This window comes from Protomyctophum bolini, assembly GCF_963924005.1.
Source record: "Protomyctophum bolini genome assembly, chromosome: 15".
In the NCBI taxonomy this organism is placed as follows: Eukaryota; Metazoa; Chordata; class Actinopteri; order Myctophiformes; family Myctophidae; genus Protomyctophum; species Protomyctophum bolini.
This window is the reverse complement of record NC_137876.1, coordinates 5960867-6032955: the sequence shown is the minus strand read 5'-3', so window position 1 is coordinate 6032955 and position 72089 is coordinate 5960867. Positions and strand designations below refer to the sequence as shown.

The 72089-nt window shown below is 43.5% G+C and overlaps 4 protein-coding genes across 5 annotated transcripts; 3 read left to right on the top strand and 1 right to left on the bottom strand.

Moving 5' to 3' along the window:
- Window positions 1–3106: 3106 nt before the first annotated feature.
- Window positions 3107–18570, top strand: LOC308329238 (calpain-1 catalytic subunit-like). The gene is made up of 22 exons (XM_080783443.1): window positions 3107–3194; window positions 4173–4450; window positions 4826–4898; window positions 5045–5163; window positions 5297–5430; window positions 5611–5788; window positions 7778–7852; window positions 8928–9016; window positions 9628–9699; window positions 9971–10131; window positions 11145–11323; window positions 11972–11983; window positions 12094–12302; window positions 12857–12899; window positions 13008–13226; window positions 14001–14058; window positions 14224–14285; window positions 15242–15310; window positions 16010–16088; window positions 16536–16652; window positions 17351–17403; window positions 18162–18570. The coding sequence occupies exons 2-22, from the start codon at window positions 4199–4201 to the stop codon at window positions 18186–18188; spliced, it is 2280 nt and encodes a 759-aa protein (XP_080639569.1). The 5' UTR covers window positions 3107–3194; window positions 4173–4198; the 3' UTR covers window positions 18189–18570.
- A 2876-nt stretch (window positions 18571–21446) lies between these two features.
- galcb (galactosylceramidase b) lies at window positions 21447–47041 on the top strand. 2 transcript variants are annotated; one of them, XM_080784815.1, is made up of 17 exons: window positions 21447–21620; window positions 23381–23449; window positions 23568–23631; window positions 25902–26015; window positions 27013–27152; window positions 28092–28130; window positions 29516–29646; window positions 30134–30289; window positions 32361–32485; window positions 32664–32791; window positions 33852–33941; window positions 34035–34124; window positions 35933–36077; window positions 36765–36945; window positions 45406–45569; window positions 45880–45956; window positions 46553–47041. In XM_080784815.1, exons 1-17 carry the CDS (start codon window positions 21477–21479, stop codon window positions 46709–46711), a joined length of 2016 nt encoding a protein of 671 aa, XP_080640941.1. In that variant the 5' UTR covers window positions 21447–21476; the 3' UTR covers window positions 46712–47041. The 2 variants fall into 2 exon arrangements, with proteins under 2 accessions (XP_080640941.1, XP_080640942.1); XM_080784816.1 differs by lacking the exon at window positions 29516–29646 and adding an exon at window positions 28437–28564.
- LOC308329135 (oxysterol-binding protein 1-like) lies at window positions 38464–40922 on the bottom strand (the record flags this gene model as incomplete). The annotated part of the gene is made up of 1 exon (XM_080783341.1): window positions 38464–40922. Exon 1 carries the CDS (start codon window positions 40702–40704, stop codon window positions 38464–38466), a length of 2241 nt encoding a protein of 746 aa, XP_080639467.1. The 5' UTR covers window positions 40705–40922.
- A 628-nt stretch (window positions 47042–47669) lies between the features above and the next one.
- On the top strand, window positions 47670–67126 carry ak7b (adenylate kinase 7b; the record flags this gene model as incomplete). Its single annotated transcript, XM_080783442.1, has 19 exons — window positions 47670–47680; window positions 48156–48192; window positions 48286–48435; window positions 49551–49659; window positions 51388–51482; window positions 52871–52981; window positions 53111–53194; window positions 53304–53392; window positions 55466–55556; window positions 57115–57192; window positions 58062–58211; window positions 59516–59644; window positions 60337–60445; window positions 61303–61431; window positions 62053–62118; window positions 63068–63268; window positions 63731–63972; window positions 65359–65517; window positions 66868–67126. The coding sequence occupies 19 exons, from the start codon at window positions 47670–47672 to the stop codon at window positions 66904–66906; spliced, it is 2079 nt and encodes a 692-aa protein (XP_080639568.1). The 3' UTR covers window positions 66907–67126.
- Between the last annotated feature and the right edge of the window lie 4963 nt (window positions 67127–72089).

Sequence of the window (72089 nt, the reverse complement as noted above, 5' to 3'; positions counted from 1 at the left end):
GAAAGCTGCTATGGTAACTAAACTGACATTTTAACATGACATGGATATAAATACTTGGCAATTAAAAAAAAAAAAAAAAAAAAACCTTCAAGAGTGCCAATGTGGATTAATACACACACTAACCCTTTTCAAGAGGGATTTGGCCATGGAAGATCCTCGTCAAACACATTTCCATTCAAAGCAACACGAAAACAATGAATGCAGAGTGAAAAGAAGAGTTACACCAGAGCAAAGAACAATGAAGAATCCTAAATAATCATAATACTCACCTCTCCATCATCTTCAGGGGGGTTCCTGACACTGAGGCCGGGGCCACTGGAAAATATATGCAAAACATGTGTTCATTCTAACTGATAATAAATGCATTTTGTTCTCAGTCCCCCTGGCCAAAAGAGATAGTCTTCTGGAATATAGACAGGGCTATTTGTGTGTAACTTAGTAGCCTATGCATGCGTGGGCGTACAGTTCACGTGTGTGTAAGACTCACCTTGTGGTTTTAACATCAGCAGGGTCACCATGCACTGTCACTGCTAACACAATCTGAGAACCCATCGTCAAACAATAAAGGAAAAACAGCTCCCTCTTTGACAGTCAACAGTCTGTCGAGAGACTGCTACTGCTAACATGAGATCATGAGCAAACCTAGAAGTGTGTTACATGAGCATCCCCTGGTGGACAAACTTGTAAACAGCATGACATGCAAAGCCTGGGTATCGAGGCTATATAATGCATAATGCACTGTGAACAGACAAAGCAACAAGTAACAACAGACATCCTTACATAATTATAGTAATAAGAAGAATATGAACTATGGGACGTGTGGAGCCCGCATCCTTCCGCAATTAACCAGATACAGCTAGAGTGTATACACTTTAGCAAAATATGATGAACGTCTGAGGAGGAGAACGTTCTCTACTGCGCTGGATGCAATGCACAGTTCCCAATGCGCATGCATGAGCGCACTACGCAGGCACGGGCGCGCGGCCGCACGTGTCATTCATTAGTAACCGACTCTGTGAGAAGTGTGTCTGTGATGATTTGAACCGATGGAGGAGTTTATTTTCCGGATTTTCTCTGTTCTAAAACCCCTTTTTGATTTTCCCTGGCTGTGTGCGTCACACTGTCACTCAGCAATAATGTGAAACAGAACACAAAGATGAGTACAAACTCTATTCAATTTCAAAAGGCTTTATATTGGCATGATAAATATGTTCTACATTGCCAAAGCGTATACAACTAGGAACTAGCCCCATATGTGCCCTCTCCCTACGCTCATTCTGTAGCTAACTAGCTCTGGTCCGCAGTAGAAGACTATGAACCAGAGCTATAGGGGCTAACATACAACAAAACAAACGTCAACATTGCGCACACAGAGACAACAACAAACATCCCAACAATAATGAACAACAAGCAATACAGTAACAATGAAAATAAATGAACAAACAGAAACATAACAGCACTTAATGACCCTGTTCATTTGGACTGTTCTCCCTGAACATGTTGAAGTGATGAGTTATTAATGGTGGATTCAAATTCTTTATATTTTGCTTTAAATTTAGGGAAGAATGATTCTCTGATGTCTTTATATTTGTCACATGTAACAGAAAGTGTAGCTCCGTCTCCACCTCCCCTTGAGAGCAGAGTGAACACAGTCTGTGTTATCTAGGCAGCCAGTTATGTCTGTGTCTGCCTGTTTCTATTGCCAGGCGGTGGTCACTGTGACTCATGAGTCTGTACATACCGGTAGTCAACATATTAATGAAAGCAGGACATTGCTTTACTGAAAACAAGTGCTTCCAAACTCTGATGGAGTTTTGAAGCCAAGGTCTTCAAAATGGTCTATAAGTAGGCCTATAGGCCCCTAGGAAGGATACAGCCACATGTCAACTTGTCAAGTAATTTCTGAGGCAGCAGCTTAATTCTGAATGCCAAGACATAGCCAAAATATTATTAATGAAACATGACTTTTTAAAACAATGCATTGGCCTGGTTCATTATAGCATACTCTTGTTCTTAATCTTAAATGAAAGGACATTGTCATTTATTTCTAAACTATACGTCTGCAGTTCTTAATCTTAAATGAAAGGACATTGTCATTTCTAAACTATAAGTCTGCATTTCATTAATCATTTCTCAACACATTTCACACTCACAGCGCAGAGTGTACTTTGTGGAGCTTACAGTCCCCTGGGAGGATGCAGTTCAGGAAGCCTTTGAAAGAAAGAAACTGCGATATTCAGATCTTGCAGCAGAGGCAGAACAGCGGGGCTGGAGAGCAAAGGTCTGTCCAGCAGAAGTTGGATGTCAGGGTTTTGTGGCAACATCAACTGTGAGGCTGATGAAGGACCTTGGCATCAGCGGACAAGTCCTACGTCGGGCCATTAAGGAGCTAGTGGAGTAGCCAGTGGCTCATGGCTGAAAAGGAAAGACCCTAGCTGGTCTCCCAAATAAGCAGGCTGGGCAGACGCAGAGGGGGGTGCTTCTGGGACGCCAGAATGCACTGCTGAGCCTACTGGAGACGTCGTGGGGTTAAATCAGCAAACCGTTGGTGAAAGTAGGACCCCACTTGACAACCCCTGTGAACTGTCAGTCCAGCTGTCTCGACATCACAGTGCTCAAGTCTTCCATCTTTAGGTATGCGGTCAAGTGCAAGCCTGGCTCAGGGAGTAGGACGCCCCTGCCTTGCAGAGTCCCTATAGGCACTTTGGACTTAACATCATGTCCTGTGTTTTCGAAATCATATAGTTGAGATGAAAGTTAACATTCACGTCAATTGTAATGCTATAATAATCTCCCAATGCATGAAGACAACATAGGGCTAGCGCCCCTCAATAATAATAATAATAATAATAAGGGTAATAATATATTATTACTGTTTTAAGGAGTAATACAGTGACATAATTACTTTCATGAGTAATATTGCCTTTATGACTGTAGCCTTTATTTCTTACTGCCGGTGGACACCTAGTTTAAGACAGCATTTTTGGAACAGATGTTGAATATCCAGTCATAAGTGTGTGTGTGTGTGTGTGTGTGTGTGTGTGTGTGTGTGTGTGTGTGTGAGAGACTTGCTCATCCAGTTTGTCCAGTAGATATGCTTTTAAGAGGAAGAGAAGATAAGCCTGTATTGACTCAGTGTGACTTCAGGTGGCAGAGCAGTGACAGACAGTATCCACGTTGAAACACAGGCACAGGTAAGACAGGTAATATTGTTGATATTGTAATGTGTGTGTGTGTGTGTGTGTGTGTGTGTGTGTGTTTTCTCATCAATGCGAGTGAGATGACTTTCTCAAATCTAAACAAATCATTTATAATTAAATTAGGTAAAAGCACAATGAAGAATGTTTAATTAGTAGGCAACATATTTTGGAGGAAGGGAGAGAGAGGTTTGTGTGCTTGTGTGCATGCATTGCACACGTGCGTGCGTGCACAAAATTACTTTAATTTACTACACAATAGGGTTGAAAAGGTACACAATAGGGTTGTCCCGATCGGAAATCGGGGCCGATCACGTAATTTTCAAATGATCGAAATCGGAATCTAGTATCCCTAATATTATATCCATATCATTATATTAGACTGGATATTGTCTGTGTATCGGATCGGGAAAAATCTGTATTGGCAGATACTCAAAATGATAGGGATCGATTTGCGAGCAAAGAAACGTGATCTCAGGGGCACGGTGGCACAGTTGGTAGTGCTGTCGCCTCACAGCTAGAAGGTCCTGGGTTCGATTCCCGCTCGGGGCGCTGTGGGTGCTGGCGGCGTGTTTCCTCCTCATCAGTGGATGATCACATCAGTGCCCATACCCGAGGCGGGGTTGGCGAAAGGGCCTTTCTGTGTGGAGTTTGCATGTTCTCCCCGTGTACCCTATAGGGTAGGTACCCGCACAAAAAACATGCAGTAATCCTGGTCTCTAAACTACCTCCCCCTGGCCAGCCGGGGCGCCTGATGGAGGGGAAAGGAACTGGTTGGAATAACGTGTTCCTTCCACGCGCTACGTCCAACCAGGGAAACAAACTCCCCCTGTCAGGTGTAAAGGAGCAACTTGGACTCAGGCATGAAGGAAGCATGAGTTCAATTCCGTTGCTCTCCCCAAAATCACTTACAGTACACTACCTTTAATTGACATACATGTATTTTCCAGTAGTAGTTACTTTCCGCCAATGCAGATCTGACCCCAGCAGCAGCAGCCGATATGCCTCCTTCAGGGTTGTGTCTGAAGGACATCATGGAGGCACGGCGTCGCAGGAGAGACGGCCGGGGCAGCCTGGCCGACCCCCAGATGTTCCTGGAGCAGGACTACCAGCAGCTGAAGAAGCAGTACGGTCTGTTCCGCAGGCGTAGGGCCCGACTCGTCGATGACATGTTCCCCCCCGATGACACCTCTATTGGCCAGGGCCTCCTCTCCCCGCCTAACCTGGCCAGGGTGGTCTGGACGAGACCAGGGGTGAGACTTACAGTATATGGAGTGCTACTAATCAGAGGTCGCTTCGGCTTCGTCGCTGTCTGTCTGTCTGTCTGTCTGTCTGTCTGTCTGTCTGCCTGCTTTCCCCTGCCTGTCTGTCTACCCGACCAAATTGACCCTTTACACGTCTATAACTCTGTGTACAAATCTCTCAATCTCAACTCCACTACTAATAATGTTGTAACAGTGTTGTTGACCTCTGCTAACCTTATGAACCGTTGATATTCAGCCTAACAAATCTCAGTGTGCCGTGCTTTTTTTCCCATTTCCCATTTCCGTTGCATATTTATTGCAAATACATGAAGGCTGGACTCATCACAACACACACATTTTATGTCATGCCTTGTTCTGTTTCAGAAAATTGTTCCGAACCCGAAGTTCATTGTTGATGGCATCTCAAGGTTTGATTTTGGCCAAGGACACTTCCTTGGTAAGTGAATGCAATCATTGACCATACTAGAGTGGAGACCGTTGGGCACTGGCTTACGTGGAAATGCCCTGTTAAGTCACTCTAGCTCCACAGTCACTGCACATGTGACGTAAACTTGTCAAACAACTGTGATCATTTTCATTCAGGAAACTGCTGGTTACTCGCGTCTATTGGAGCATTAACATTCCAGAAGGACATCCTTAAGCAAGTTGTGCCACCGGAGCAGTCATTTGACAAGGAATACTGTGGACTGTTCCACTTCAGGGTAAAGGGACATTTCACTAGTACATTGTGTCAAGGAGGCCCTGGAACCTTTATTTATTGCAATTTGAACAAACATTTTTGCGACAGCCAGTACATGGAAAGTTAGAAACCTGTCTTCCATGTCCATGTTTCAGTTCTGGAGGTTTGGAAAGTGGGTGGATGTTATCATTGATGACAAACTACCAACGATTGATGGCAAACTGATCTTCGTCCACTCCAAAACCCCAAATGAGTTCTGGCCTGCCTTGCTGGAGAAAGCCTATGCCAAGTATGGGATTCAAACTTTACATAATAATAATACCACACACATTGTTGCAGTTAAGTAGAGACGTTCTCAATTTTCTGCATGTTCTATCTTTTTCATACTGTAGAATGCCAAAGACATGCCGGTGAAATTCATGTTTTTCCGTTTGACTCTATTCTATGTACTCATGATGTGCCATACCAGGGTGTGTGGCTCCTACGCAGACATGACTGCAGGGACGCCTGCAGAGGCCTTGGTGGACTTCACTGGAGGCATCCACATATGTGTACAGCTGAAAGACCAAACTCCTCCAGACCTCTTCACACTGATGCAAAGAGCTGCCCACTACAGGTCGCTGATGGGCTGCGGAACACCGCCGGGGGTAAGAAATGGAGATGTTGGAGGCATGAGGTCAGTCCGCTGGGTGGGGCATGCATTTACAACTTGCATCGTTTCAAGGAGGTCAGAGCCCAATGGGCACCGCTGGAGGCTTTTGCTTCTTTTCTGGGGGGTCCCTGGGGGGGGGGTCCTTGTCAATGAAATAGTTTGAGAACCGCTGACATAGAAACATGGGTTTTTCCTAAAACCCATTCTACAGAAATAATTTGTATAGAATTTGGTCTCAGGTCAAAATGGGTTACGTTCCTGTTGGGGAACACATTGCAGTGTCACGTTTGATTACATCATTCATCATTACAGTACATTACTCATTATCCAATGACATGACCTACCTGGTGAAACATATAAAACAACTCTTCTGAACGTGTGGTGTAATAGGCCTAAGTAAGAATGTACTTTTCCAACAAGGTTTTTTTATATTGAACCAATTCAGAGTGTTTCCACTGGAATTTAATTGGTTTGGAAATGGAACCAAATAATGCCCGCCGGTTCCTTGAAACACCAAGGTTCCAAGAATGGAACCAGTTCTAGAACTTGCCTCGAGTGCTTTACATAAATTAAAACACAGGTTGAAACATTCAAATGATTCAAAAGAACAAAAAGTCCCACAAAGATTCCACAAATGCTTGGTTGTTGAAAATGTCCCCAGAGGCTGCATCTCTCAAGACCTGTGGATGGGCATTCCATACCTTTTTGTTTTTGACCTTTTTTACTTCTCAGCTAGCGCTCAGGGCGTGAGCAGTCTTGCTCAGTAGAGGGACCTTTCAACACTTAATCCCTATTTAAAAAATCATACCCGTGTGAAGTGAGGGGCGCTTTTATCATCGTACATCCAATGAAAAAATGTATATACTCAGACACATAGGCCTATGACGCAAATTCTCCTTTCATTGTCAAATGTGACAAGAGTTATGACCAAACTCTCGGGTGATATTAAAAATAAGTTATTTTCCACCACTGCTGCCATTAGAGCCTCACTTTGAAGCATCTAGCGATGTCCAGGATCCTCCACTGACCTGCTACAACGTTAATGTGCCCAGCAGGACCCTAAGGTCAGCTGACCAAGGTCCATCGGTCATTCCTCGTACCAGTACCAGCCAGGTTGGGCGGTTAGAGAGCCCTGACTGCTTGCCCGTCCCGCAGCTGAAAACTGGATGTTCTCGCTAAACTAAAAGGAATGGCATGCCCTTCTACGAGTCTGGAGAGCTGCCTGCAGCCTCTGTGGACATGCTTAACAACCACTTAAAACACGACTGTTTAAACAAGTATTAGTGGAATGTCTTATGTTTGCTGCGTTTCTGTTGTTTTTAATCATTTGGATGTTACGGGCTTCTCTCTCTGTCAGACTATGAGAAGTGCTACAGTAACAGTATACACATAAAATGTACATACGGTACTTACTTCATCACACGTTCATATAGCCCGGCAGCCACTGAGGTGAGGAAATTTGGTATAATAGACTAAATTTGACTGAGGGGACTGCCATTGGATTTTTGTTTAATTTGAATTTTTTTATGTTTTATGAAAGCAGGGAACCATAGCTTCAAATTGACATACTGGTTGTTATGTTTGACCCACCAGTCTTGGAGATATGGCTTATAGAGTAATGTCTAACAGAAAACAGCGAGTTGAGAAAACAGGCTTGAAAGGTTCACTTCTGTGGTCTCTAACATTACACCTAGCTACATGTTTAAGCATTTATTTCATATTAACATGTCGATTTCAGCTCTGACACTATATGAAAACTACATATACACTTTAACTATATGTTCTAAATTAAATAAAGTTATATAAGTTAAATATCAGATTCATCAGCTCCCGACACAGTGGGACCTTTATATAATCTTTTTAAATAGTGCTTAAAATCACAACATTAAGTTTATTCATCTCAATGAAAAAGATCAGGTAGCATATTGACGATATACATGTCATAATAATGACATATAATCTGTGTCTTTATGATCTTGTGTAGGATTCCTCTGCCAACACGGTGTCATCCAATGGAGTGGTGGACGGCCACGCCTACACTGTCACTGGAATCAAACGGGTAATGTGCGTTTGAATCAGCATGTAGTCATTGTAAGGGCCAAATGAGTGTAATTGTCAAAATGAAGTTGTGACCATGGGGTGGCGCTGTTGGCTTTATAAGCGTCTGCTTCACTGGCATGGGTAGGGAGGCTTGACCCGGAAGGGCAATGGTTTTTGACCGCAGGTATGTTATGCTGTTGAAACACTGTGGCGCAAAACATTTGTCTGTCTGAAATATTATTCATTGTTTGTGTCTAACTATGGTCTGTGTTATATCATTGGCGCACTGACACACAGCCAACAGTACAAATTAACATCAGCGCGTCAACCAGGTCCAACCACGGGATCGTCCCCCTCAGTAGCTCCGTATAAGACGGACGCTCCTTTAATAGTCATAATGGATATCATTCTAAGTTAACACGATGAAAACGATCCCTATAGAGATGGACATTGATGTTCTTTTCACTGTACTGAAGCATTTGAATCGGTTCACTAAAGGTTTCTTTCAAATGACTCATTCACCACTTGGTCCGAGTGCTTGGCTGCAGCTCTGCCTGCGTTGCGTCATCACTCACTGAAGGCTCTATCTATATGCACTCACACGCCATTTTGGAACTTAGAACCTGCGGCCCCCCCTTCACTACATCCTTCACAGGTGTTGAACGGCGATGATACTACAGTATGAAGGCTCTGTTCCATTCTAGTCAACCAGAGTCAGGGTGCTGTCGTGTCGTCGTGCATGTTGGCTCACTGGAAACGCTGAGCTTAGTGAGCTATACACCAGCGCGTCTCAAACAAAGTGTCCTTGAGTGGGTTCCAAATGGCACCCGTACGGGTGTGTAACTCTGAGAGGGTACACATGGTTCCCTCTCAGAGTTGTGGAGGTCCTGTTTGAGAACCACCGCACACTAAATGGAACAGAGCCTTAATTAGTGTCATCGGTAACACATGGTTACCAATGAAGTATAGGGAAGGGGCCCGTAACTATAGGAAGAGTCATGCTGTGTGCATATAGAGGCCATTGGAACGGCTTCAGAGTGAGAACTTGTCCAATATGTCACCAATCCATCACTGGTTTATTTGTCCACGTTCAGATGACGAGTGGAAGGGACACGGTGGTGGACCTCGTGCGTTTGTTGAACCCCTGGGGTGAGGGAGAATGGAAAGGCGACTGGAGCGATGGGTAAGAATATGTCGTCGTATGTTGTGTAGTCGTGCATATTCATTCAACTTTTCTCGCTCGAGACGCAAAAGAGATATTTGGTGTCCGACTGTCCGTCCATAGGATCCGAACTTACAAAATGCAACATGAACTAATACTAAAAGGAGCATTAATTGTTATATTTGATTGACCCAAATCCACCCAAACGGCGGTTATTCGCACAGCAACCGCGGCTAATACCGCACTGTAGTCCGCACAGGAATGTAGTTCTGATTTTAAAAAAAGTTGACTGTGTGATTATCAGGTACATTTTGGTCTTTTCCCCTTTACTGTTTAGGGCTATTTATTTTGTCTTGCAAAAACGTTCTTGCAAAGAATATGAATATGGTTCTATTGCACTGAAAGTCTCACACTTTCAAACACTTGTGTGTGTGTGTGTGTGATGTGTTTGTACGTACACGCACGCACACACACACAAAAACGCACACACACACACACACACACACACACACACACACACACACACACACACACACACACACACACACCCCCGTCACCACAGTGTTTTATATGGATATATTATATACAAAATATATTATAGTATAATATAGTAATAAGAGTATTCTTCCCAGGTCTCCATTGTGGCAGACTGTCAGCCCTCAGGATCGGGAGTGCCATACCGCACGTGATGATGGAGAGTTTTGGTAAGCAATGTGAAGTGCGAGTTCAACATTTCCAAGCTGATGTGTTTTTAAACTTGTTACATGTACTGTACTGTTCTTATTGGTTTGACTCTTTTAATTGTTTTTCTAATAAAGTTGTCCTTTTGTTGTTCCCCCCCCCTGGCCCCCACACATGTAAAGCGTCGTTGAGTGTTATGAAAAGCACTATATAAGTCCCAGATATTATTATTTTAAAAGCAAAAGTCGTGCGTTCTATATGTCACTTCCTTGGATCTCATTAATGTTCCCCCAGGATGACCGTGGAGGACTTCTGTAAGTACTTTGCACACCTTGACATCTGCTGTCTGCGTCCTGAATTCTTGGACGCTGACCCATCCTGCCACTGGAAACCGTCCTTCTACCATGGCAGATGGGTGGCGGGGCTGAACTCTGGAGGGTGCATGAATCATCCGGGTAGGAGAAGTTAAACTTTTTTATCATTTATTTATTTAGTTTCCTTCATCTCTGCGACCTCCATATAAATGTGTTAATTGTACTCTACATATGAATGGAATCTACTGGAACCAAAATGTCCCGACTCTCATGAGGGTCCATTTGGATCGCATGCATGGGAGGTCCCCATTGGACCACATTGAGCATGAGAGGTCCCCATTGGACCACATTGAGAATGAGAGGTCCCCATTGGACCACATTGAGCATGAGAGGTCCCCATTGGACCACATTGAGCATGAGAGGTCCCCATTGGACCACATTGAGCATGAGAGGTCCCCATTGGACCACATTGAGCATGAGAGGTCCCCATTGGACCACATTGAGCATGGGAGGTCCCCATTGGACCACATTGAGCATGAGAGGTCCCCATTGGACCACATTGAGCATGAGAGGTCCCCATTGGACCACATTGAGCATGGGAGGTCCCCATTGGACCACATTGAGCATGGGAGGTCCCCATTGGAACACATTGAGCATGAGAGGTCCCCATTGGACCACATTGAGCATGGGAGGTCCCCATTGGACCACATTGAGCATGGGAGGTCCCCATTGGACCACATTGAGCATGAGAGGTCCCCATTGGACCACATTGAGCATGGGAGGTCCCCATTGGACCACATTGAGCATGGGAGGTCCCCATTGGACCACATTGAGCATGGGAGGTCCCCATTGGACCACATTGAGCATGAGAGGTCCCCATTGGACCACATTGAGCATGAGAGGTCCCCATTGGACCACATTGAGCATGAGAGGTCCCCATTGGACCACATTGAGCATGGGAGGTCCCCATTGGACCACATTGAGAACCAGTGATCTAGCGATTGCATCCAAAGCAGTGCGAGGCGTTGTGAGCTTGTAGATTGGCTTTACTTTTACTTAAGTGAATAATCTGAGTACTTTTTCCCACCACTGGATGGTACTGGAAAACACTGTTGAAATGTTGAACATTGTCCCCATGCTTTCTTTCCCTGTAGGAAGTTTCTGGAGCAATCCTCAGTTTCGGATCAAGATCGACAGTCTCCCAGGAGAGAGTGAGGAGAAACAGGGCGACGACGACAACAACAACAACACGCTGGTGTCTCTCATGCAAAAACCTGACAAGAGGAACAGACTCCTGGTCAAAAGCCTTTACATCGGCTTCTCTTTATTCGAGGTGAGCTCGGGCGGCGGTTCTCCACCTTTTCAGGTTGAGAGTCTGTGCTGCGCCCACTCTTCGGTGCTACTGAAAATTTCTGACGAGCCGAAATCATTTCGGCACTACAGCGCCGAAACAGCGGTAAAATAGTATGAAGTATGAATCGGCCCTAACGCTCCGGTTCGGTCTCTATCCTTTTATTACTCTATGGTGGAATCAGAGACGAAGAGTTCCTATAATTCTCAGGGGGCCTTATATATATATTGGTACTATTGGACTAGTCAATCCAGCGTGTTTATAGTGCCCTAAACAAACATTAAAAGTCCATAGACTGTATTGCCATTAGATTTTTATTAAAAGTAGACATGATTTCAAAAGCCAAGCATTGGATGGGCTAGCGCCCCTCAAAAACAACTTGATACTTCCTACGCTTAATATGAGCGTCAAAGCAGTATTTTAAATATGTTATATAGCAGATGCATTCCATACATTCCAGGGCTGGACAACACATTGGCAAATTACATCGTCAACCTTGTTCGTCTTTCCAGAGCTTCTTTACAAGTAGTTACAATATTACGAAGTGAAACTTGATAATAAATGATATGCTCTGTCTCTCTCTCTCTCTCCCTCCCCAACATGTGTTCTTGTTCTCATTGCCCCCTATAGGTGACTGAAGAAGTAAGAAACTATCATTTATTCCAAACATTTTACATTTTAAACATCTCTCAATTGTGTAACTGCATGTTGTGGATATACATTGTATGCTATATATTTATTCGTGATTCCAGTTCAGGGGAAAGAGAGGGAAGTTCCCCGACTATTTCTTCAGATTCCGCACGCCCGTAGCTCAGAGCAAGAACTACATGAACGCACGAGAGGTGATGGAGTTGTTTCAGTTGAAGCCTGGTGAATACGTCATCGTGCCCTCCACCTACAGTCCCAACCAGACGGCTTCTTTCATCCTGTCCATCCTGACCAAAGCAGAGACCCATGTCATGTATGTATAGACGCTGTAAACCTATACGTGTTATTTCAATCAGTTGATCGATTTGTTGATTTAGGCTGCAGAAAGGCTGTAGTTCTGCCATGTAGACTTTGAGAACAGGAGGCTGTCGTCTGTTCTTCATACCAGAAGGGTATTCAAACAAGCACAACTTGATTGAAAATGTATTTCCGTCTGAAATTCTTTATTAGGATTTAGTATTTAAAATATACTTTTGAATTTCCATTTCTGCGAAGCAGGAAGCTTTAGACAGGCTTTGAAAAAAAAATTGATTTCCAGTGAATGATATATCGACGATGTATCGACATATCACTATACTGTTGCCTTTTTGCGATACTGATATTGTCGTTCATCATAATAATAACAATATTATGATAACGACATATTGCGCAGCCTTAATTTGAACCCACAGCCTCCGTTTACACACAGTTCTAACACACTCATCGACATTAGATATCACCAAACATACAGTGTATGTACACACATCAGTAGTCTGATATCTCAGATTTTTTTACGCTAAAACCTAAAGTGTGTCATCTATTCCTCAGTGAAAGCGTTGATGAATTTGAAGATATCCAAGTTGGAAGCGTGGTGAGTTAAAATTCTCCCTAAATAATACAATGGCAGGATTGTCTGGGAAATGAATAATTCATAATGATATTAAGTAGCATCATTTAATTGCTGTTGTACTATTTTCAGCCCAGAGACAATTATGATACTGTTGATGGCCATGATGATGTTGATGGTGATAGCGATGATGATGTTGGTGGCCATGATGATGTTGATGGCGTTCATGTTGATGGCGTTCATGATGTTGATGGCGATGATGATGACGATGGCGATGTTGATGGCGATGATGATGACGATGGCTATGATGATGGGAACGAGCAAGTCTTGTTCCGACAATACTCTGACCAGGTGATTTAAGTCTTAATAACGAACACATCGGCAGTGTAAATGTCTACAGTTTCAGTAGCATCATGTCACCACTATAATGCTCACGTGAACAGTCGCTTTAAAGGGCCACTTCTTCACCCCTTTTGCAACCAGATCTTATTTTAGTGATGTTTGGGAGACAATTAAGAAACACTTTCCTGGGGGTTTTTATGTGGGTAATATGTGTTTTTAGATATTTTAGTATTTCAAAGTGTCCATGGTGTCATGGACACTTTCTTCCTGGGCTACATGTTGTCTCAGTAAGACAGCCCTCCCCCTATCCACAAGGAGGGCTAGTGCACCAAAGCATTATGGGAATTTTCCCTTATTCATGCCAAGGACCCGCAAATTCATACTAATTAGCCTGTTTAATTTCAAGGACCCCCAGTTAATGACATTTCTATCTCTGGGACCCCCAATTTATATTGTAAAATCACTGTTAATTTAACTCTGAGAGTGTACAAAACGAACCCTAACGGGTCCATAAGGGTCCATTTGGTTCCTAACTATCATTTAGCTGGGGACCCTCCTGTCCCCACTTTGGGAACCACTGATATAAGTGACACGTTGTGAGCTTGTAGGTCTGCTATTTTCACTAGTTTAGATCCCGGGGAGACATCACATTTATTAGACTATTACTAAAGAACATGAACCTTAATATAACCCAGGGGGTTGTTTGTGACAAAGCATTGTTGAACACTGTGTCTGACAGTATAAGTTGACCAAAGCCATGTTGTCTTGTTGTCTTTATTAAAGCATGAAGAGGTGGACGCAGAGAAACTCCAACAAGTTCTAAACAAGGAAATCCTTCAAGGTGTGTGGAACCTTTATACAGCCTGTCAGGACATGAATGGACTCTGTGTAACGCACACACGCACGCACGCACGCACGCACGCACGCACGCACGCACGCACGCACCAAAAGTGTTTGAACATGGCTGAACGCATAATTGTGATTGTTTGTGTTCCGTCTCATTCAGGGGATCTGAAAGGTGATGGCTTCAGCCTGGACGGCTGTCGCAGCATGGTGGCTTTGATGGGGGTATCCTTCTGTACATTAACACACACAGCAGAAATGGTACACTCACTGGCCACTAAATTTGAGCATAGATGAAGCATAGAATTGGCATCAGGGCTCTGTCCCTATTCATTCCCTGTAACATTAACATTTAAGTTATAAGCCAAATAGTATTACAGGGAATGAATAAGACCCCCATGCAGGGGGATCTAGAAACAGTAGCCTACAGGTGGATGCTGGGGAGGCGGTGGGATTTGCAAAAAACCTCATGAGCAGCAGGTTAGCAGCAAGCGAGGCAGGGAGACAGCAGCAGCAGCGCACGACCGCACAGCAGGAGAGAAGCCAGGAATGAGCAGGTAGGCAGGTTTAAATAGCCGCTCTGATCAGGTAAAGAGTGCATGAGACTATAGTCACCTGATCAGGTATGCACGCTCACGGGTTGTCTGCCTGAACTATAGCTCCGCAGGCTTCGCATCATGTACACATGTCTAACTGCTCCTTCAGTTTTAGGTGATAAGGTGACCACCCGAAAACTACAACTACAACATGACATCACGGCGCCGTGATAAGCGACGCACCGCGCCACATATCTCATCCCAATCCAGACTATGAATAGGCCTTCATACTCCAGTTTTAGGTGAGAAGGTGACCACCAAAACGGTGGTTAGTAAAAAAAAACAAGAGCGATGTGTTTGGGTGAGTGGTGAGAGTCGCTTATCACCGCAGCGTGACGTCCTGTTTTCTTCGGTGGTCACCTTATAACACCAAAAACTGGAGTATGAACAGGCCTTTAGGCTACAATTTAAATGATTGGAAAAAGCCTTGCCAAATCTGATGCATTCTCTGTAAACCCTGGAGATGGTTGTGTGTGTGTGGAACAATCCCAGTAGATTTATTATTTTTCCGAAACACTCGGACCAGCCTGTTTGCGTGTGACACAGACAGTACCCTTTCATGAACCTTAACGTCATGCTTCAAAGACATCGATCACCGGCAAGCTGAACAGGGATGAATTTGTTCGTCTGTGGAGGAAAGTGACAATGTACAAGGTACGGTACGCACATGACTCCAACTTTTAATACATGAGTTCTGATCTCATCTAAAACATGGTGGAATGATTAGCTAGCTGGGATTTTCTCTATGATTTTAATTGGTTTTGTAAACGCACAGAAGAGTTTTATTTACCTGTCGTTGTTGTTTGTTGGAAAGTCTCATTTTTATTTATGTTTTATTTCAGTTAAAGCTCTACTATGATTATTCTTTGAGAATAAAATGTAATGTTTTTTATTTGCGGAATTCTGCAAAGAAAAAAAAAGAAAAAAAAAAGTGCTCTGGTCTGTTCCCATTGAAAAGCATTGGCAGAATCTACCCTCATAGCAGTGTTGATTTTAAACATTTCTTTCAGTTTTCGGAAAAACCTCATGTTTGTATGTCAGTCGTTCTCAAACATTTTCACCCCCAAAAATATATGAAATTGGCCGCCGACCCCTATCTGAAAATATGTTGTTCCAGGGACCCCCAAAAAGCAAAGATATGAGTTAAAAACATTTGCTCTGAAAGAATATACATTCAAAGATTTGCACCACATTTTCACAATTTTTCAAAAAAAAAAGCAGACCTACAATATCTTCTATTTTTCAATGGCTAAACATAATGCTTAGAACACCAACAGGGGTTTCCCGTCCAGAATGGGCTAAATAATAAGCCTGCTTTGGACAAACTAAACTAAAACGCCGTCTCTTCACCAGGCTATCTTCTTCAAGACGGCTGTCTCTCAGACGGGATCACTGTTACTGACTGAGCTGCCAAACGCAATCATGGCTGCAGGTAATCTGTCATAACCTGACTCCGCCAGATGGGGGCAGCAGAGACTCTGTGTAACTAGACCACAGTGTTGTTTTTGGCAGCACATTTCTATTTTAGTCTATAGTCATAGTCTTTGGTATAAAACTTAATTTAGTCACCTGGAATGTTTTAGTGTTTACTGTTTAGTCCAGTTTTTGTCGACTAAATATCATAAGATTTTAGTCGACTAAATCTACAGTTGATTTAGTCGAATAAAATGTATTTTGGCGGGGCCGTGATGCCGTCGTAATGACAGATTTTTACGCTTGCTGAAAATAGCCGATCTACAACGTGTCGCACTGTGACACATTGTGAGGTTGTAGATCGGCTATTTTCAGCATGAAACCAAGTGTAAAATGACTACTGGATCATTTGTCCAATGTGTGTGTGTCTATGCGTGTGTGTGTTTGTGCGTGCGCACGTGTCCAGGTGTGAGTGTGAGTGACGACATGGTCAAACTGATGGCTGTGCGTTATGGCGCCCCCTCTGGTCACATGAGCCTGGACCGCTTCATCAGCCTCACCCTGCGTCTGGACTGCATGAGCGGTAAGTCACGCTCTGTCACTTAGTTCCCACTGAACGTGTGCATGTTTTTTATTCATTCAGAAATGATAATTATCCATGCAGGGACGTGCACACATATAGACTTCAGCCCCTGCCCTTTTACCCCGTCTGTAAAACTGCCCTCTCCAGACCACGAATGCAGCATTTTACTACATGGTGTAAGAAATGCAAATGCCACTCTCCTTTCCGGCATGGCAGGTCTCCAGAACTTGAACACAGCACACAGCGTTGAACAAATTTGTTTAGAAATCCACGCCGTATATATACACACCGCATCTCCACTAGCTAAAGAGTGCTGGGTTGCTCCCCGAAAATAGCTGACCTACAAGCTCTCAACGTGTCGCAAGCGCATACGCGTTGTGAGCTTGTAGATCTGCTATTTTCGCTATTTTTGTTTAGTTCCAACTGTTGACTCTTTTCAAAGCTTCCCCAGAAAACAAATTTGCAGCCTTAATTCATCATCACAAAAGTATTTTTCAGGCATTTTTTATTAATTTGTCAACATAATTATAATAAAAATTAGATATCTACTAAATCCGATATATTATTTTACCGATTACCGATGAATTGGTTTAAGGGAAGGGAAACAACACAGAGGAACCAGGGGAAAGCATAAGGAATGGCACGCTCGCCATGCACAAAGCGTGACAAATTTAACACAGTTTTGATTTCCTTAACAGAAATCTTCAGACAGCTCTCGGTTGGAACAAACATGTCTCTGGAAGAGTCTGAGGTAAGAGGAGCAGACACAGCTGTTTACAGAAGTCTTAAAGGTGTCTAATGTCACATACAATACTGTTGGTATTTGGGTTTTTTATATAAAACAAACTAAATAGGTTTACAAAGGGACAAAAATTGTGAAAATAGCCAATCTGCAAGCTCACAGCATGGCTATTTTCATAATCTTTCTGAGCTTTTTTGAATCTGGCTCCTGATACACTAACCTGAGCTGATTGAATACACAAGTTCACAATACAAGTGAAGCAGGGTTGCATACTTAGTTTAGACTAGTCATTGGTTAGACATGGGTTAAGGTTAGGTTTAGGTGGGCTGCCCCGTGAGAGGTTAGGTTTAGGGTGAGGGTTTGAGATAGGTTGTAGTTGTAGGACTAATGACTGGTCTAACCAATGACTAGTCCAAACCAAGTATACTGTCTAAACTAAGTACTGCACCCGTGGGGGTGCATACTTAGTTTAGACTAGTCATTGGTTAGACATGGGTTAAGGTTAGGTTTAGGTGTGCTGCCCCGTGGGAGGTTAGGTTTAGGGTGAGGGTTTGAGATAGGTTGTAGTTGTAGGACTATTGACTGGTCTAACCAATGACTAGTCCAAACCAAGTATACTGTCTAAACTAAGTACTGCACCCGTGAAGCAAGCTTCTTCCTTCTGGCAGAGTCAGGTTATTGATACAAACCCTCTCTAACAAACCAACCAAAACAATGTCTTGTATTAATCAACCATGCTTTTCTTTCTCCCCCCCCCCCCCCTCCAGTGGATGTATATCTCCATGTACACATAAACTGATGAGGAGTGAACAACACGGACACAAGAAACATTGTCAAAAAGGGGGGGCTAATGTTTTCGTCTTAAACCTATTTTCAGATGGGTCCCCATTCTGAAAATAGTTTAGTTTGTTCCAGGGACCCCCATAAAAGATCTGTGTTGTTAAAATGTTTATTTCTTGTTTATGGAATGTCTATGATCTCACTGCACGTTGCATATATAGGCTATGTTAGTGAGCTTGTAGACCTCCTATTTTCAAATGGCCAAGTCAAGTAATTGAACTGATGTTGATGCTATACAAACCCGTTGTAACTTCAAACTCCATTTTAACCATGATAGTCCGGCCGCCGACAGGCTTCTTTTGTTTAAAGTGGGAAATTTGGTACAGTCTTTTTTTATTGGCCTAAAATATTGTCTATATACATACATTCATGAATCCACTTGCTGACCGGCTGTCACTATTGGGCAATTGTTTTTTTTCATTAACATCCTATGGCAGGCAAAATTGTCAAAAGTTTCCTTATGCTTTAAGTGACATGTCAAACTAGGGGGTTTTCGTGATTCTGAATCCATTCCAAGCATTCGTTTTGCACAAAAAAACACTCCTTGGGCTAAAAACGGCCATAGAGGTCAGCAAGTGGATTCATGAATGTATACTATATAGACAATATTTTAGGCCAATAAAGACTATATACCAAATTTCCCACCAAGATTAATCAAAAATACCCTTCCTTTTTTCTGGTGACTGTTTTTTTCTGAGGCAAAGCCTGATCAATGTTGAACTCCAGGCAGTACCTCTTATGTACCACTAGGTGTCCTACCAGACTGATTGATTGATTACCATAGAAGGGAGACCCCCTCCAACCACATTCTGTATATTATCATTGTATTAGCGTGAAGATTGATTAAAATAATGTTTCATTCAAACAAAAACGTTATTGATTGCAGCTTTAAAACATCTAATTGTGTTTAGAATGCGCTATGATGTGTAGGACTGTAGGCTATATCTATTACAGCCATCATGACAAAGATTGTTTGTTTGTTTGTTTGGTTTTCTTTTCTTTTTCTTTTTCTGCTACAATTAGTAAGTATTGGGTACATTGGGTATTTTCAATAATAGTGTACATTACTTACGTTTACAAAACAGCTGCAGGCAAATAGTGTTTTACTTTACTGTAGCCTATTTACTTTTATTTCTGGTGAAAGGAAATAGGCTATACTTTACACTGTAGAATTTGAACAGATTTGAACACTTACCGTAGCAAGGTATACTTCTGTTGTTACTTTGGATCAATGTATTTATTATTATTTATTAAAGCTCATGAGCGGGATAATTCACGGCGTGCCGGTCGTTCTCGTTTAGAAATAGTTACCCCCTTCAGAATCATAAACCCATTCAGACCTGAGAACAGATTCTACAAAATGTCTTCCAAATCCTGACAGTTTTCTGAAAACCCATGTTTCTATGTCAGTGGTTCTCAGCCTATATTTCATGTGAAGGACCCCCAAAATTATATGGCCACCGACCTCCGAATATCCATGGAGCCAGTGGCAATCCTATATCTTCAGAATCAGGGACCTAACACTCACTCCCCACAGAGCCATGGGGGATCATCACAGAGAACCTCCAGAATTTGGGAGTGGATATGATGGAATGGCCTGCTGTGAGTCCAGACCTCAACCCAATTGAACACTTGTGTGATCAGCTTGGGCGTGCTGTATGTGCTAGAGTGACTGATTGATTGAAATATTTATTAACAGTTTTCAGAATTACAGTAGAGGGGAATCTACTGTAGGAGGAATCATCCAATCAACTAAGCAACTCAAAGCAAGGGGTGAATAACAAGCATTTGCCAATTTGGCAAAATGTTTGGAGGCACCACTACCCACACGTTTAGCTGTGTTGCTCATTCCACAAATGCCTGGTCCTTATGCTGTACCTCGCTGTAAAGGGAACTAATCAACGATAAAAAAATGTAATAATATACTATACCAATTGGTATTATTAACAGTGCTTGTGCCGTACGTTTGGTGCAGATTGCAACAAAATCGTGCCTGTGGTCACGTGGCTATTATCCACCCAATATAAAATACATCAAGTAGAGTGTATGGTCCCTTATTCTATTATGTTTTTTATTTGTGAGTGAGCAGGAGACATGCATGGGTTCAAGAAAGTGAGATCTGGGCCTTGCTAGTTTGTGTATACAGCTGATTATGGGAGAATGAAAGCTAAGCTTTCATTTTGTGGACAGCACTGACATCATGTGGCTGTTTCCTTTATTGCACAAGCTCTAATCAATCATCAGCCACAGCTACAGATAACATTAGTAGGCCATGTGATCGTTTGTATCTATATCTAGGCCTAATGGTCTTGTAATGTTATTGCAAAACTGCCTACAGAGGAGCAAAAGGTGCCGAAATGAGTTTTCTCCGACGGGTGGCTGGCATCTCCCTTAGAGATAGGGTGAGAAGTTCAGTCACGCGGGGGGAGTGGTTCGGGCATCTGGTTAGGATGCCTCTCGTGCGTCTCCCTAGGGAGGTCCTCGATGCACGTCCCACTGGGAGGAGACTCCAGGGCAGACCAAGGCGCAGATGGAGGGATTACATCGACTCACTGGCCTTGGAACGCCTCGGGAATCCCCCCAGGAGGAAGTCACTAATGTTGCTCTGGAGAGGAATGTGTGGAGGTCTCTGGTGGAGCTGTTGCCCCCACGACCCAACTACGGATAAGCGGTTGAAGATGCATGGATGGATGGATAAAAAAAAGAATAAAAATAGGACAATTGTCTCTTCTGTTTCCACACCCCATAACTTGCTGTGTAAAATGTTAAATGGAACTTCCCTTACACTATTAATGCTGAACTTGTTGGGAGGATTAAATTACCAAAATGAATATGCACATGATGTGGGGTCGTCACATGACATAACTCGTCATACCTGCATTTTGAATGATGTAGATCCCATGAGCCGCAGGGACGGTCACTGTGATTGGCTAGTTTTAGTTGAGTGGATTCCATCAATTAAACTAGCTTTATAGTTTATAATGTCACATAGAATACAATTAGTAAATAAACGTATTGTATAAACGGTTGTTTACAACAACAAAAAAGCTTTTGTTTAGATAAAGGGATCATATAGCATAATGCATTCTGACAACAATGTCGTTTCTCTGACAACCAGCTAGCCAATCGAAACGCGACTGGACCTCCGGACAATGGGATCTAGCAGTATACCGTCGTACAGTGAGTCGCGACAACTACAGTAGTAAGTTGTCAGCTGCGGCAGTGCAGCACAACAGGACAGGATGATCCCTCCATCAGTTGCGCTGATCAAAGCTTTATTCCTCGCTTCATGTTCACATCTGTGCACGTGTGACAGCTACGTGCTGGACGATAAAGTCGGACTGGGAAGAGTGTTTGACGGGATCGGAGGTTTGAGCGGCGGAGGGGTGAGAATGTGTCCTCATTACTGACTAGAATGAAACACTTCCTGGTTCCTCTTGGTGTGTTTACATGTAATACACAGTGGTGGAAAAAGTACTCAAAACATTTGTTACGGTATTTATTTTAAAGGTATCAATACTGCAATAGATACACCGTAGTGTAGTACTTTGTACTGTACAAAACCAAAAGTAAAAGTAGTAAAAGTACTTCATGCAGTATGTATACATGTCATAATATGTATTTTAAATACACAAATCAAATAGCCAAAGTTTAAATAGGGTTGTTAATGTGGTAAATGTATGTTTTGTAATAATAATAATCAAAATCTACAAAAATAACTATAGTATCTAAAGTTTTCAAATAAATTGTACTGGAGTACATTACAATATATTTTCCCTCTGAGATGTAGTGGAGTAGAATTGGAAATTGGAAATGCTCCAGTGAGCTAAAAGTACCTCAACATTGTAGGGTAAAAGTTCAGTACTTTGTACGTAGTTACCAGAACCCCTCAAGGAGACCCCGTGAGGGTCCCTGGACCTCACTTTGAGAACCACTCATTCACAGTAGACCTACCAGGACTATTGATTTATGAGAATATAAGATGTATGATTTATGATAATTTGATTTATTTTGATGTATGCGATTATAAGATTTATGTTATTTAATTTTAAACATTGTTTACCTGGTGTCCTACAATGTACAGATTGTTATTTTTGTATTGTTAATGTACCGGTATTATTGTTTCTAATGCTATACATTATTGGTGCTATAAATTATTACTGCCTTTTGAGACAGCGGTGGCCGAACGGTTTGCGGAGCGGTTCCTATCCCCGGACCGGCACGTTAATACCACCGCTGAAGTGCCCTTGGACAAGGCATTGAACCTCTACCATGAAATGTTCTATGAGCAGGGGCAGGGCCTGGCTGTAAACAAGTTCTTGAGCTTAGTCCAGTCCAGTTACCCTGGGTAAACATAGTACCTTTCTTTCCTTTCCTGGTTTACCTGGGATTCTAGTTTCTTGAGGTACACTCACTGTTCTCTCTGTCTCTGCACATGACGTGATGACCTCACTCCGGATAAGAGCGTTTGTTAAAATGCTTATATTGTGAATTGTGAGGGTACCTATCCTAGAGGTACACGGGGAGAACATGCAAACTCCACACAGAAATAGGGCAAAAAACATGCAGTAGTCCTGGTCTCTAAACTGCCTCCCCCTGGCCAGCCTGATGGAGGGGAAATGAACTGGTTGGAACAGGTTGGCATAACGTGTTCCTTCAACGTGCTACGTCCAACCGGGGAAACTCCCCCCTGCCAGGTGTAACGTCCAAGCTACACCAGGCTTTTCAGTGCACGTTTACGCGAATACACACATGCGCGCAAATTTAGGTCCAGTCCTATTTTAAGTGCACGTACGCGGGGTTCGCGTTTTAGGGTAAACGCGCACAGAACGTGCGCGAAAAGCCTGGTGTAGCTTGGCCGTCAAGGAGCAACTTGAACACTCGTGCATGAAGGAAGCAGGAGTTCAAGTCCGTTGCTCTCCCCAGGTTGGCGGAGGGTGTGTAGAGCCCTGTCCGTTGCTCTCCCCAGGTTGGTGGAGGGTGTGTAGAGCCCAGGATCACATTACATAATTGACACAGGGGTGAAAAATGGGATAAAAAAAAATATATATATAAAAAAAATGCCTATCGTAAATTGTACGGGTGTGTATACAATTATGAATACCACAAGATCATATCAATGTGTCACTGTCTTCCCTTCATACAGGCGACATCCCGTCTGCTTGTCAACTATGCCGAACCGTACCGCAGCCAGATATTAGATTACCTCTTCAAGGTACAGTATATGATCATCTGCCTTTATGATCCACCTGAATATCCACGTGTTAATTAATTGCAATAGTTCGAAACTTATACGTTTTGCTTTTTGTATTTTACTGTGCATCATTCTGCAGCCAAACTTTGGGGCTTCTTTGCACATACTGAAGGTGGAAATCGGAGGAGATGCTCAAACTACAGGTGAGATCAGATAACGTTAAGATATACAGTATATTTTGCAGGCTGCAGGTATGTGGGTTATGAGGCCACTATACATGTCATAAACTACGGGAGTCAAATGACACTGCACTGACTGAAGTCACAGCACTCTGAAATAGGGCTAGGCGATAACATAATATATACTGTCTGGGATCTTGGGTATGTTGTGTTGTGACATGTTTTCTTCACCTGGTTGTACAAACAGTGAAGTTGTGCATTTTCAGAACTTACCTGCCTTTACCCATTGAATGATTACATAGGCATTACCATCCACCCATCTTCAACCGCTTCTCCGTCGCGGGGGCAACAGCTCCACCAGAGAGCTCCAGACTTCCCTCTCCAGAGCATTAGTAACTTCCTCTTGGGGGATCCCGAGACGTTCCAAGGCCAGTGAGTCGATGTAATCCCTCCATCTGAGCCTTGGTGTGCCCCGGTGTCTCCTCCCAGTGGAACGTGCATCGAGGTCCTCCCTAGGGAGACGCCCGAGGCATCCTAACCAGTAACCAGATGCCCGAACCACCTAAGCTGGCTCCTTTCCAGGCGAAGGAGCAGCGGCTCTACTGCGAGTCTCTCCCCGTGTGACTGAACTTCTCACCCTATTTCTAAGGGAGATGCCAGCCACCCGTCGGAGAAAACTCATTCCGGCCGCTTGTATTTTATTTTTTATAATAATAATAATTATAAAAAATAAAATCTCATTCTAAATGTTTTGTCAAAGCACCACTGATAATTCCCACAATGTTGTCACAATAGCAATATTGAGTTATTTGGTCAAAGATATTGTGATACTGGATTCTGTTCAGATCGTCCCACTCGCCACCCACTCTTGTGGGCATCTGGAATGATGACATGTTGATCCAGCGTAGTTTAGGTAGTGTGGTCTATGCAATAATGCACCAGCTACCAAAACCATGCCTGGCTTAACAAACCAGTTTGACATCCAGTTAGTTTCAGCATTAGTAAGGAAGGTGATGTCGGAATTACATATGTATTGCATTTGTTCGTGCCACACCAACATTTCAATGCTTGTACCTGTGAGTGACCTCTGCTGTGTTGATTTAGCCTGGCTAATAAGCCAGACCGAATCAGCCGTTGGCAAAAATACATTGCCTGATCCCGCGACAGCGTTGTGTGATATTAGTCTGGCTTAGTCTGATTCTTCTTCATATTGTATTCAAGGATAAGATCGGCCTGATTGATATTTATACGGTGTGTGTGTGAATAACTTAGTATTGTTCTTAATATTGACTTTATTCAAGTATCTTACTGTTTCACCAGACACAGTAGGCTGAGTGATTATCAATATTATGCTATCTAAGCCAGTGGTTCCCAAAGTGGGGTCTGGGGACCCCCAGGGGTCCTTGAGGGAGTTCCTGGGGGACCCAGCTAAATCATTATTTGGAACCAAATGGACCCTTATGGGTCTGTAACTCAGAGAGTGTGCAAATGGAACCAATTGGACCCTAACGGGTCCCTGGCATATATTTTTCAAATGGGGTGATTAGTGTCAATTTGGGGGTCCTTGACATGAACAAGTTTGGGAACCACTGATCTAAGGAGTGAGCACACTTGGATAAAGTAATTAACTTTGATCATTGTTTCTTTAGATGGAACAGAGCCATCTCACATGCACTATGAGAATGATGAGAACTTCTTCATTAAGTAACTTTGATCATTGTTTCTTTACATAGAACAGAGCCATCTCACATGCACTATGAGAATGATGAGAACTTCTTCATTAAGTAACTTTGATCATTGTTTCTTTAGATGGAACAGAGCCATCTCACATGCACTATGAGAATGATGAGAACTTCTTCATTAAGTAACTTTGATCATTTGTTTCTTTAGATGGAACAGAGCCATCTCACATGCACTATGAGAATGATGAGAACTTCTTCATTAAGTAACTTTGATCATTTGTTTCTTTAGATGGAACAGAGCCATCTCACATGCACTATGAGAATGATGAGAACTTCTTCATTAATTAACTTTGATCATTGTTTCTTTAGATGGAACAGAGCCATCTCACATGCACTATGCGAATGATGAGAACTTCTTCATTAATTAACTTTGATCATTTGTTTCTTTAGATGGAACAGAGCCATCTCACATGCACTATGCGAATGATGAGAACTTCTTCATTAAGTAACTTTGATCATTTGTTTCTTTAGACGGAACAGAGCCATCTCACATGCACTATGAGAATGATGAGAACTTCTTCATTAAGTAACTTTGATCATTTGTTTCTTTAGATGGAACGGAGCCATCTCACATGCACTATGCGAATGATGAGAACTTCTTCCGGGGATACGAGTGGTGGCTCATGAAAGAAGCTAAGAGGAGGAATCCAAACATCACATTAATAGGTTGGTATAGGTTGGCAAACAATCAAAAAGAAAATCTGCAGGTTGTTGATCTTACCCCCAAAAAGCAAAATTGAACAAAGCAAAAATAAATAAATAAATAGTTAAAAGGATAAAGCTCTATATTCGGATCGTAAATTCATTGCTATAGGACCAACAACACCCCAACTAAAAATCAACCTGGGGACCACTGTTGTGTTGGTTGGGTGGGGATATTTGCTAGGATTAGTGCTTTGGTAACACTGCATCACATGTCTATACATACATACCTCTGTTTCTCAACAAATGGTCCACAAGACTACTAATGGTCAATGGCAAAATTAGGCCTGCAGGTGGTCCACGGGAAAATGTTCTGAAATATACATACATTAATAAAATACCTTTTTGTTAAATGTATTAAAATTATGTTTACGTAATAATCTGATAAGTCAAATGTAAGAAAATATTTGAATGAATAGGTGTCGTTTGGGAGAAATTGACATTAAATAATGACTGTACACAGGCTTGATTTAATTATATCAGGCCCAGGGATTATTTAACTTGAATATATCTGAGTGGTCCGGAGCTAAAACAAGAGGTTGAGAACCACTGATCTATTCCTATTCCCATTACCGTCACTCCATTCTCTTACTTTATCCAACCTTCCATTAAACTCATGTTTACTGACATACTGGTTTGTATCTTATCTGTGTGAGTGAGAGCAGACACATGCGACTATATGGGCACATTTCCTAACAATGATGGCATCGGTACATTTTCCCTTCTTGAGATTCAAACTCCCTTTTCCTGCGGAATGTCTTGACCTCTGACCTCCCAGTAACTGACAACATTGACGACGTGTCACCATAGGTCACCGGGTCATTTAGTGCACTGTTCTGTGGAAGTAAATAAAACACAATATTAACTTTCCTACATTACTAAATGCATGGACACCGTGTGTGTGTGTGTGTGTGTGTGTGTGTGTGTGTGTGTGTGTGTGTGTGTGCGTGCGTGCGTTCAGGTTTGCCGTGGGCCTTCCCTGGTTGGGTAGGTCATGGGACGAACTGGCCTTACGACTTCCCCGACATCACTGCCTCCTATGTGGTGTCCTGGATCATTGGAGCCAAGCAGTACCACGATCTGGACATCGACTATATCGGGGTGTGTATTTCTGGATCTCATCTGTACACTAATACTATACTCACTGTAAAGGTATCCACACACCGGGCGCGAATTCGGATTTCTAAGTGGCGTTTCTCCATCGGTTTTCCGAAAAACGCGGCCGGTGTGCAAACACCTTTACTGTCATTATTGTGGACATTAATCCCATTCAGGACAGGAACCCCTTTTGGTGTTTTAAAGCATTATGTTATACTTTAGCTATTGAAAAATAGCAGATCTACAAGCTCATAGCACGGCACCGAGTGCAGCGCTATGAGCTTGTAGATCTGCTATTTTTGAAGAATCGTGAAAATGTGGTGCAAATCTTTGAATATATATTCTTTCAGAGTAAGTGTTTTTTAACTCAAATCTTTGCTTCTGGTGGGGGTCCCTGGAACAACATGTTTTCAGATGTGGGTCGGCGGCCAATTACATATAATTTTTGGGGTCCTTGACATGAAATATTGAGCACCACTGATATAGAAACATGGGTATTTTGACGCCAGGTTAATCAATTAAGACCTGAGGCCGATTCTAAAAACAAAAATCTAAATCTAAATCAGTAGTTCTCAAAGGTTTCTTTTGTGCCAAGGATGTCCAAAAGTATTTGGTTGTCTCGTGGGCCGCCATCTTAAAATGTTTAGTGCCAGCGACCCCCTGAAGAGAAGATTTTGTGGTGTCAAACTCTTTCAAGATTTTTCAAAAATAGCAGATGTTCAAGCTCGCAGCGTGGCACTAACTGACGTGCCGTGAGCTTGTAGATCTGCCATTTTTGACAACCCACCGTTCTAAAGCAATGGTCTAAAATCCTCAAAGAGTTTTCTGGAAAGCTTAGGTTGCTAGACAGCTAAAATCTCAAATGACAGATGCTTTCTCAGTTTGAATGGGTTATGAACGTGTCATCACCCCCTGACTAAAACACTGTTTCATCAAATCTAGATTTGGAACGAGCGGAACTTTGACAGCAAGTACATCAAGGTAAACACATCACCCTGTAATATATATATATATATATGTATTTCTTTTTCTCTCATAGATGTAATCATAACATTTCACCGTACAGGATAGAATAGCTTGGTGTTTAACCCATTTTGGGCGGGAACCCCTTTTGGTGTTTTAAACATTATGTTATAATTTAGCTTGTAGATCTGCTATTTTTGAAAAATCGTTTTTAACTCGGGTCTAAATGGGTTAAAAAAACAAACAAAAAACAGCCACCAGCATTTGGTTAGATTCCACAATGAAAGGACAACAGCCTCCCATTGGCTGTCATTTGTCACTAAGGTGCTGCGGGACACGTTGGACAAAGTGGGCCTAGCGGAGATTGGCATCATCGCGGCGGACGGCGATTGGAGCATCTCCAACGCCATGACCGTTGACCCCTACCTCAACGATGCCGTTGAGGTGGTTGGGTAAGTAAAAAAAGAAAAACGATGGCCCTGCAGTCGGCATGCTCCGAAGTGGTCACAACTCGGCTTCAGTTTCCGAAAATTCCGAACTTTGAATCTTACCAAGCCCAATATCGCTCGCTTTGTCAATATCTCAACGGCACTGTGAGTCCTGACGACTGATCCGTAGACCTCGTGATGCGCTGGATCTAAAGGGTTTTGTCACTTCGTTATCGTGACTCGTGCTCGTGGTGGGTGCGTCGTTGGAGTCGTTTAGCAGATTGGACTTTGGGCAGTAAGGAAGTTGTACTTTGTGGATCAAGACAATAAGACATTATCTGAATGTTTGTGGCTGTTTTTTATTGTTTTATTATAATAATAACTGTGCATGCTTTTTTTATACGGTGCGCATGCCACAGTTTTTGTTTTTGTTAGTCATCTCATCATTATAGTACAGATAGGCTACATGATTAACACTCATCAGTAGCTAATATTTTATAACCTAATAGTCAAAGCTATCACTCATGGATTAAAGTTATCAGTCGCCACGACTGATTTCAGTCAGCATATCTTCTATAGAAGTGTGTCCTACAGACCTACACCATAAATAGGTTATCTATAGCCTATTTTCGGTTATTTGTTATTTCAGTCTTCCAGAAAACCCTACTGATCTCAGATCTTTAGGGTTCTCAACCGGTTAGTATGTATGGTTAGCATGTATGGCTACCAAAACATCATCATTTGACATAGTGTGTTAAGTGTGTAAGACACACGCCGCTAAGCATGCGGTGGCTCCTTTCACGCTGTTTCTAAAAATGACTTGGCCTAGCGACATTTCTTTTTCAGTCGTGAGATTTTATTTCTTCTTTAATCCATGTATCACTTCTCCCGTCTCAATCGTTGTCTCTCTCTCCTCTGTACCTCTGTATCTCTCTATCTTGCCTCTCACTGTGGCTGTGTGTGTGTGTATGCTAGCTGCTGCGGTACACCCTGGATAAGGGTGGCTTGGAGAGGGTCAGAATCATAGCCAGTGATAACCTGTGGGAGCCCATCTCCCTGTATTTGCTGCTAGACCAGGAGCTCAGCACAGCTGTAGACGTGATAGGGTAGGATCCCCTTTCTGTGCCTGGACCTAATATATTATTATGCACCCAGTTGTCTTGTTTGTCCTCCGTCCAATCGTAACGTTGTGTGCTGTGATGTCGCCGGACGTTTGAAGCACCTCGGCATCTCTAACCCCATGTTCTGCTGCTTGTTAGTTTAATCCTAGGAGTTGATCCTTTTTTTAAATTTGAGCCCACGGTCCATATCTGCAAACTGTGATTTTGTGCTAGCTTGTATAATATAATGTGGAATAAGAGAATAACTCTCTTTGCGTGTGTCACCTCACACCCACATAAGTGTAAATAAGTAAGTGAGTATGGAAAAAAAAAAAAAAAAAAAAAAAATGGTCAAAGTAGCTATGTTAACACTCTTGTTTTAAATTGTAATTTTAGAAAGTTGGAATGTAAGTAGCTATACTGTGTGTATGTGTGTGTGTGTCTGCGTGTGTGTGTGTGTGTGTGTCTGCGTGTGTGTGTGTGCGTGCGCCAGGGCGCACTACCCAGGCACCACCACGGTGATGGCGGCCCTGAAGACCCAGAAGAAGCTGTGGTCGTCGGAGGACTACAGCACCTTCAACGACGAGGTGGGCGGAGGCTGCTGGGCGCGCATCCTCAACCAGAACTACGTCAACGGACTCATGACTGCGTGAGTAGTGTGGGTTATGCAGAGGCTGCTGGGCCCGCATCCTCAACCAGAACCACGTCAACGGACTCATGACTGCGTGAGTGACCCAGCAGTAGTGCACCAGCAGTAGTGACCCAGCAGTAGTGACCCAGCAGTAGTGCAGCGGGTTACACACGACACACGGATTCAAGTCCTCGGTCCCCACGACCGATGTCGGTCATTTGGATTCTGAATAGAAGTCAGCATGTCTCCCATAGCAGTAGCTATCTACGACTGAGTTTACAACACGTCACGCTGTAACCTGAGCGTGAACGTGTGTGGTGTGCTTTAATCTATGTACTGTACAAATTCAATTCAATTCAATTCAATTCAATTCAATTCAATTCAATTCAAGAGTCAAATCACAACAAGTTGTCTCAAGACACTTTACAAACCAACAAAAGATCCAACAAAGACATGATTGAACCACTTAAAAAAAACACCATATCGTCGGCCGGAAACCTTACTATTTCAACTGATTCACTGCCAGTTTAAATACATAAATGATCCACCCACTGTCAGCTTTCTTCTTTTATTTTTCGAACTTTTTTTCATTTATTCTTTTGTTGTATTTCCTTACGTTTTAAAATTACATTTAGACCTGAGGCCGATTCTGAAAAGGCGTTCTGAGGCGCTGGTGGCCTAGTCGTTATAAGGCGCCTACCATTTACACAGGCTCTGTTGCAGCCGGACAACAAGTCCCGAGTTTGATTCCCGCAGACCTTTGCTGCGGGTCACTCGCCGCGTGTACTCTCAATAAAGGCAGAAAGGTTTTCTGAACAACTTAAAATATTTATCCATTTTGTTGTTTATCGACGCTACTAGCATCAACTAAAACAAGCAGCTTGAAAGGTATACCGAGGTCTGGGTTTATGTCTCAACGGGTTAAAATAGTGAAAATCTACAAGTTTACAGTTGTGAACTTGTAGACCTGCTATTTTCACTGCTTTTCTGTAAAAAAAAGTACATACCGGTAGTTGACCAGAGTCACACAGGGCTCCATACTAGGCCCCTGCCCTTTTCCCTCTACACTAAATATCATCACGAAAATAGTTGATCTACAAGCTCACGATGATGTGAAGCGTTGTAGTAGCCTGTAGTAGAGCAGCTATTTTGGCTAGGGTCCGTGTGGATAAGGGCCATACACACCAAGCGCTATACAGTAGAACTATAAAGTTGTTATAGTTGTAATATATTTATAGTTTGTGTGGACAAGCCCTTTACTCTGTGCCCTAGCTAGACACTTTATTGGACAAGTTGTAGACAAGTCATCAAAAATCTAAATGCATAATGGAAGACGGATCCTATTTGGGTCGGCAGATATCACACGAACACTGCACTCGTCTCGTACACATAAACAGACGAGCATTCAGCGTGCTGCCGACACTACTGCCTTTCTTTATGACCTGCTGTACAGTTTGGTTATGATACTTTGCACATCCATAAAGGCTATAGAGCGCCGCGGTCCCGCCCCCTTTCAGAAAAGCGAGTGGTCCAGGAAATGAAACCCCAATGCATTCTCCCATCGGCATTTCTAATATAATTTATTTAAAGACGGTTACGCCGCGGACAAAGCCAACTCGGATCGTGACAAATCATGACAATGAACACAATGTTTTGGGGCCGATCAAATAATTTATAAGACGAAAAACAAAACAAATAGTGTTGTCTCCTGACTTTCTTTTCTTCTTTCTAATGATTTGATCGGCCCAAAACATTGTGTTCATTGTCATGATCTGTCACGATCCGAGTTGGCTTTGTCCGCGGCGTAACCGTCTTTAAATAAATTATATTAGAAGTGCCGATGGGAGAATGCATTGGGGTTTCATTTCCTGGGCCACTCGCTTTTCTGAAAGGGGGCGGGACTGCGGCGCTCTATATGCAATGACAATGGGAAGGCGAGGTAGGAACTCTTACATAAAAAAAAAGAAAAGAAAAACATTGACAGCAACAATGACTCTTAGGGTGTTCCTGTGACACGTCCGTAACAATATTTCTTACACCTATCCTCCAAAATAATCTAATAATAATACATTGTGCTCTGTTTTCCCAGAACGATATCATGGAACCTGGTCGCCAGCTACTACGAGGACCTACCGTTTGGCAGAGACGGGCTGATGACGGCAGAGGAGCCGTGGAGTGGCAGCTATGTGGTGGAATCTCCCATCTGGATTACAGGTCTCCACAGCCATGTTACTCCTGTGATTAATCTTTAATTAATCAACGTAATCAATTGATTGGGAGGGATTAAATTGTCCCCCACCCATTTCTATTTATTTATTTGAGTCGACATTTATGAAATACATTATCAAGGGCACAGTGTGTCAAACATGTGTACTGTATTTTCTACCTCCAGCCCACACTACCCAGTTCGCCCAGCCAGGATGGACCTACCTGCAGACTGTGGGACACCTAGCCCACGGTGGAAGTTATGTGTCTCTGACCGACGGCAAAGGAAACCTCACTGTGGTTATTGAAACCATGGCAAGTTGTATTTTTTTTTTTCTCAATGAATTAATTTAAATGTAACTTTCATGTTCGGGCCCTGGATTTGAACCTGGTATCCTGTGCAAGTGCTGACATGTTTTACCACTGAGCTAATGGAGCTTGCTCTTAACCCATTTAGACCTGAGGATGATTCTACAAATCCTGACAGTCTTCTGAAAAACCCTATGTTTCTACTGTATGTCAGCGGTTCTCAAACATTTCCATGCCAAGAACCCCCAAAAATATATGTAATTGGCGGGGTGCATGATACTTAGTTTAGACTACCGGTAGTCATTGGTTAGACATGGGTTAAGGTTAGGTTTAGGTGTGCTGCCCTGTGGGAGGTTAGGGTTAGGGTGAAGGGTTGAGATAGGTTGTAGCTGTAGGACTAATGACTGGTCTAACCAAATGACTACCGGTAGTCTAAACCAAGTACTGTCTAAACTAAGTACTGCACCCGTAATTGGCCGCCGACCCCCATCTGAAAATATGTTGTTCCATGCAGGGACCCCACATGAAGCAAAGATTTGAATTAAAAACGTTCTGTGAAAGAATATAATTTTCACGATTTTTCAAAAATAGCAGATCTACAAGCTCATAGCGTGGCACTCGGTGCCGCGCTACGAGCTTGTAGATCTGCTCCCTTAACTATAAACTGCGTTTTGGGATGCAAAATGCACCCTATTCTAATCTCTGGTGTTATTACATTGCCACTATTGCCACTATATACCCAGAGAGAGGCTCTAGTCTGGAGGGGCTTTCAGAGGCAGTCCTTGGGTCTTTTCAAGCAAGTTATGTGCTGTATCCATATGTCATTATTTCGTAGGTCCCCAGTGTTGATGAATCTGTTTGTGGCGATCAAGAGAGTTTACAAAGGTTACATTTGTACACTGACGTGCTTGCTGTGCAGCGTATACACAGCGTCTCCTCATTGAAATATTTATATATAATTTAAATATTTTACACTAGAAAACCAATTTGTGTTCCAATGTCAAGATATCGCACAAACACACAGGGTTCATAGAGTCTCCTTGTTTCTTTCATTCCCTCCTAACAGACTCATGATCATTCCGTTTGCATAAGACCTCCGCTCCTGCCCTTCAACGTCGTATCCCAGAATGCAACGTTCCAGCTGAAGGGCTCCTTTGTAGGTATCTCTCTGATCTCCCTCAGACTGTGGGTATAGTTTGTTGATTGACGCGCGCCGTCTTATGCAAAGCGCTCTTCGTGTCGCTCGCAGGCATCCATCAAGGAGCTCCAAGTGTGGCAGTCGAGGTTCGACTTCAAGACAAAGAAGCCCACCTTCTTCAAGAAGCTCCCCCCACTGAAGGTAAAGGCCACTGCGTGGAAATGCGTTACGAGAATGCAAGCGGCATTGAATTTTGCCCGTGAGACTGCGTTGAACTTTTAACCCATTCTGAACGGGAACCCGTTTTGGTGTTAGCATCATGTTATGCTTTAGCTATTGAAATATAGCAGATCTACAAGCTCATAGCGCGCCACCGAGTGGCGCGCTACGAGCTTGTAGGTCTGCTATTTTTGAAAAATCGAAGGACGACTGACATTTTTTTAGAATCTGATCTCAGGTCAGAAGACCAGTTGTGTGTCCCAGTGGAAAGCTCGTATGAATCTGATCTCAGGTCAGAATGGGTTAAGGCATCTAAAGCACTGGTTCGCAACGGCGGGTCCCTAGGGACCCCCGGCCGTCCAAATGGACCTTTATATGGGTCTGAAACTCGTGTAGAAATTTAACCACGGAATCCATTTGGTCCCACTTGTACGTTCTCTTAAATAAGCACTGAGTTCTGAGTTCACTGATTCTCAACCTTTATCATTTCAAGGACCCCCAGTTTGATATCCATTATTAGGCCACAGACCTATCAGTTGATAACATTTTAGTTGTATCTCTGGTACTACAATCTGCACTGTAAAATCCTCAGCATCCTAGGAGTGCCCATAAGAGTGCATTTGGTTACAAATAAAGGTAAGAAAGCCTTCTAGCATGGAATTCTCTTTTAAAAGCATCCACTCATCTGACCACATTACACGGCAGTGGCCAGGTGGGCGTAGGGGTGGCCATTTGGAGACATTTTATTAAGCGGTTACTGTTAGGCCTTGCCGGCTAATTAACCGTTAGCCGTTAAGGAAAAAAATCCACAACTTTTTTTTTACTCATTTAAGAAATGACAAATACAACATAGGTTGTATTTGACGGGGGAATTAGCAGCCACAATGTTCCTCCCCGATATCATAGCGGGGAGGAGGTGTGAGTGATAATAAAAAATAACAAATGATATAATAAAATAAAATAATTATAAATACATACAGAGAAGCAATGACAGTTACGTTGACCAAAGTTTGTCGAAAGCCTGGTGGCTGCTGTTAGCACACACTGTGTCACCGGCTGTGTTCCGGACTTCCGGCTTGGATCAACGGAACTGACATAATATGCTTGAAATTCCTATTGACATTCATGTTGATATTATCAATAAAATCGTAGTGTTTTCTGACGAAAAGCTTTGTGACAGCTCTCATACGTCACCCTCCGTTGTCTGAGAACTAGTCTCACGTTGCCAGACTGTTGCCTATCGCAATTTCCATATGCTTCCGTCATACCGTCTGGAGCAACGGAAGCTCTATCATGAGTAAGCGATGAAGCGGAAGTGGAGACGTCTCCCCACTTCCGTTTCGTCTCTACAGTCGCGCAAATGTATCCTAATATAAATGGAAATCATCTACGCATTTATAGCTTGTTGCTTAGCAGAAAAGGAAATACAAATATATATAATGTAAAGATATTTTTAAATATTTTTTCGTGAATGGAAATGGCAGCTTCCTTACTCAGATTCCGGGAGATGTCGTTCCAGACTCTATATAGCATTCAGGAGGTGTAGTTCCAGACTCTATATAGCATTCAGGAGGTGTAGTTCCAGACTCTATATAGCATTCAGGAGGTGTAGTTCCAGACTATATAGCATTCGGAGATTGTGGAATAGTTGTCTGGCTACGCGAGACTATCTGTGAACGAGCTCTGCACATCCATCAGCAGCAACGCAAACTGTCGACCGATGTTCCAACTGAACTCTGAATTGACAATTGTTTTCTTTTTTTTGCTTGTCCTCTTTCCATTAATGGCAGCTTCTGGACGGCTTGTTCAGCGTGAGTCTGGATGTGGACGAGGTTTACACGTTCACCACCGTCACCACGGGCCAGCGAGGGAGTTACCCGGACCCCCCTCCTACCGCACGCTTCCCAAACGCCTATAAGGATGACTTCAACGTCGGTAAGGACTTGAAATCGGCACCTATCAGGCAGAAACCTAGTATCTCCATATTTCATCTTCTAAACATTGGCATTGGCCACATAGTACAGTTTAGGAGTTTATTGTATCACAGATGATACGTATGCCTCACGAGGTGACACAAATGGGCTTCTAAATGTACCAAATCTCCCTCTTTCTCCAATTCATGTCAACCCTCTGTAGACTAAACTATGACGTAAAAACAATAAAACAATAAAACTATGCTACAGTGTGATGACAAAGACTAAATGTATTGGACAATTTTGTCAACAAATGAGTACTAGCCAAACATATTAGAGAGGGACTAGTGGAGAAGAGATCCAGTGGAACTAAAGTACAAGTCATTTTATGTTTGGTTGCGCTCTGAAGCTCACATTGTGAGCTTGTAGATTTGCTATTTTCAGCATGCAACCAAGTGTAGAAATCACGCCATCAAGGTCTGCCAAAATACATTTTAAAATCAACTGTGCATTTAGTCGACTAAAATCTGATGATATTTAAGGATTGGGTCCTTTCTCAATTTAGTGAGTCTAAGGATGCAGGATGCAGGCTATTTGCATCACTGTTTAGTTGACTAAAACTAAACCATTTGACTGAAATATGTCCAAATTAAGTTTTATTCAAAATGAGCCTCAGACTAAAACGAATCAAATCAAATCAAATCTGTAGCCAATCCGGCTTTCTCTGAGGCGCCGGACTTCGCCGACCAGACGGGCGTGTTCGAGTACTACATGAACCTGACGGACCCGGGACCGCACGTCTTCACCCTGCGCCAGGTGATCACGGAGAGGCCGGTCACCTGGGTAGCGGACGCCGACCAGACCGTCAGCGTCATAGGAGACTACAAATGGTGAGACCACTTGACTTGCGCAAGGCCAGGCACAGATTATCAATTTGGGTGTATTTGGTCGGGAATATTCCGTCAATTGAAATCCCAACTGTTCTCCGTCAATTAATGCACTTTTATCGATATGAAACGGTCTTGCTGAAGTTCAACATAATTAATAAGTCCATACATAGACTTATGACATCACATTTAGCGCTCTAAACAAATGTTATAAAGTCCATAGACCTGGTTGACACATGACGCAACGTTTAGTGCTCTACACAGACTGCAATTGGCTTCCATTATGTCATTTCAGAGCCGGGCAGAAGCTAGCGCCCCTCAAAATGACATATATCATGGACGTAGCATCAAAAGAACCCCAAAATGGAATTTCATGTTGAGGGCCCTCTGGCTAGACAACCCAGCCTGGGAGAGATTTTTGTGCTTTGCCCCTTTCTATATATATATTTTTTTTGAGGGGCCCCTCCTATACACAGGTTTAATGTTTGTCTTTAGTTCAATGTTTGTCTTGTAAACGCCATTGACAATGAAGGGGAAATTTACGTCATATTGTCCCTCATTACATCATATTGTCTCTTTATTGTTAATGGCGTTTAATGTTTGTGTTTGCACCGTTTGTTTTACATCACCTGCTGATCACCATTACATCACCTAATCAACATGAGTTAGACTTTAATATATTAGCGCCCCTCACTTCACACGGGTGTGATTTTTATTTGTATTATTGTTATTGTTTTGAGATGCTCAGCTTTGTGTGTCTGTGTGTGTGTGTACCCCATACCCACAGTGACAATCTGATTGGCTGAGCAAGGCATGTGATGTAGGATGATACTGTAGCTCCCCTCACTTCACACAAGTGTGGTTTTTTTCCTCTTCATAATATTAAAATAGTTCATCATAGCCACTATTAACACTTTCAGCGTCAATTAAAAAATGTATAGTACTTAATATTTCAGTCTAATGTAGGAGCAGAGCATATTAATGGTTCAAACGCTTAATTTGTAATTTAATTTAAGATTGTTATTATTTCAATATATATATTTTTTTCCATTTTGTTGTGAAGGTGTAGGAGCAAACAGTATGGCTACTGTGTTCATATACTGTATACTTTGTTATATATTGACCATTCATCGATGAGGCTGCAATTCATCCCACAGGCGAGAGAACATGAAGTGATTGGATGTCCTGGACGAATATAAAACCCCTAATGATGTAAACAAAAGAAGCATTATCAAACGGGCCTGCATCATTGGCCCCACTCCAACTAGTTCCACCACCACGTGGTGGAAGCCCTGGACCCAGAAAGGGGAAGAAGAGGCCCCTCAACGCCACCCAAATTAGAACAAGACACAAACCCGAGTCCAGGAACTCGTGTCTTGCATCATCATCTTTTTTCCCCCCCCGATGCCCTGCCTACAACCACCTGCTAAACGTATCTTTTGGGACGAGGGAGAGACCTTTATGTCTCTGCAGAAAGAGAAAAGAAACGTCCGGGTTGATTTTAATGGAGGGTCATTCACTTTACTCCTCGGTAGAAGGCGGCACGACGGGATCCGGCGAGGGGTAGATGTCGGGGCACATGTCCCACTTACCTTGGGCCTTCGCTTCCCAGTAACCGCCTTTGTAAACGTGCATGGAGTCTCCAGACACGGGATCGTCGGTCTTCTCGAACCACACTGCCCTGCAGTCGCGCTCCTCTTTCTCCCGGGAGGCGAGGCGTTGCCTCTCCTCCAGCCTCTCCTTTTCGGCGTTGGCCCTGTCCCAGTGGCCGGCCTCCATCAGCCTCTGGTCGGGGCGCCTCCGGCTGTCTGTCGGCGCCACGCCCTCCTCGGGCTCGTTGAGCGTCAGAGCCAGCGAGGAGAAGTTGTACATGTTCTCCGCTCCCTCGGGCAGAGGAAACATCCGCCACAGTTCCTTGGCTATGAGCGTATTGTAGACGGTTCTCGGTTTGCCTTCGGCGTTCTTCTCGCCTTTGCTGATGACCCTGGAAAACTCCATCTTCTCGCCCCAGTTTCCTGACAGCCCGTAATGGACCACGCCATCCTTATCCGTTACTATGCCCGTCACCTTTCTGTTGATGTCTCTGGAGAAGTAACTGTATGGGGCGAACTTGAGGTGGCAACGGTCTCCTGTCCGGTGGTTCACCACCTCCGTCTCTCCTGACTGGTAGATCCACAGTCTTCCCACAATTATATTATGTATGTAGGTGGTGACCTTCGTCCAAGAATAGTGATTGTTGCTCTTCTCAAAGATGCATTGGATGGGCCCCAAGGGTATGAGGGATATATACTTTCCTCTGAACTTGCTGGCGACGGTGATGGTCTGCCTGAAGGTCCAGCCTCTCTCGGAGCTCGCGTGGTGGGCAGCGGAAGGCGGGTGGTGGCTCACCTGTTCGCAGACCGAGCGGTAGCCGCACTCTCGGAGCCGGTCCAGCTCAAAGGTCTCTCCCAGCAGCGGGTTGAAGGGCTTGGCCGTGCGGTGCACGGTGGTGGAGTACGAGGCCACGCTGAAGGCGGCCACGTAGCACATCTGCTCCAGGGAGTCCTGGCACGTGGCGGCCTTGTCCAGCAGCTCGTGGTACTCCATGTCCTCGGACAGACGCTGCAGCATGGAGAGCGGCTCGTTGAAGTGCACCGGCATGGGGATCCTGGTGAGGTCCTTGTTGATGCAGTTCTTCACGATGCTCCAGAGGTTGAGGGGGTAGTTGTTGGGTTTGTCCGGGATGTGCGTTCGCCGCTGTCTCACGGGCTCCTGTTTGGTGGACGAGGACCGCTCGTCAAGCGCCCGCTCGACCGTTGCAAGCTCGCCACTGTTCCCACTGGCATCATCGTAGACTTTGGGCTCGGCAGGGACAGTGATGAACTCTACTGGGTCCTCCATGGCATCAAAGAACTCATTCCCCTCATCATCATCGTCACTGCCATTGCCCTTCGCTGAACTGCCGGAACCCTTGCTGTCCACCACAGGGTAACGGAGTGAAGGGGAAGACACTGTAGCTTCCATGACGGCTCTCTCTAAGTGGTTATGCTGCTTTGCCAACTGCTCCAGGGTGTCTTCCAGTCTCACCCTCTGGTCTCTCTCGGCTTGCAGGGCCTTCTGCCAGTGCTTGCTGTGGGTCTGGGCCGAGGACAGGAAGTCCCGACATGCATTGACCATGGCGTTGGAGGTGATTCTGAACAGTGTGGCTCTCTCCGTCACCTGTCTGAGCTTGTCTGCCACGTCCGTTCCCTCGTGAACGTCCTCCAGCTCCGACAGGGCCCTTTGCAGGACAGAACCGTGCTTGGCGATGAGGTCGTTGCAGGTGCTGACGTCCTCCACCTTACTGGTCAGCGTGCGTAGCGTCCACGGGAGCTCAGAGTCGGGGCCGCCTCCGCCGTACCCCGTGGCATGGGGTCGTTTGGGACAGTCGTCGCCCGAGTCGTCGGACTCGGCCTGCATGTTGTGGACGGCGTTGGACTTTGCCAGCTCCAGGGCCGTGATCCAGCGCTGACGCTCCACCTCCGAGCTGGCCTTCAGGTGGTAGGTCTCCGCACCGGTGTTGGAGATGACAAAGCTACAGGAGTCCTCCACCACAATGTTGGCCCTGGTCAAGACGATGGCCGCCCGGCACGTGTGGCCCATCTCTGCCTGGGTCCTGTAATAGGACAGGAGGCCATTGATCAGGACGAACCATCGTCGCTGGTAGCCTCGCACGTAGTTGGTCCATTTGAAAAGCCAACCCGCGTACTTGTCTGCGGGGATGGGAGTGGGCGGCTCGGACATTACAACGGCCCCGCGACTTCACAGAGCGGGGGTTAGGGCCTTGACACACACACGGCCGCGTCTCTAGCGTTATTTGGCACACACGTCTTCAGTAAGAAACTGGTAATTAATCGTGTGCATTAAAGTAAAACATGCTAAAGAGGCCGCAGACTACAAACGGGTGTCGTGTCTGATTCAGATGCTTTATCAGAGTATATGGAGGTCAATCTATGATGTGAGTCATCGATGACATCAGTGCTTTGACGTCAGTAACCTCCCGGCTTATTAGAGATTGGAGTGCCATGATTTCACCTTAAAACATGATCAGGTTTTATTAACTCATCGAATGCGCAAAGCGTTTTTAAACGTTTTATTATAGCCGAGCGCAAGAAGCGCAAGACGTTTTTATACGTTTTATGGTCCAAAAAACGTTTTTTTATTGATTACTATGGTTCAACTATATTTGCGCCCGGACAACTCATAATGTAACACCGATCGGCTCTAAAAAGAGTTAAAACCCCCCCCTGCTGAAAAGAGGTGTTGGTCTGAGAAGCGTCTGGCACCGCCTATTGGTTGGTCTATGCGAGGACGTACGACGTATTGGAGACGGCCGTCCGGCATAGACCAACGCAGATGTCAGGGGATCTAAAATGGATGGGACAATGCTCTTGTTTGTGTGAATACACTCGATTCCCCCTCCCCTCCTGTTTCTACATGGTTTCTCCCGAGGGAGAATGGTGGGGGGGGGGGTCTCTTCCTCTTGGATCGCATTGGCAGTTCCCCCCCCACTCCCGAGTCCCCACTGCTTTCAACTGCAAGGCTTGCACTCACTCTCATTCTCGGAACAAGATACAACGCGATTTGCTCTCTGCCCGTATATAAACCTGCAACGATCGGCATTTGATTTCATAACGTAACGTTTGCCAATAACATGTGGAGTTAGTCATGGACAGATTGCACATCATTATCGAGGGCCCGCCATGATACGTTGGTCGCTGATCGCAAGCCGTACTGCTGCTGCTGTTGCTTTGCTCGCATCCATCATAAGGCATCCATCCATCCACCCCCCTTTCTCGTTACAACAGGCTATTATAAACTCACCGTCGAGCAGCCTGCCCTGCACCTAATGTGATAAAATGAACGGCAGGACAAAATCGGATCGATTATTATCTGTCTATCAGCAACATACGGGTGTTTGTCTTGCAACGACAGGTGGTGCTTTCTCGTATTTTTTCTTCCAAACACGTTGCGTGCTGCTTCTGCTTCTGCCGCATCCATCATGGATGTGATCCATCCACGATCGTCGTTGTTTTTTTTTCCAAACATGTCCAGACACAATCCGATCCAGTCTCGCGTCTCACCTTATAGATACGCGAGACTGGATCGATGAGGTTAGTGGTATGTCTGGACATGTTTGGAGCGGCACACGACAATCGACAATAACGTTGCGTGCTGCTTCTGCTTCTGCCGCATCCATCATGGATGTGATCCATCCACGATCGTCGTTGTTTTTTTTTCCAAACATGTCCAGACACAATCCGATCCAGTCTCGCGTCTCACCTTATAGATACGCGAGACTGGATCGATGAGGTTAGTGGTATGTCTGGACATGTTTGGAGCGGCACACGACAATCGACAATAATGTTGATTATGCAAGATCATTTCCTCAAAGCCTAGTTGCCCCCCCCCCCCCCCGTTACTGCGATTGTTTGTAGCTCGAATCACAGAATGAGTTCAATGAGCGTAGGGAGAGGGCACATATGGGGCTACGATTGAAGAAAGTTTCCAAGTCCGTTTTATGATCAGATAATGTGCATCAAGACTCTCTGCTTTCATAAGAAAAAAACTAATACTGTAATTGCGAATGCAATGAGCACTTACTATGAGACCTAGCAGATCACGTCTGTCTGTCTGTCTGTCTGTCTGTGTGTGTGTGTGTGTGTGTGTGTGTGTGTGTGTGTGTGTGTGTGTGTCTGTCTGTCCCGCTTACTGTATATGTGGACCTGGCCCTTTTGTGCCCATATATGGAGCTGAGTGATTTGTGAGTCATGGTGACATGAGTGTGATGGCGTGGTCCTGCTTTGGGGACTCCTTATATGGTTATGGCTGAGTCATGGTGACATGAGTGTGATGGCGTCTTTTGTGACCATATATGGAGCTGGCGTGGTCCAAGCACTAACTATGACACCCTGCAGATCATGTCTGTAATTTATTCTAATTGTTATTGCAATTTACGATCTGCGTTCGCCTTCCGCGTTCGCGCGTCTTACTCGTAATAATAAAAATCACACCCCTGTGAAGTGAGCAGTGCAATGTTGTGAAGTGAGCAGTGCAACATTGCACTGCTCACTTCACTGGGGTGTGATTTCTATTATTATTACAGTATTAGTATTTTTCTTATGAAAGCAGAGAGTATTCTGTTTCATACGGTATATAGTATGTACATGTCGCTATAGGCCTTATTTTGTGAATATTTAGTTGTTAGGTCCATGCTCTCTAAAATTATCTTTTTCAGAGAACTTTAGAGATGGCATGGGCCTGAATAACTATTATTCACAAAATAAGGCCTATAGCGACATGTACATACTATATACCGTATGAAACAGTCGACTCTCTGCTTTCATAAGAAAAATACTAATACTGTAATAATAATAAAAATCACACCCCTGTGAAGTGAGCAGTGCAATTGCACTGCTCACTTCACAGGGGTGTGATTTTTCTGGGTGGTATTTTTCTTATGAAAGCAGAGAGTCTACTGTTTCATACGGTATATAGTATGTACATGTCGCTATAGGCCTTATTTTGTGAATAATAGTTCTTCGGGTCCATGCCTTCTCTAAAGTTCTCTGGTGGGCGCAAGCTGCATTCAATAGCCAATTAGTGACAAACTGTATATGTGTACAATGTGTACTGTTTTCCTCCTAAAAGTAGACATTCAGGGCTTTCATTCGGTATATGGTTTGTATAGGATATTATTTGTGCTCAATTTTATATCGGTCTTTTGAACTAAAAAAACTGAACTGAAATGTCTGTCAACTTCAGGCCTCCATATCTCTGTTGTTTTTTTTCACAAGCAGCGTGCAGGCAAAAGCAGGTGTTAGAAAAAGGTCAATATCTCCAGAATGGAAGATGGTAGAATCATAATTTTTTTTTTAAATTGAAGTGGACAAGTTGGGCTTTCTTTTTATTTATGCGATTGTGATTCTCGCTATAAGAGGCCCCTCGCTGTGGGCCCCCCAAAAAGTTCAAAAAGCCCATGTTAAGCCTTCAGCACCAGTAAGCCAGGGTCCGCTAGAACCTGTAGCAGTCTATGTGTTAAAGGAGCATTCAGTCATTTGGAAACCCCCCCGGTCTGCCCCGTTAACAGTGGGGGAACACGCAACAGGCCAACAGCGCACACACCCCGCTCGATCATGATTGGCAGAAGGCTCCTCTCTATCCTGATTGGATGAAGGCTGGGCCACCTGCCTTCATCCAAAATCGAAACCTATGGTTTTTTGACCCCAGGGGGGGGAGGACAGGGAGGAACTCCTTATTTGGTCAGCACACTCTATAGTAGGGAGGATTATCACAACAAAACACAAAAAAATAAGTGATATTTGAATTAAGTTTATCACTGAATATACCTTTTAATTTATAAGGAGGAAGATTTTTTTACAGTATTTGTTAAAATTATGTTTTATGTGGACACCCCCACCAGTTCATTAAGTATGCCTGTTTGCCTGGTGGGTGGGTAGCCTGGGGTCCACCTATGCTTTCTATGGCATACTTTGTGTGTGTGTGTGTGTGTGTGTGTGTGTGTGTGTGTGTGTGTGTGTGTGTGTATCAATTTAACAAAGGTGCAGACGATCAGATATCAGCAGAGAGTGATCGACGTTCCTCTACTCTATGCCGAATTGAAGTGGACTCGGTCCCAGACTTTTTTTTTTTTTCTCCCTGGAAATAAAAACGTCTGGGTTTCCGAGGCTATGTGGGTGGTCTATGAGCAAAGTTACCATGTTTTGTTTACCCAGGCTAACTGGACTAAGCTCAAGAACTTGATTACAGCCAGGCCCTGCTCATAGAACATTTCATGGTAGGGGTTCAATGCCTTGCTCAAGGGCACTTCAGCTGGGGTAATTTTAAAGTGCTGGTCCGGGGATACGAACTAGCGACCTTCCGATATCAAGACCGCTCCGCAAACCGTTCGGCCACCGCTGCCCCTTAACCCTCTGTCTTCATCTCTCGCTGAGTGAGCTCTGGCGGTCTGATATCACACACAACCTCCTTCTCCCGCTCTCGGAGTGGAACACAAAACACAAACCGTTGCCTAATAACGTCAATTTGCGCTGATGAAACTCACACACCCCGTTCTCCTGCCCCGCCACAGGCCGACTCAACTTGAACTTTATATAGATTATTAATTCAATATTGTGCACCTGCCCGAATGGGCTCTACGTATGTATACACGCCATTTTGGAAAGAACTTGGACCATTTCCCTACAGTGCTACCGATTATTACTTTATTCCATTTTTGTTGAATTGTCACATACACCCTCCCATTATCATGAACAATAACATGTTTAAAGATTGAGCATTTGTTTGATTGAGCGTGTTGTAAACCCAGTCATGCAGGGCGCTTCCAAGATGCGCATAGGTAGACTCTAGAGTCTAGACTGTTTTTATATTTCTCTGCACTTTGCGTTTAACACAGACTTTGTCCATGTCCACCCCGTGTTCCAGGCAGAACCTGACCGTCTCCTGTGATGTTTTCATGGAGAGCGTTAAGACCGGCGGCGTCTTCATCGCTGCCAGGGTGGACAAAGGCGGCCAGTCGGTCCGCAGTGCCAGGGGAGTTTTCTTTTGGGTTTTCGCAGACGGCACCTACAAAGTCACCAATGACATCGGTTAGTATTAATCCATTTTTGGATTGCGCCACCGAGTGGCGCGCTACGAGCTTGTAGGTCTGCTATTTTTGAAAAATCGAAGAACGACTGACATAGAAACATAGTTTATTCAGAAAACTGTCAGGATGTTGAAGACATTTTTAGAATCTGATCTCGGGTCAAAATGGGTTAGTAACACTGTATATACATTGTTTTTTTGTTTTCTTTTTGTTCATCAGACTGATGTTCTGTATCACGGTTTGTATCAAAATCCACACGTTTGATGAATGATTAACGACGTCGTGCCTCCTCTCCTCTCTTCCCTCGTTAGCGGGTCAGACTGTGCTTGCCGAGGGCCAGTCTGGCACCAGAGCGTATGGCTGGCACACGTTGACGCTCACAGTGGAAGTAAGTTCATGAACCCCTCGTGGCCAGTTGCTGTTTTTAGTTTGAGTTTTTTTGCCACCCAGTAGGTGTATGATGATGACGAAAAACAAAACAAATAGTGTTGTCTCCTGACTTTCTTTTCTTCTTTCTAATAATTTGATTGGCCCAAAACATTGTGTTCATTGTCATGATTTGTCACGGCGTAACCGTCTTTAAATAAATTAAATAAGAAGTGCCGAGAATGCATTGGGGTTTCATTTCCTGGGCCACTCGTTTTTCTGAAAGGGGGAGGGACTGCGGCGCTCTATAGGGACACTAGCGTTAATGTGGTCAAATGTCACAATACATTGTCAATTTTCCTTCATTTTTGTACAGCTTTTTATCATAACACGTGTCACATTTGCCATTGACAATGAAAGGAGAATGTATATGTGTCTGAGAGCAAATCGGCTTTTTGTGCCAACACAAAACATTAGATGCCATTGACAACGAAAGGAGAATTTACGTCATATGTGTGTCTACGCAAATCGACATTGTTACGTCATGATGACGTACGATGTTATTAAGAGCGCCCCATCACTTCACACGGGTGTGATTTTGTCCTTCATTCATTCCAGGGCCAGTATGCTTCAGGCTTGCTGAACGGTTATCCCCTGTGGAAGAACGCTGTGGTGGTGTCGCCCACCCACGGCTGGGCAGCCATCGGAACTCACTCGTATGAACTGGCCCAGTTTGACAACTTTGCGGTGGAAGCAGACTCCCCGTCGACAGCGTGATTGTATTGTGTTATTGCCGAATATGCCTCGACTAATTAATTTATTCACATGATTCATTCCCGTTCTATGCCCTTTTTAATGTGATGACAACAACCTGAGGTGGATCTTTTTTTTTCTTTTTCTTTTTTAATTTAATGGGAATTTGTGAATATGGGTTTACAGAAACAACACTTGAATGTTCAGGGGATTATGCCAAAAAGGACAACATTTCATTTTTCTCTTGTGTAATGTAATGAAGGACTTGGATGAAAATCTCTTTTAAAATCTTTAGTCAAGATTAAAAGTGTTCTATTTTTTTTAATTTTTGGTTGTTTTAAATAAACTGATTTTTCTTAATGTGGGGTTTAATTTATTTGAATTTCATGTAATGGTTTAACCCAGCGGTTCCCAAACCTTTTTGGCCATGCACCCCCTGTTAACTCCAGACCTAGCTGACGGACCTGAATATGGCATATACATGCAGGATAAGCTGTATTCTGCATATACTGTACTTGCCATATATTGGCATAATATGTTAATATATTTTAAATAAAAAACCATAGCACCACCACCACCACCGCCTTTTCATGTCGCGCACCCCCTAGAAGGCGCTTGCGCACCACAAGGGGTGCACGCACCACAGTTTGGGAACCACGTGGTTTAACCCTATATACAATGGTTATTTGCTCACAACACGTCATATTGAGATGCATGATAAGCTTGTACAGGTTTACATGGTCTATTTGCAATTGTATGCAAGTTGTCAAAATATCAACACATATGAAAACACACACACACACACACACACATCATTCATTGACAATATCCAGATTAAAAAGTGTCATGACTCCATGGCAACCAAACCCGTGACAGTCGCTCTGGGACTGGGTTGTACATGTGATCTCCGTTCTCCACTGGTGCATTCAAACCAGCTTTGCAGGTGGTTTGGTTGGTTGCATAGCAACGGGGAAACGCTAACATGGCCGAACGGCAAGTGGACAGAGTGAGGCAAAGTGGGAAACGAGTTTTTATCAACAATTTAGATTCGTACGCATCCAAATGTATTGCTAAGGTAAGCATTTATAAGAAGTTGGAGAGTAGCCTAATACATTTTCTGTCTGCGAAATTTCACACATTTGCTCTCGCATTGCGCATTGCCTATTCAGTGAAGTAAAATAGGATAAACTATTTAGCCTATATTGCACAGCCTGTACATCGTAGAGAGGTTTGAGCAATTCATTGTATTATGTATTTATGCTTGTTGCCGTTGGAAAAAAATGATAATATACTGTGAAGTGAAAATATAATGAACTTTCTATACAGTGTTTGTCCATTAGGGGTCTCCCTATCTCTTTAAAAATCAAATCATTTTCAGTTCGGGATATACTACGGTAATATTATCCAATCAGGAGAGGGGTAGCCTAACAGCCGGATAAACAAGGTAAATTAGAAGTGATGATGACAGAAAGGGAAAAAGACTAAACTGGAACACTAACGTTAAGGTGATAAATGGGAACTCGACCCACCCGAACATTAATATTGTGTTCATTAAAAAGGTTTTGTTTTAAATTTAACCTTGAATTCTCTTTTGATAGTTCCTGTCGTCCTGTGTGGTTGGGGCGTCTCTGGTAGCGGACGGAGAGGTGGACGAACCCAACAGGCCGGGAGACGACAGCTTTCACATTGTTGGGACCGTTTCTAACCAATCTACAGAGAAACACACACATGTCCTGGAGGAGTACTGTGTAAGTCTGTGATTCTCAACCATTTTAAAGTCAAAATATGCATTAGACCGCGTGTGGTTCCAATCGCAAATAATATTTTGGGGGGTCCCCAAAATGATACGGTATCTTAACATTGTTTCAGTACACAAATCAACATATAATAGGCGATTCTCTGTGTATGTCAGGCCAGTTGGCTGGTCAGTTAGGCACAGTAGCCTGCCCTAATACCATGGTCAGTACACCAGTTACTAGTCGTTTAGGCACTTTGGGCAGGTGCCAAATCGAGCTGGAAAGGAAAATTAGCATCTCCATGAAGCTTGTCAACAACTCAACATACTGAAGCACAATGTACTCCAAAAAGATGGCTGTGTTGAAACCACAACAACTGTCACTTGACCAACATCAGCAGATAACATGGCCCAATATCAAGAAACACTTCCCTGGGGTTTTTATGGGGGTAATATGTGTTTTTTAGATATTTTAGTATTTCCAAGTGTCGATGATGTCATGGACACTGGGCTCATACTTCCAGCTTCCAGGACTACAATTCACATAATGCTTTTGTGCACAGCTGTTCCTCCTTGTGGATAGGTGGATAGTTCATGGTTGGTAGTCCATATCACATACATTCAGTCATCTTACATTTCATATATCTTATATATGATTGATAAGAGCGCCCCTCATTTCACACAGGTGTTATTTTTTGTATAAAATTGGCCGAAGGCAACATAAGGAAGAGGCAACAATTATGAAACCAGCCGAACTACAAGCTCACAACTCCCACTGTATCTGTGGAACCGAGTATAATGCCTACAATGCTGCAGTGCTTGTCAGGGTGGAGCTGAAAAGTTTGGGAACCCTTGCATTAGATCACAGATCCCCATTTGTTTGTTTGTTTGTACTTTGTACACATCTGCATTGCACAATTGGAGTATACAATTGGAACTTTTGTTGTATACAGTATACTCTTTTGTGTTGGATTCTTTTCTCTGATGTGTGGAGTAGCCTATCTTACTTATTTCTTTGTAATTTGCTCATTCTAAGCTTGTTAACAAAATATACTGTGTGTGTGTGTGTGTGTGTGTGTGTGTGCGTGCGTGCATGTGTGCGCGTGCGCAAATGTGTGTGCATTCCAGCAACCGAAAAGGCCGGAGCTTCTCCAGCGACTGATGAACTGCGACGTCATCATCTACAACGTTACCCAGCATGCTGAGCAGGTGGAAGAAGCTTCCTGGGCCGTCTCAGGTAAGGAAAGGAAAGGTACTATGTTTACCCAGGGTAACTGGACTAAGCTCAAGAACTTGTTTACAGCCAGGCCCTGCTCATAGAACATTTCATGGTAGGGGTTCAATGCCTTGTCCAAGGGCACTTCAGCGGTGGTAATTTGTGTCAGTCCGGGGATACGAACTAGCGACCTTCCGATATCAAACCGCTCCGCAAACCGTTCGGCCACCGCTGCCCCTGAAGGCTATATGGGCAGAGGCAGAGCCCTCTAATAGAAGAGTTACGATATAGACGGGGCAGAAACCGAGCGCTGTTCATGCAGCCTGAACTGAGCCAAGCTGGAGTTGGAAATACATTGTTTTCAACTAGGGCGGCGCAAACAAGAGCTATTTTAAGCATGTGTGCAACATGACAACTGTTTGTACAGTAACAACTAAAGTCTCTCTTTTTTTTTAAATATCTGTTTATTATGATTTTTGGCATAAAAGCATTTCAGTAGTGATTAACCAGAAAATTACAGATCGGACAAAAAATAGCAAAAACATACAAACAAGAGACTTACAATAAAAAGAGACAAAACATAACTCTCAAAGAAAAAGACAAAAACGATAAAATAACTGACAAGGCTGATGACTACACGGCACTCCGAGGACAGAAACAACATCACAATCAATTCTAAAAAACATTTCTGATATGGAAAATAAGACATATGCATACTGTACATGTGTACCCTCATAGACAATATAAACATACATACAGTATACACATATCAAACATTCATAGGTACATTAATTAGATGACATTACGGGGCAGAACAACATTGAATTCCACCACTTCAGTCCAACGTAACAAGCATCTCAATAATGGGCGACCAGATTTTTAGATAAAGGGGTTCCCTTTTCGACAAGGTAAATCTAATTTTCTCCAAATGCAGCACTCCTCCCAGCTCCCTTAGCCACATGTCAACAGTCGGAGGTTTATCTGATTTCCAGGCTTGTAGTATTAACTTCCTAGCTAGCAGTGTAGCGAGCGAGATGGCCTTTGCCTCGTATTTGTTTTGGACTTGATCTGGTTCCACCACACCGAAGAGTGCAACTAGAGGTGCCGGGGGGAAGTCTCTTTTATAAGCTTTAGCCAAGAAATAAAAAAATTTCATTCCAGAAACGTTGCAATTTATGACATTGAAGAAACTGAACTAAAGTCTCTTTAATGTTTATGTTGTACGACTACTACAAAACAATCTAAAATAAAGGGATTTAAGATCATTAAAGCTGGGCTGTTGTCCAATCCAATCCATTTATGCCTACTTCCGGTCCAGGACTTGGCCCAGTAAGTTGTCCCCACGCTCAATAGACACACTGTGACCCCTTTTCCACCGGTTGGGAACCCGTTGAGTTCAGAACCAGGTTTGAGTCCATATGAGCCAGACCTCCAAAGTTAGAACGTTAATTATGAATTGAGTGGGCAAAACCATACCTAGATTAAATTGTCTAGGATCAATATAAGTAAATTAATATATGATAACCCTTCCACAGTATAGTAGCTTTTTCATATATATTGTTTTTTGCATATTTATATGATTATTTATATGATTATTATAAGATTTGTAGTAGAATAAATCATTGACGCATTGTGAGCTTGTAGATCTGCTATTTTCGCTATTTTCGTCCAAAAGTGCCCTCTTGGGGGATTTCAGCCCCATAATACCTCTCTAACGCTCTCTGCACGTCCTCCCTGCTGTGCTTCCAGCCCTCCATCAGGACATGAGCAGGTTTGGCGGTCCAAAGATGTTCATCCTCCTCTCCACCGTGATGACGTGGGCCCTCAGCAAGCCTGTGGATCCTGTGAGTGATGCGTGTACACGTCTGAGCCAAAGACTACCAGTGTTTCACTTAACCACTCGAACCCCGGCAGTCTCCTATTCCAATACAACGATGCTCACATCCCAAAAACACACTCCAAAAACACCCTTATTCCTAAACTTAACCTCAGTAAAACGATACCCCTGTACCGGTATTCCAACCTCGGTGAAGCTGTATTATGCTTGAACCTATAACCTTGTTTCTAACCTTAACCTCAGTAAAACTATGCCTAATCGCCCCCCCCCCCCCCCCCCAGTAACCTCAGAGGTTACTGGATTTAGCCTCAGAGGCTAGATCTAAATCTAAATCCAAAACGTTTAGTAATTCTGGTAAGACTAAAAGCTGTTTTAGTAATTTAGGCGTATAGTGTTACTTTTAATAGCAAATATCTGATCTGTGTCTTTGAACACACAATTTCACTTTAGGCCTGTTTAGGCAACTTAAACTATTTAGTCTTTTAGTCCTAGTCTTAGCCAACCGAATTTGACATTGCCATAAAACAAACTAAAACATTATTTCCCAGACTCTTCTTCAACAAAATATGGCGAAAGCAGGCATTCCTTATTCTGTACTTATACATACATTTGTAAGGTACAAAAAGTCCTTAAAGCTGCTATAAGTAATTATATGTCAACATTTGAATTACTTACTTAATGAGTAGAACGCTCCCAAAACAAAAAGTAGTCTCTGTGACACATCTAGGGGCCATAATCTGTTCCTAGAAGCTTTGTCATTGGTCGAAAAAAACCCCTGGTCGAAATGAATAACCAATCAGGAAGTACGTAGACAGGCAAATCAATCGATGACAAAGCTTCTAGGAAAATCTTTGAATGCAGATTGTGGCCCGAGATGTGTCGCAGAGACAAAAACAAATTGGGGAGCCTTTTACCCATTGCTGGCTGTATGAATACCCCCAAAAAATTAAAAAGGTAATTAAAATGTTGACATAATATTGCTTATAGCAGCTTTAATCCGGAAACGTAACCTCAGTAAAACCAAGAGGGGGAGTGGTCTGCAGAAAGACATGGGGGTGAGTGCGGTTTGGGCCAATTAAGCGTTCTGGTACAGAGCCAATCAGGTCCAAGTGGTAAAAATATAAGTAAAAAAAAATAAAAAACTCTGTTACCAGTAAAAGTCCTCTATTCAAAATGTTACTTGAGTGAAAGTACAAAAGTATAGGCATCAGCATGAGCTTGTAGATCGGCTATTTTCAGCAAGTGTAAAAACAGTCTTTACGACGGCATCAAGGCCCACCAAAATACATTTTAGTCGACTAAATATACAGTTTATTTAGTCGACTAAAATCTTACTAAAACATTCCAGGTGACTGAAATGTGACTAAAACTTCCGCTTTGTGTGTTTTGTATCAGGAGGACGTAGAGATTCCATTCACTGACGAGGACTACCGGAGGAGAAGAGCACACCCCAACTTCAAACGGCACATTGACCTCGAGAAGCTGGTGGTGAAAATGGGGAAAACGGTCAGTTTCAGTCTTCAGTCTGACCATACTTTGAAGCCTTTGTGTAAAACGGAAGTACCGTCTCACTCTCAGCTGCACGTGCTTTTTTAAATTGTATTCATTTATACAGTATGTTTTGTTTTCCCCCAGAAAAGGACGTTGTTCACAACATATGTCGTGGCGTCAGGACTTCATTATGGAATGGGAGAAGAGATCTTCCACTTCTTTTTCAAGGTCTAGTAGTGTCCGTCCGTCCGTCCGTCCTTTCACGTCAGTGTATTTTACCGTAATGTTATTAATTATTGTTTTATTTATTTATTTTTATTTCCATGCATGTTTCCAGACGTCGTGGCTGGGCCATGCTCCGGTAATACCCGTCTTTGGCGAAGGAACCAATATCGTCCCCACCATTCACATAAGAGATCTGGCAAGGTGAGTCCAAAATCACAGCGTATTCCTCCAAAATGTACAGAAGAAAAACAACAAAAAAAGTGTTGTAACCTGCCGTTTTTTTCTTCTTTGTAATTATTTGTTTGGTCCAAAATATTGTGTTTGTTGTCATGAGTTATCACGACTCGAGTTGGCTTTGTCCGCGGCGTAAACGTCTTTAAATAAATACTTTTTAAAATGTCTATGAGGAAAATGAACGGAGAATCATTTCCTGGGCCCTGGTAGGGGGCGGGACTGCGACGCTCTATCGGGGACACGGGGAGAACATGCAAACTCCACACAGAAAGACCCTTTCGCCAAACTCATGAACTGAAATGTTTTAATTTGGCCGAAGGCCCCCCATCTGAAAATTATTTGTGGCAGCAATCACAATTGTCGATATTGTCTTCAATTCAAGAATAGCAGATATACAAGCTCACAAAGCCAAGCCAACGTATACATGGATAAGTGGTTAAGTGGTTGTGTGATGCTATATTAACTACTTTTGCTGGGACCCTGGCTGGAACCAATCACATGCATCACTCCTGACAGTGTGAATCAATCCACACATCTTTATTCCACAACACATAATGCTAATGTACGTACTGTACTCTACTAAATGCTGGGAGATAAGTTCTTATCTTATATCCCATAGTGTGATTCAGAATGTGATCGACCACAAACCCAACATCTACTACATGCTGGGAGATAAGTTCTTATCTTATATCCCATAGTGTGATTCAGAATGTGATCGACCACAAACCCAACATCTACTACATGCTGGGAGATAAGTTCTTATCTTATATCCCATAGTGTGATTCAGAATGTGATCGACCACAAACCCAACATCTACTACATGCTGGGAGATAAGTTCTTATCTTATATCCCATAGTGTGATTCAGAATGTGATCGACCACAAACCCAACATCTACTACATGCTGGGAGATAAGTTCTCATCTTATATCCCATAGTGTGATTCAGAATGTGATCGACCACAAACCCAACATCTACTACATGCTGGGAGATACGTTCTTATCTTATATCCCATAGTGTGATTCAGAATGTGATCGACCACAAACCCAACATCTGCTACATGCTGGGAGATAAGTTCTTATCTTATATCCCATAGTGTGATTCAGAATGTGATCGACCACAAACCCAACATCTACTAAATGCTGGGAGATAAGTTCTTATCTTATATCCCATAGTGTGATTCAGAATGTGATCGACCACAAACCCAACATCTACTACATGCTGGGAGATAAGTTCTTATCTTATATCCCATAGTGTGATTCAGAATGTGATCGACCACAAACCCAACATCTACTACATGCTGGGAGATAAGTTCTTATCTTATATCCCATAGTGTGATTCAGAATGTGATCGACCACAAACCCAACATCTGCTAAATGCTGGGAGATAAGTTCTTATCTTATATCCCATAGTGTGATTCAGAATGTGATCGACCACAAACCCAACATCTACTACATGCTGGGAGATAAGTTCTTATCTTATATCCATAGTGTGATTCAGAATGTGATCGACCACAAACCCAACATCTGCTAAATGCTGGGAGATAAGTTCTTATCTTATATCCCATAGTGTGATTCAGAATGTGATCGACCACAAACCCAACATCTACTACATGCTGGGAGATAAGTTCTTATCTTATATCCCATAGTGTGATTCAGAATGTGATCGACCACAAACCCAACATCTACTAAATGCTGGGAGATAAGTTCTTATCTTATATCCCATAGTGTGATTCAGAATGTGATCGACCACAAACCCAACATCTACTACATGCTGGGAGATAAGTTCTTATCTTATATCCCATAGTGTGATTCAGAATGTGATCGACCACAAACCCAACATCTACTAAATGCTGGGAGATACGTTCTTATCTTATATCCCATAGTGTGATTCAGAATGTGATCGACCACAAACCCAACATCTACTACATGCTGGGAGATAAGTTCTTATCTTATATCCCATAGTGTGATTCAGAATGTGATCGACCACAAACCCAACATCTACTACATGCTGGGAGATAAGTTCTTATCTTATATCCCATAGTGTGATTCAGAATGTGATCGACCACAAACCCAACATCTACTACCTGCTCGCAGTGGATGACTCCAAGAACACCATGGAGGACATCGTTAAGGTGTGTCTATAAACGATTATCTATACAATGCACTCTGTATACAGTGTGATACTATACATATTGCAATTGTGTTGTTAATTGACCTATAGCTAAGCCCCTCCCCAAACTGCTATGGTCCAATCACAGCTATAAGCATAACATGGGTTACCAATAGTTTTCCTATTATGATTAACCCATTCTGACCTGAGATCAGATTCATACGAGGTTTCCACTGGACACACACTGGTCTGATTAACCCATTCTGACCTGAGATCAGATTCATACGAGGTTTCCACTGGACACACACTGGTCTGATTAACCCCATTCTGACCTGAGAACAGATTAAAAAAATGTCAGTCGTTCTTCGACTTTTCAAAAATAGCAGACCTACAAGCTCGTAGCGCGCCACTCGGTGGCGCGCTACGAGCTTGTAGATCTGCTATTTTTAAATAGCTAAAGCATAACATGATGCCAACACCAAAATGGGTTCCCGTTCAGAATGGGTTAAACATTGTTTTAAAAAAGAAATGCCATGCACATATTTTTCCACTGCATATGGAATGTCTTCAGTTGGCTCACTGCATTCACAGTACATTAGTATAGCCATATAGGAAGTTTTTAGTGAGGGTAGATACCCTCACAAAAAACATGCAGTAATCCTGGTCTCTAAACTACCTCCCCCTGGCCAGCCGGGGCGCCTGATGGAGGGGAAAAGAACTGGTTGGAATAACGTGTTCCTTCCACGCGCTACGTCCAACCAGGGAAACTCCCCCCTGTCAGGTGTAAAGGAGCAACTTGGACACTCATGCATGAAGGAAGCATTAGTTCAAGTCCGTTGCTCTCCCCAGATTGGCGGAGGGTGTGTAGAGCCCAGGATCACATTAGATTAGATAATTGACACGGGGGTGAAAAATGGGTTACAACATCGTGGGATATTTTTTTTATTGGGGTGCCATATAGGAAGCAAAGGTTCCTGAGCCATGTGGTCCAAAGGGCTTGTTACTGTGAGGCGGCTATGATGTGCAAGTTCACCCCCTGGACATGACGCTAGTTTATTGCAGGATCCATGCCTTGATGCTGAGTGCCATGCAGTGAGGCATTGGGTCCCATTTTCATAGTCTTTCTTTATAGACTGACCATTTAATGGTTAGTCCAGCTTTTTGGACTTCATTTAGTGGTTTGCAAAGGTATTCATTGATTGCCTGCAGATCGAGTCCCGTGGTGGGAGTTCTGGTCTGGTTTTGGACCGGTGAATATCAAGTATTTCCGGTCATTTGGTGGGGGGGTCTGGGGGTTTGTATTGTGACTTTTGTTTTTAATTACTTTAGTTGCATCTGTTTTTTATAATGTATTTGTTTATTTTAAATGTTGTAATGTTCTCGTTAAAATGTTTGTCTGTGTCGGACCTCAGGAAGACTAAAATGGAGTTTGCCACAGTGAGGAAAGTGACGTGTCTGATAAAAATGAATATCAAAGCAATCATGACCATCTGAGCAGCCATCAGCTAGCTGAAGCTGAAACATAATTTCCCTGCACGGTATTAACAGAGAAGCTCTTCTTTCCGCTACATCTCATCCAGACCGTGGCTTCGGTGCTCGGCCCAGGAAAGACCCAGAAACTGCCGCCCGAGGAGGCCTTCCTAATCCAAGACCTGACCGTAACGTTCCTCATTCCATTTTCAACTTCTGAGTGCTTAATGTAACTGAGAGCGTGCAAAATGTAATGTAGTTACTTTGTAGATTTTTTATTATTATTACAAAACATATACCACGTCAGCCCCATATGCATGAATCTCACAATGCGTCACACGTGTGGAGTTTATTTTTTTATCACCAGGCTGCAGACTGTAGCCTATATTTTCGTTTGCGCTGATGAAACACCAAGGGATTATAATGCCAACATTCAACACAATAATTATGTAAAGCTAACCCAGGTAATGTTGGCCTAATGTGCCACTCTGTCTAAGTGTAAATAAAGTTAAAACAGATTAGCCTGATGAGTGATGACCATGTTTGAAACAGCCTTGGATCAAGACGGTCGACTCATCAGGCTAATCTTTTTTTTTTATATCATCCTCTCCTTGTTGATATATTATGGATTATGCCAATATGCCATTTAGGTCGAAATCATGATATAACTTTATGTTGTGATAATAAGCAGCAGTAGCCTCCGTCAACTACATGTCTTCCGTTCCGTGTGCAACACACTGCCGCCGCCCACCACCACCACCACCACCACCACATGCGGTGTTGGATGAAATAAAGTTAATGATAGCTATCGGTGCCTGTGATACGAACGGGTAACGAGGCCGGTAACGGGTCCATTTTTTGACGGGCGGGGCGGATCTGGTTTCGAGTTTTATACAAATCACGGGTAATGGGCGGGTTGTGGAACTGATGATTGACGGGCGGGACGGGTGCGGGTATCAAAAATTTGGACCCCTGCAGGACTGTACTGTACTGTACCATAGTATGCCTCCCAGGCTGAGGGTTTAAAAACAACGTTCTTCTCTCCTCCTCCTCACAGCAAGCGGAGGTAGACTCCATGCTGGTGGACCTCCGCATGGAGGCCGTGTATGCCAAGGAGCAGCTGAACGTCCGGTGGGTGTGCGAGGCGGGCCTGGTGGAGAACATGGACCTGGTGCTGGAGGAGTACAGGCACACCAGGGGACTGTTGGTACGATATGGGCTCCATGCACACAGAACAACTCTCCACAGGTGTTACCCATGATACTAATTAACACATTCTGACCTGAGATCAGATTCTAAAAATGTCTTCTTCTACATCCTGACAGTTTTCTGAAAAAGCTAAGTTTCTATGTCCTTTTTTTCAAAAATAGCAGACCTACAAGCTCGTAGCGCGCCACTCGGTGGCGTCCTATGAGCTTGTAGATCTGCAATTTTTCAATAGCTAAAGCACAACATGATGCTCAAAATGACGCCCCGAAATGGGTTAAGTCACTGTTCAGTGTAAGGTGGTTCTCAAGCATTTTTTATGTGTACACATTTACATCGCATAGTTAAATTAACATTGATTTTACAGTATAAATTGGGCGGTCCCAGAGATAGAAATGCTATTAAATGGGGGTCCGTAGACTGATGCATGTCAAACTGGGGGGTCCTTGAATTAAACGGGTTGAGAATCACTGCTAGAGACGTACAAATCTTCTCTTATGGGGGGGGGGGGGGGGTCCCTGGCATGTTTTTTCACATGGGGGTCCATGGGATAATTAGTGTCAATTTTTGGGGGTCAGAGTTACAGACCCGTACGGGCCCATTTGGAATCCACTCACGGACACTTTGAGACCCACTGGGGTAGCAGAGTGTTTCCAGTGAGCCAGCAGCACGCACAATAAGCAGCACGCTGACTCAGTTTGACCAGAATGGAACGGAGCCTTCATTAGTATCATCGGTAAGTTCTTTCCAAAATGGCGTGTGTGCATATAGAGCCCCCATGACGCACCCAAAAACACACGCCGGCCTGCTGTAGTACATAGTCCTCTCTCTCACACCTAAACCCACTGTGGAAAATTCCATGTCAACCATATCGGATTCATTGAAAACACCTGGAAAACACTTGAGCACTCACGCACGCACGCACGCACGCACCACATAATCCAGATGTTGACCATGCTTTGCCAAAAAAAATGGCAACTAAAAAACACGGGGAAGCAGCTTTTTGCTTCTACGGGCCGTCGGTATGGAACAAGCTCCCACTGTACCTTCGTCAGGCAGCCTCTGTAGACATTTTTAAAGCTCAGCTCAAGACCCACTTCTACAACATTGCTTTTAATTGATCTTTTATTTTTTTATTTTTTGTTATTCATGTCCTCACTGCATTACTGCTTGTTTTTAATGTCGTTGCCTTGCTTTTCTTTTATCCTCCATTTCTCTGTAAAGCACTTTGAGCTGCATTTCATGTCATGAAAGGTGCTATACAAATAAAGTTTTATTATTATTATTATTATGCTATCATTCCAGCCCATCCGCCTGTGCGTCCTGGGTCCACCAGCGGTGGGGAAGAGCACGGTGGCTCGGAGCATCTGTCAGCACTACGGACTGCACCACGTGAGGCTGCAAGACGCCATCGCTGAGACCATGGCACACCTGGTCGGTCACTTCCTCCTGCACACGACGCACATACACACACACACACACACATACTGAGACCATCGCACACCTGATACCTTTGTATCAAAATGTTATAGCGATTTATTTTTTTATTTTTTACTATAGTCCTACTAGACCCCAAGAAATGTATATTTGACCACAAAAGATCACGGGGTCTATTGAATGTGTCAAACTGACATATTGAGCCTATGACACACACAGTGTGGCTTCCCCCCAGTAGGCTACCTTCACATTCAGTAGATCTCTTTTGTGGCCAGATGTAATTTCTTTAGGTCTAGTAGATAATACAAAAATAAATATTTCATATTTTGTAAATAAATATGTATTTAGCCCCATGTTCGAATCAGAAATAGCTAAAATCGCTAAAGCAAACCACTCCTCTATTACTTTCTCTAATAACAACCTAAAACATGAACCTTGGTTGAAAAAAAACCTAAAGTTGTCCTTTAACAAGAACGAGGTAAATGGACACCTTTGCACTAGAAAATGTGCATCAAATCTAGCATCTCTCTGCTGTCTATACTCTACAGTAAATACGCTTCTTGACAAAAAAAAAGTAACCAACATAATACTGTATCTGCATAGAAATGAAACAAAACATACAGTAATACACATACAGTGTATAGTATAATGACCGCGTAGTGTTGACTCAAGTCCTTCACCACACCCAGGAGGCTACGGTGACCGGTTCAGACCCGGAGGAAGACAACATGGAGGACTCCATGGCAGCAGCTCAGGAGCTCCTGGACACACTGAAGGACAGCATGGAGCAGAATGGAGGTACTGCATACAGCAAGCAGCGCAGTGACGTCTCTTGACGTCAATGGCGTGTTTTCAGTGATTGAGCTATAGAGGGCGCTCTCTTCGCCAACGCATGCATGGCGCTAGGTTTGCTATATAGGAGACATCCGGAAACCGGAAATGAACCGGACGGTGGTGGTTATTTTATTTCCGTCCACTCCGAACTGCTATTGTCAAAATAATTGTTGTACTTTTCCATTTACATTTACATCCAACCCTTCCGCGTTCATCTTGGGCCGCCGCTGTGCATTTCCGGTCGCCTGCCAGCTCACTCACGTTTTACACCAGAGCGTGCCTATGTGAGAGAAAGGGAGAGGTAGCTATGTATGATACAGATATTGCGCACGTGGCCATGCACGTGAGAGAGAGAGAGGACCAGTGTAACAACTGGAACAGCTGCCATTTTTAAAAGGAGATTTTAAGACGTTTTTAACTCATGTCATCATGTAAATGTCAATCACGTTATCAATCACAATCCCTCATACAAGCTCGTAGCGCGGCACCGAGTGCCGCGAGCTACGAGCTTGTAGATCTGCTATTTTTGAAAAATCGTGAAAATGTGGCACAAATCTTTGAATATATATATTCTTTCAGAGTGAACGTTTTTAACTCAAATCTTTGCTTCTGGGGACGTCCCTGGAACAACATATTTTCAGATGGGGGTCCTTGGCCAAATACAGATAATTCCTGGTAGTCCTTGACATGAACAAGGTTGAGGGTCACGTTTAGGATTTTAGAAGACATTTAATGTTTTTAGAATGGGCCTCAGGTCTAAATGGGTTATGTAAACCACTGCTTCTTATTTCCTCTACGTGCACGTTGTTGCTGTGCGTCAGGGCGTTTGGAGGAGCAGCACGTGATCAGGGTGATGAGAGACAAGCTGAGGTCGCCGGCCTGTCGGAACCAGGGCTATGTCTTGGACGGCTTTCCCAAGACCTACGAGCAGGCCAAGGAGCTCTTCTGTGGTGAGGCATCCATCTGTCACACTCCTTTTAGGCCTCATTCACACCTCATTGTGTCCTGTGTCTTCTGTGTGTCATGGCCGCCTCAATGCATTTCCAATTAGGAGTCACGTCATAGATATTAACCCATTCTGACCTGAGATCAGATTCATACGAGGTTTCCACTGGACTACACACTGGTCTGATTAACCCATTCTGACCTGAGATCAGATTAAAAAAATGTCAGTCGTTCTTCGATTTTTCAAAAATAGCAGATCTACAAGCTCTATGAGCTTGTAGATCTGCTATTTTTCAATAGCTAAAGCATAACATGATGCTAACACCAAAACGGGTTCCCGTTCAGAATGGCTTAAAAAAATAGATTCGTTGGAGCGAAGTGTGTTGACGGGAGAATTTACACTGCGTTGCACCACTCAGTTCACACGGGTGTGATTTCTTTCTATTCATTTGGTCAATTAAGGTCTACAGAATGAGAGGCCTGCTCTGCCGTAAACATCAAGTCTATAAAACTGCAGTATGAATATTTGAAATTCAATCGGGTTATGTAGTTTGGGGCCATCTTGCCGTGCCGTCTTTGCTTTGTCGTCAACCTCGTTATCAAAGGTATTTTTTTCTCTCCTTTAGCTGAAGAGGACGAAGCAGAAGACGTGAAATCCAAGGTCCCTCCCCACAACAAGAACATCATACCAGGTATATGTCTGTCCTCCCCACAACAAGAACATCGTTCCAGGTGTGTCTGTCCTCCCCACAACAAGAACATCGTTCCAGGTGTGTCTGTCCTGCCTCATACCGTATCCTACTCCAGATAACCCTCACACTAGAAGTGTAAAATATTTAAAAATAAATATGTCATAGAAAATTCGGGGCCAGGGGACACCCAAAATCACTTTTTCTTAGAATTTAACAAAAACAATGTGGTCCTTTGTGATGGGGAGCATTGCTATAGTTCTAAACATTTATTTTCTTTCTTTTCATTTATCAATTCTGATCAAATCATTGATGGGGGGATGGGGGGGGGGGGGGGGGGGGGGGGGTAACCATTAGCGCCTAGTAGTATAATGGTGTGTGTTCCAGGCAAGTGTTGTTTTTGGCAGCAATTTTAGTTTTAGTCATATTCTCTTGAATAGATTCCATTTAGTTTTAGTCACATTTTAGTCACCCGGAATGTTTTAGTTTTAGTCTAGTTTTAGTCGACTAAATATCATAAGATTTTAGTCGACTACATCTACAGTTGATTTAGTGTATATTTAATGTATTTTGGCGGGCCTTGATGCCGTTGTAATGACTGTTTTTACACAGGGGTGAGTTCCAGGGGGTCCTCAGCTAAATGATTATTTGGAACCAAAGGACCTCCAGTCAAACTGGGGGGCTATTTAGTGTCAATTTGGGGGTCCTTGACATGAAAAAGTTTGGGAACCACTACTTTATGTGTTTCTGATCTATCCAGGCTGCGTGTTCAGTTCTGCCCGTTGCTCAACAGTTGTGGTTCATTGTGTTTCTGATCTATCCAGACTGCGTGTTTAGTTCTGCCCGTTGCTCAACAGTTGTGGTTTATTGGGTTTCTGATCTATCCAGACTGCGTGTTCAGTTCTGCCCGTTGCTCAACAGTTGTGGTTCACTGTGTTTCTGATCCATCCAGACGTGGTGCTCTGCCTGGACGCGTGTGACAGCCTGCTGAAGCAGAGGGTGGTGAACCTTCCAGAGAGCCTGGTGCAGCGGCAGCCCGCCTACGGCCAGGAGGTGTTCCCGCGGCGGCTGAGTCGCTACCGCGAGAACAACGTGGAGGACGAGACGGTGCTCAACTACTTTGACGAGCTGGACGTCCCGCTGCAGCACATGGGTAACACTATACCCCCCCCCCCACGGGACGGGAAGGGGGGGTGGAGCAACAGTTAACCCATTTTGACCTGGGAACGATTCTGCCAATGTCTTCTAAAGCCTGACTGATTTCTTGAAAAAGCTGTTTTTCTATGTCAGTCGTTCTCAAACACTTTCATGTCACTTTTCACGATTCTTCAAAAATAGCAGATCTACAAGCTCATAGCGCGCCACTTGGTGGCGCGCGTAGATCTGCTATTTTTCAATAGCTAAAGCATGACATAATGCTAACACCAAAAGGGGTTCCCGCCCAGAATGGCTTTTTTTATGTAGGCGTATGTGATGTATGCCATGCCATAACAGCGTCTGCTAAATGCCTACATTGTAAATTGAGTAGTCGACGGACATCTCCACCGTCAACAGTTTTAGTCGACTGAAATAAACACTGCAGCATATAAGCACCTCCTCTCCTTCTCCTCTATAGAGATCACCAGCGGCGGTGGTGGTGGTGATGATGACCCCGGCTACTACGCGCTGCTGGTGACCCAGAAGGTCATCCAGTCGGTGGGGCCGCCCAGGAACTACGGCCTGGGCAGCCAGGAGGCAGAGGAGCAGGAGAGGAGCGCCGCGGACCGAAGGCTCCGGCAGCAGGCCCAGGAGCGGGCCGAGACGGAGCGCCTGGAGGCCCGGGAGGCAGAGCAGAGGGCCGCCCGCTGGGAGGAGTGGGTAGGTGACGGTGTTCAGGCCTGGACTAGTAGCCACGTATCGTACAGGGCATAATACTCAGCGTTTCCAGACCTGAGCCGACAGCCTGCGCGGCCGTGTTCTGCTGTCGGCCAGCGTCTTTTCCGGGTTTTTAAAGACAGCTGGTGGATGGAAAAGAAGCTCCACCCACGCGGCTGAATGCCGCGACGGCCAGATTTCCCGGAAACGCTTGGCCCCCGCGGCAGTCGGCCGCGTGGGTGGAGCTTAATTTCCATCCACAAGCTGTCTAAAAAACCCGGAAAAGACACACTCAGACAGCAGAAAACGGCTGTCTGGTAGGTCTGGAAACATACTGTATGCCCGGTGCCCCATGCTTTAATATAAATATATTTTTGCACATGGAGACCTTCAGTATGAAAGTGGTGGTATTAGGGCCTGTTTGTTTGTGTGTGCCTCGACAGAGCGGGGCGGTACAGTATCTGCTATCTGCGTGCCGGTTGTGGTGGGCCCGGTCTGGGCCAAATTTTGTGACCCAGTCCAGCCCTGGTTGTGTTAGGAGGATTGGTATAAAATGTACTTTCATGATTTAAGTGTAAGGTGGCCTTTTGGTCAGCAGGTGTCGCTGTTGACTGTCAAGTTCTTTCACTTGTGCGTTCAGCAACTCACCTTTTTGTCCCTCACTGGCCACCGTAGTTCAGTCAACTAGGCGCCATCTTTGATTGTGTTTTTCTTTCTTTGTGAAAAGGTGAGCACTGTTTTTATGACTCTCTGAACTATTTATAATATATTTTAGTTACATCCAGCGAGTTTGTTGCCAAACAGTGTTTGCTAAGATGCTTACCTATATTTCAGTGTGATGTACTTAAATACTGTGTGTGAGTACGGTAGGCCTCATTGTGAAATGTGAACAAGAGGTTTTTACATATTATTATTATTATTATTCTGGTTATTGTGATTCAATGGTTGTTTCTTTGTGAAAAGTGGAAAACCTACACAGTCAGCCATTACCAGTATAGATATTAAAATAAACTTTTAATATCGAATTACATAAACTTTTGGGGTCCTTGACATGAAAATGTATGAGAACGACATTTTAGAAGACATTTTGTAGAAGGTCTACATGCCCATTTTGGGCGGGAACCCCTTTTGTTGTTGGCACTATGTTATGCTTTAGCTATTGAAAAATAGCAGATCTACAAGCTCATAGTGCGCCACCGAGTGGCGCGCTACGAGCTTGTAGGTCTGCTATTTTTGAAAAATCAAGGAACCACTGACATAGAAACAGCTTTTTTCAGAAAACTGTCAGGATGTAGAAGATTTCTTTTTTAAATCTGATCTCAGGTCAGAATGGGTTAAATTGCTGCTGTTGTGATGTGATGACAACACTGTGCTCATGATGTGCTCCAGAGTCAGCAGCTGGAGGAGGTGACGAGGCAGGAGGAGGAGCTCCTGCTGGGCCAGTCCCTGCCCATGAGGAGCTACCTGATGGAGCACGTGGTCCCCACCCTCACACGGGGCCTCCTGCAGTGCTGCGCCGTGCGGCCGCACGACCCCCTGGAATATCTGGTAAACTTAACAGTTTAATAACACGCCTGTTTCTTCCAACCACTTTCTGGAGTGGTGCAGCCAGCCACACCAATGCACAGCAATGTGTGTCCCTGGCTGGCTGGCTGGCTGGCTGGCTGGCTGGCTGGCTGGCTGGCTGGCTGGCTGGCTGGCTGGCTGGGTCTGTCTGCCTGAGCACAGAAGTAGCGTTATGGCGTTTTTTATCCACCAAGTGTAAAGGTCATTACACACTGGCGAATTGGCGACGCGATATATTTGTGCAAATAATTCGCATTTTAAAAAAAACAATTGAAGTCCATGCAAGCTTCCACATCAGTGGCGAATGTGCGAAAATGCGAACGTTTTCGCTCTTTATTTGTTCGCTCTGGTGTCGTATTTTGCAGAGATTCGCAGGCGAACTGCAACATGCAATATTTCGCATTTTCAGATTGTTTATTCGCATCGCGTCGCTAATTCGCCAGTGTGTAATGACCTTAACTGTTGCACGCGCGCACACACACACACACACACACACACACACACACACACACAGGCCAGGGAGGAGAGCTTGTGCAGTACCGTTTTTACCACTCAGTTTTTACCACTCAGTTCAGACGGGTCTGATTTTGTGTACTTTTTGAAGGGCTATATCCAGATCTTGGTATTATGTGCTAACACAATCTTTGTCTTTAACACAATCATTAAATTCCATCGACAATGAACGGACAGTCTGTGTATAAACACAAACATTGTGTGACACAAACATTTATGGCGAAGGTGAGGACGCACATTCTTTTTTTATATAATAATATATTTTTTATCCCACGATTTTTGTAACCCTTTTTTCACCCCTGTGCCAATCATCTACCGTGATCCTGGGCTCTACACACCCTCCGCCAACCTGGGGAGAGCAACGGACTTAACTCATGCTCCCTTCATGCCTGAGTGTCCAAGTTGCTCCTTTACACCTGACAGGGGGGAGTTTCCCTGGTTGGACGTAGCGCGTGGAAGGAACACGTTATTCCAACCAGTTCCTTTCCCCTCCATCAGGCGCCCCGGCTGGCCAGGGAGAGGCAGTTTAGAGACCAGGATTACTGCATGTTTTTGTGAGGGTACCTACCCTAGGGGACACGGGGAGAACATGCAAACTCCACACAGAAAGGGGACGCACATTCTGAGAAATAAGATATCGACGCTTTTCCCCAATCAGTGGAAGTCACGTGGTTTGAACCTCGTGACTTCCATTGGGGAAAAGCATTGAGGCGGCCATGAAACACAGACTGAACAAGAATGTTTGATATGTGTGTGTATGAGGCCTCAGAGCGTTTTATCTGAATGTTTTTTTTTCCTTTTTCCTTGTTCTCCTTCCAGGCAGAGTACCTGTTCAGGAACAACCCCCTGAATGACTGACGTTACAGCAGACATCCATCAGGATTCCTGACTCCTTTTCAGACAGGTCGGACGAGACTCTTTTTTTTTTCTTTTAGCTGCAAAGTCAAGACTCTTCTTTTGGTATAATTATGATCCAAGACAGTGAATCTCAACCGTTTTCATTTCAATGTATCCCAGGGTTGATATGCATTAAGGGCCATACAGGGACGCCCATTATCTGACCACCCAATATGCTCTGTGAAATCCTACAAATGGAACAAAATGGTTCCTTTCAGAGTTAATTACGTACCTGTAAGGGTCCATTGGGTCCCGTTCGTACACTCTCTGAGTTATGAATCCATACGTCTCAATTTGGTTGAGAAGCAGTCGTCCAAGAGATAATTTCTAGAACTTATCTTTTGACAGGAAATGAGTGACTGTCACGACTTCCAGGGTTTTATTATGATAATAGCCACACGGTCTAGTTTAAGATATAACACATTTTATTAAATAAAACTATAGTGTCTGGTTAGGACACCTTCTGGTTGACAAGTAGTACTGCATGAATCTCATGAGAGTACAGTAGTACAGTATCTACCCATGGGCAAGCTGGGGTTCTTTCTGTCTTGGAAGAGAGGTAGTAATTATGTCCATAGTTTCCAGAAACACCAACTATAATGATAAGAATAACTGAATTGTTCAATGGCCCAAATGATGGGTATGTTTTTCATTTAATAGAATCGGTAGCTTGAACAACTGAAGTGTCTTGGTTCACTCTTGCTGTGTATACTAAGGCCGACATGTGATAAATACAGTAATTTCTAAAGAAAAGTGACTTTGCGTTATGTTCATTTGAAAACACTTTATATTTGCTAGATCCGTGGACACAGTAATTAATTCAATCTAATTCAGCTTTTTTTTTGCATACATAAAAACCTGTATTTCAGCCGCCACAGCACCAACAATTGGGACTTTGATCTAGATGTGATTTGTATAAGCGGCACCATTTCTCGCGCCCCTGTTGCATTTACTCGGCTTTGTTTTGTGCACCTGTGCGCCCGGCCATTACTTAAAAGTGCCCTGAATAACAGCATGAAAGTGCAAAAAGCTAATTAGGAAGTTAATTTGCGTAATGAACTTGGGGTGCGCTTAGTGAACTCCAAAGTAGACACACTCGGGCCATAATTGCTTTGATTTGGCTCGCGATTTCCATGAAGGATAAATGTTACCAATGGCGGCTAATTTGCGTCTCTCTCTCTCTCTCTCTCTCATATGTTGTCACTCGCGTGTCCAAAGTGTACGTAATTGGTTGCGGCAGAACAGCCCAAGTATTCCATTGTACATACTTCATCACCACATGGGGAAATCATGGTGGGGTTTATTTGGGAACGTTGTGACGCAAGGCGCTGCAAGACAATCTCAGTGCAACCTGGAGGCCTGCAGTGACTAATTGATGAACGGATTGAGTGTGTTATTGCGGAACACAGTCCAAACATGCTTGTTTACACCGGCATCTGAATGCGAAACGAGGGGGATTTAGATTTATAGGCCAACGAGAAACGGGCGTCCTTATGTTTCTTTATTTCTATGCCACCACAGAGTGAGTCAGTCTGTCAGTCTGTCAGTCTGTCAGTCAGTCAGTCAGTCACATAGTCAAATGTCCCATTGCTACAACATCCCCAGCATGTGTCTGTGTGTACACTACAGTATATCTCACAGAGATGAATCATAATATTGCTAATAATTATACTGTTCAAATGGCCTATTTTGTTTCTAATTTAGGTCAGTGGCATAGGCTATGCATGGCTATGAATTAACCTGGTGACAGAACAATATTATACTCTTAAAGGACCACTTCACCACATTTCAACCTATCTTCATTATAATAGGTCCTCACTAATAATCATGATAAAATTGCACAATTGTTTTATACTCAGTCTGTGTCTCATATAGGAGGGCTGTGGGCAGTTCAGAAACCTGTCCACCAGTGACATCATCGATAGTTTTTTTTTTTTTTTTTTTAACCCTCTTATTACCAGCCTTAAATCACATCTTTTTGTGGCTTAGGCCAGATTTGGCGACTTTTTGAATGACAATAGAAAAATGTGAGATATGACCACAATGGCATGAAATATCTCATTTTCAAGCTGCATGTCTCTACTTCACAATGAAAAAAGAATTATGACTCTAACATGTTCCTTCGTTGACTTATAAGCATTTTAGTACAACTTGGTTTCACTGTTCACTGAAAACCAAGGTGTATTAAAATGCTTATTACTAAACAATGGAATATGCTAGAGTCATAATTTTTCTTTCATTGTGAAGTAGAGACATGCAGCTTTAAAATGAGATATTTCATGCCATTGTGGTCATATCTCACATTTTTCGATTGCCATTCAAAAAGTCGCCAAAGCTGGCCAATGCCAGCCAATGCCCCATTTCTTAATTCGTCATTTTCATGCAAAAAGAAAAAACAGCGGTCTGAATTCATTATATATATATAATCCGGCAGTTTAACTGTAACACCCAAAACTGCCACCAGATGGCGGGAAAGCACCATTATGCTGAAAATGCCGTTAGAGTCAAATCTCTTGACATCACTTCCTGTTCAACGGAGTAAACAAGAAGTGAAAAGATTGTCCCCTACAAGATAGCCTCACTCTCTCGGAATGCTAGGCTAACAATAGCTTCATCATAAATTAGTCTAAAATCACCCAAATCGAGCCCAGAAAGTCCCAAAATATCAGATTTTTTGCCGCGATTCACATAGAGACGGCGCGCGTGCACGATAGTGCACGATCGCGCGGATTTCGGCCGGTTTTTAGTAGATTACATAAAAATAAAAAATAAAAAATAAAATGCAAAAAAATCGGAAAAAAATGATAATTTTATTAATTTTTTTTGGAATTATTGTCTACCACGTCCACAACGTCCTTGGCCATGAGGGATTTGTTGATAGCACGTCAGAAAGAACGTCCTTGGCCTTCAAGGGTTAACAAGATTTTTTTTTTACAAAAATGTTTCCATTTGTATTATCGTGAGAACGATGGCTTCCATTTTCGCATTGACACTTTTCAGGAATTGAAAGCCTGCCGTTTCTATTAGCTGTTCTAAGATCTGCTTAGTGAGATGATGTCTCTGCTGGTGGACTGGGGTTTCTGAACTGCCCTATAGGCCCTTCCTAGGAAGGGGCCAGGAAGTAGGGAGAGTTATTCTATGTGAGGCCATTGGACGATAAGCTGCTTCCATGCTGTTTCCATATAAGTCCAGTAAATAAAGGTTGGACAAAATTAGATTATTTTGTTTCTCAACTGATTCCGACAGGACATTAGGTCTACTAGCCAGGATAAAACAATCTACCCTCATCTCTTAATCCAAGATGAAAAACACTCCTTGGACTACATTTGCCCAAATGTCCCCAAAATGTGATGACGGCTATGGCCGTTTTTAGCCCAAGGAGTGTTTTTTGTGCAAAACAAATGCTTGGAATGGATTCAGAATCATGAAACCCCCCTAGTTTGACACGTCACATGATACTTAAAAGCATAATGAAATTTAGCAAATATTGCCTTTATAATAGGTTGTCATGGTGGAATATTGGATTATGGCAAAATGGTAGGGTATTAGCAGTGAGCAGATTAGGGTAGATTTGGTTTATCCTGGTCTGCTAGTAGACCTAATGTCCTGTCGGAATCAGGTGAGTCAAACAAAATAATCCAATGCTGTCCGACCTCTGCCACTCTATCACTGTATGTGTAGAACCTCCAGTACAGTCCCATCCCATCACTCCCACTCCTCCAGCTATATGCATGACGCCGAGCCACATCTGCATACATATAGGAGGCATGTATAGGTCAACCAGACATAGAAGACATTATGCAACTATATGTCAGCATTTCTCACCTGGCCGTCTGGCCGGGGAAATGAGGTGTTTCTGTATACGAATGTAGTGTAGCCTATAGTAGTCCCTGAGTTCAGCACGGCTTCAGGTATAATGCATATCATTATATCGAGCAGATTGTTTTTCTCCTCCTGGTGACAACAGAGAGTGCAAACAGTCAAACTGGTTAGGCTGCCTGCGGTCTCAAACAGTTGCACTATGCCATCACACTGGAAAATATTTACTTGCATGTTTTTTTTTTGGGGCGGGAAGCCCTTTTGGTGTTAGCATTATGTTATGCTTTAGCTATTGAAAAATAGCAGATCTACAAGCTCATAGTGGCGTGCTACAAGCTTGTAGGTCTGCTATTTTTGAAAACGACATAGAAACATAGCTTTTTCAGAAAACTGTCAGGATGTAGAAGACATTTTTAGAATCTGATCTCAAGGTCAAAATGGATTTTGAAAATGGAAAATGGATTGGATCGGCCATTTTTCAGAATGCAACCAAGTCTAAAATCTGCTATTACAGGGCATCAAGGCCACGCCAAAATACATTTTAGTCGACTAAATCAACTGGAGATTTACTCGCCTAAAATCTTATGACAGTAATAGTTGACTAAAACAACACCAAAAAAATTCAGATGACTGAAAAATGAAAAAAAACCGATAACAATCAAAATTCACTGTCAAAATCAACACTATACCAACAATCTACAGTATACTATGTAGTATCACTATTGTGGCAGTAGGTGGCAGTCTTTCCTCAGCTATTTAGCAGACGGGAGCTCTTCAACACCCTCACCTGGAGGATGACAATTGTGGGATTTGCAGGCATTTCCATGCCTTTGATCATCATGTGAATTAGTGGTGGTAGCTATGGTGGTATATCCCCATCAGGACCAGAACTCCTTTTGGTGTTTTAAGCGTTATATATATGTTATGCTTTAGCTATAGGAAAATAGCAGATCTACAAGCACTACGAGCTTGTTGGTTTGCTATTTTTTGAAAGAAATCCTGAAAGTGTGGCGCAAATCTTTGAATATATATATTCTTTCAGAGCGAACGTTTTTAACCCAAGTCTGCTTCTGGAGGGGGTGAGAGGAGGGGGGGGGTGTCCCTGGAACAACATATTTTCAGAGCGGGGGGGGGGGGGGGGGGGGAGGTTGGCGACCAAATACATAATTATCGGGGGCCTTGACATGGAAAAAGGTTGAGAACCATAGAAACATAGGGTTTTTCAGAAAACTGTTTTTCGAATCGGCCTCAGGTCTAAATGGGATATAGTAAGCCCTGTATGTGCGTTAGCTTGCGGTAAGCCACAGGTATATATATATATATAT

What these genes read in the sequence shown, in the direction of transcription:
- LOC308329238 (XM_080783443.1), top strand. Translation starts at nt 4,199, where the DNA reads ATGCCTCCTTCAGGGTTGTGTCTGAAGGACATCATGGAGGCACGGCGT. An exon ending in TGGTCTGGACGAGACCAGGG is followed by an intron (nt 4,451 to 4,825) that starts GTGAGACTTACA and finishes GTTCTGTTTCAG; the next exon opens with AAAATTGTTCCGAACCCGAA. An exon ending in GGAAAGTGACAATGTACAAG is followed by an intron (nt 15,311 to 16,009) that starts GTACGGTACGCA and finishes TCTCTTCACCAG; the next exon opens with GCTATCTTCTTCAAGACGGC.
- galcb (XM_080784815.1), top strand. Translation starts at nt 21,477, where the DNA reads ATGATCCCTCCATCAGTTGCGCTGATCAAAGCTTTATTCCTCGCTTCA. An exon ending in GTCAACGGACTCATGACTGC is followed by an intron (nt 30,290 to 32,360) that starts GTGAGTAGTGTG and finishes CTGTTTTCCCAG; the next exon opens with AACGATATCATGGAACCTGG. An exon ending in ATCTCCCATCTGGATTACAG is followed by an intron (nt 32,486 to 32,663) that starts GTCTCCACAGCC and finishes TTCTACCTCCAG; the next exon opens with CCCACACTACCCAGTTCGCC.